This window comes from Hyla sarda, chromosome 9, assembly GCF_029499605.1.
Source record: "Hyla sarda isolate aHylSar1 chromosome 9, aHylSar1.hap1, whole genome shotgun sequence".
Classification (NCBI taxonomy): Eukaryota; Metazoa; Chordata; class Amphibia; order Anura; family Hylidae; genus Hyla; species Hyla sarda.
Window position 1 is genome coordinate 161,854,604 of NC_079197.1, and position 72,089 is coordinate 161,926,692.

A 72,089-nucleotide genomic window follows, 5' to 3' on the forward strand; every position below is an offset into this window, starting at 1 on the left:
ATCACACAGTTCCTTCATATAGACATGATGACATCACACAGTTCCCCCCTATGGACATGATGACATCGCACAGTTCCTCCATATGGACATGATGACATCACACAGTTCCTCCATATGGACATGATGACATCACACAGTTCCTTCATATGGACATGATGACATCACACAGTTCCTTCATATGGACACAATGACATCACACAGTTGCTGCATATAGACGTGATGACATCACACAGTTCCTCCATATGGACATGATGACATCACACAGTTCCTTCATATAGACATGATGACATCACACAGTTCCTCCATATGGACATGATGACATCACACAGTTCCCCCATATGGACATGATGACATCACAGTTCTTTCATATGGACATGATGACATCACACAGTTCCCCCATATGGACATGTTGACATCACACAGTTCCTCCATATGGACATGATGACATCACACAGTTCCCCCATATGGACATGATGACATCACAGTTCTTTCATATGGACATGATGACATCACACAGTTCCCCCATATGGACATGTTGACATCACACAGTTCCTCCATATGGTCATGATGACATCACACAGTTCCCCCATATGGACATGATGACATCACACAGTTCCTTCATATGGACACAATGACATCACACAGTTGCTGCATATAGACGTGATGACATCACACAGTTCCTCCATATGGACATGATGACATCACACAGTTCCTTCATATAGACATGATGACATCACACAGTTCCTCCATATGGACATGATGACATCACACAGTTCCCCCATATGGACATGATGACATCACAGTTCTTTCATATGGACATGATGACATCACACAGTTCCCCCATATGGACATGTTGACATCACACAGTTCCTCCATATGGACATGATGACATCACACAGTTCCCCCATATGGACATGATGACATCACAGTTCTTTCATATGGACATGATGACATCACACAGTTCCCCCATATGGACATGTTGACATCACACAGTTCCTCCATATGGTCATGATGACATCACACAGTTCCCCCATATGGACATGATGACATCACACAGTTCCTCCATATGGACATGATGACATCACACAGTTCCTCCATATGGACATGATGACATCACACAGTTCCTCCATATAGATATGATGACATCACACAGTTGCTGTAGATTTGTCGGATCCATGAGAAGAATCTCTGGTTCCACCATATCCCAGCGGTGATCTATTGGATGAGATCTGGTCACCGTGGAGGCTATTGGAGTCCAGTGACCTCATTGTCCTGTATGAGATGATGTCATGTGACCTTTTTGTCCTGTATGAGGTAATGTCATGTGACCTCATTGTCCTGTATGAGATGATGTCATGTGACCTCATTGTCCTGTATGAGATGATGTCATGTGACCTCACTGTCCTGTATAAGATGATGTCATGTGACCTCATTGTCATGTATGAGATGATGTCATGTGACATGGGGGATTATCCTGCTGGAAGTATCATCAGAAGATGGGTCCACTGTGGTTATAAAGGGATGGACATGGTCAGTAACAATACTCATGTAGGCTGCTGTGTTTATACCAGGATCAATTGGTACTAAGGGGCCCAAAGTGCCCAGAAAATGTCCTCCCCACCATTACACCCCCACCAGCCTGAACCTGATGCAAGGCAGGATGGATCCATGTTTTCATGTTGTTAATCCCGAATTCTGACCCTGCCATCTGAATGTCACAGCTGGAATTGAGACTCATCAGATCAGTCAATGTTCTTCCAGTCTTTCATTGTTCAATTTTGGTCCCTGTGTGAATTGTAGCCTCAGTTTCTAGTTCTTAGCTGACAGGAGCAGCACCCAGTGTGGTCTACAGCTGCTGTAGCCCATCTGATCAAGGTTGGCCATGATGTGCGTTCAGAGATGGTATTCTGAATACTTTGGTTGTAACCAGTGGTTATTGGACTTACTGTTATTGGACCTTATTTAATGTCAAACCAGTCTGCCCATTCTCCTTTGACACAAACAAGCAATTTTCATCCACACTATTGTCGATCACTGGATATTTTCTCTTTTTTGGGCCATTCTCTGTAAACCCTAGCAGTTTCTAAAATACCTGGACAAGTCCGTCTGACACCAACAACCATGTCATGTTCTGGTACCAACAACCATGCCAAGTTCAGAGTCTGGCAATACACATGAAAGCTTTTCTCAATATGGAGATGATAGAAAGCCCCTGACAAACACCTTTAGGGTACGTTCCCACTATTTTGCTGCGTATTTGCTTCTGCATATTTTCTTTTTCAATTAAAGTCAATGGGTAACAAAATACGCAGCAGCAAATATGCAGCATAATACGGCACGTGGGAACGTACCCTTGAAGCGGTATTCCAGGATTTTTTTTTTATTTGACTATACTACAGGGGCTGTAATGTTAGCGTAGTTCATAATATAGTGTCTGTACCTGTGTGTGATGGTTTTCTCACAATTCTTCTGTGATTTTCACCCCAATATTTATTTTTAACCGCATACAAAATGACTATTGTCTCAGATTTTTCCCAGGTTGCAATGCGGCCAAGACCTGACTCACTAGTCAGCTGATGACAGGGAGTCTGTCTGCTTCAATGGGTGGAGGGATCGCTTGGTGGGAGAGAGATCAATCTGCAACTAATGCAACAGCTGTAGGCACCCTGATTGAGAACCACAGGTCTTTTGAATGGATGCAGCTCATTTATGTTTCAATGGGTGGAGTGGACATGTTGACATCACACAGTTCCTCCATATAGACATGATGACATCACACAGTTCCCCCATATGGACATGATAACATCACAGTTCTTTCATATGGACATGATGACATCACACAGTTCCCCCATATGGACATGTTGACATCACACAGTTCCTCCATATGGTCATGATGACATCACACAGTTCCCCCATATGGACATGATGACATCACACAGTTCCTCCATATGGACATGATGACATCACACAGTTCCTCCATATGGACATGATGACATCACACAGTTCCTCCATATAGATATGATGACATCACACAGTTGCTGTAGATTTGTCGGATCCATGAGAAGAATCTCTGGTTCCACCATATCCCAGCGGTGATCTATTGGATGAGATCTGGTCACCGTGGAGGCCATTGGAGTCCAGTGACCTCATTGTTCTGTATGAGATGATGTCATGTGACCTTTTTGTCCTGTATGAGGTAATGTCATGTGACCTCATTGTCCTGTATGATATGATGTCATGTGACCTCATTGTCCTGTATGAGATGATGTCATGTGACCTCACTGTCCTGTATGAGATGATGTCATGTGACCTCACTGTCCTGTATGAGATGATGTCATGTGACCTCATTGTCATGTATGAGATGATGTCATGTGACATGGGGGATTATCCTGCTGGAAGTATCATCAGAAGATACAGGGGACACTGTGGTTATAAAGGGATGGACATGGTCAGTAACAATACTCATGTAGGCTGCTGTGTTCATACCAGGCTCAATTGGTACTAAGGGGCCCAAAGTGCCCAGAAAATGTCCTCCCCACCATTACACCACCACCAGCCTGAACCTGATACAAGGCAGGATGGATCCATGTTTTCATGTTGTTAATCCCGAATTCTGACCCTGCCATCTGAATGTCACAGCTGGAATTGAGACTCATCAGATCAGTCAATGTTCTTCCAGTCTTTCATTGTTCAATTTTGGTCCCTGTGTGAATTGTAGCCTCAGTTTCTAGTTCTTAGCTGACAGGAGCAGCACCCAGTGTGGTCTACAGCTGCTGTAGCCCATCTGATAAAGGTTGGCCATGATGTGCGTTCAGAGATGGTATTCTGAATACTTTGGTTGTAACCAGTGGTTATTGGACTTACTGTTATTGGACCTTATTTAATGTCAAACCAGTCTGCCCATTCTCCTTTGACACAAACAAGCAATTTTCATCCACACTATTGTCGATCACTGGATATTTTCTCTTTTTTGGGCCATTCTCTGTAAACCCTAGCAGTTTTTAAAATACCTGGACAAGTCCGTCTGACACCAACAACCATGTCATGTTCTGGTACCAACAACCATGCCAAGTTCAGAGTCTGGCAATACACTTCAGATGACTCTGCATACACATGAAAGCTTTTCTCAATATGGAGATGATAGAAAGCCCCTGACAAACACCTTTAGGGTACGCTCCCACTATTTTGCTGCGTATTTGCTTCTGCATATTTTCTTTTTCAATTAAAGTCAATGGGTAACAAAATACGCAGCAGCAAATATGCAGCATAATACGGCACGTGGGAACGTACCCTTGAAGCGGTATTCCAGGATTTTTTTTTTTTATTTGACTATGCTACAGGGGCTGTAATGTTAGCGTAGTTCATAATATAGTGTCTGTACCTGTGTGTGATGGTTTTCTCACAATTCTTCTGTGATTTTCACCCCAATATTTATTTTTAACCGCATACAAAATGACTGTTGTCTCAGATTTTTCCCAGGTTGCAATGCGGCCAAGACCTGACTCACTAGTCAGCTGATGACAGGGAGTCTGTCTGCTTCAATGGGTGGAGGGATCGCTTGGTGGGAGAGAGATCAATCTGCAACTAATGCAACAGCTGTAGGCACCCTGATTGAGAACCACAGGTCTTTTGAATGGATGCAGCTCATTTATGTTTCAATGGGTGGAGTGGACATGTTGACATCACACAGTTCCTCCATATAGACATGATGACATCACACAGTTCCCCCATATGGACATGATGACATCACAGTTCTTTCATATGGACATGATGACATCACACAGTTCCCCCATATGGACATGTTGACATCACACAGTTCCTCCATATGGTCATGATGACATCACACAGTTCCCCCATATGGACATGATGACATCACACAGTTCCTCCATATGGACATGATGACATCACACAGTTCCTCCATATGGACATGATGACATCACACAGTTCCTCCATATAGATATGATGACATCACACAGTTCCTCCATATGGACATGATGACATCACACAGTTCCTCCATATAGATATGATGACATCACACAGTTGCTGTAGATTTGTCGGATCCATGAGAAGAATCTCTGGTTCCACCATATCCCAGCGGTGATCTATTGGATGAGATCTGGTCACCGTGGAGGCTATTGGAGTCCAGTGACCTCATTGTTCTGTATGAGATGATGTCATGTGACCTTTTTGTCCTGTATGAGGTAATGTCATGTGACCTCATTGTCCTGTATGATATGATGTCATGTGACCTCATTGTCCTGTATGAGATGATGTCATGTGACCTCACTGTCCTGTATGAGATGATGTCATGTGACCTCATTGTCATGTATGAGATGATGTCATGTGACATGGGGGATTATCCTGCTGGAAGTATCATCAGAAGATACAGGGGACACTGTGGTTATAAAGGGATGGACATGGTCAGTAACAATACTCATGTAGGCTGCTGTGTTCATACCAGGCTCAATTGGTACTAAGGGGCCCAAAGTGCCCAGAAAATGTCCTCCCCACCATTACACCCCCACCAGCCTGAACCTGATACAAGGCAGGATGGATCCATGTTTTCATGTTGTTAATCCCGAATTCTGACCCTGCCATCTGAATGTCACAGCTGGAATTGAGACTCATCAGATCAGTCAATGTTCTTCCAGTCTTTCATTGTTCAATTTTGGTCCCTGTGTGAATTGTAGCCTCAGTTTCTAGTTCTTAGCTGACTGGAGCAGCACCCAGTGTGGTCTACAGCTGCTGTAGCCCATCTGATCAAGGTTGGCCATGATGTGCGTTCAGAGATGGTATTCTGAATACTTGGGTTGTAACCAGTGGTTATTGGACTTACTGTTATTGGACCTTATTTAATGTCAAACCAGTCTGCCCATTCTCCTTTGACACAAACAAGCAATTTTCATCCACACTATTGTCGATCACTGGATATTTTCTCTTTTTTGGGCCATTCTCTGTAAACCCTAGCAGTTTCTAAAATACCTGGACCAGTCCGTCTGACACCAACAACCATGTCATGTTCTGGTACCAACAACCATGCCAAGTTCAGAGTCTGGCAATACACATGAAAGCTTTTCTCAATATGGAGATGATAGAAAGCCCCTGACAAACACCTTTAGGGTACGCTCCCACTATTTTGCTGAGTATTTGCTTCTGCATATTTTCTTTTTCAATTAAAGTCAATGGGTAACAAAATACGCAGCAGCAAATATGCAGCATAATACGGCACGTGGGAACGTACCCTTGAAGCGGTATTCCAGGATTTTTTTTTTATTTGACTATACTACAGGGGCTGTAATGTTAGTGTAGTTCATAATATAGCGTCTGTACCTGTGTGTGATGGTTTTCTCACAATTCTTCTGTGATTTTCACCCCAATATTTATTTTTAACCGCATACAAAATTACTGTTGTCTCTGATTTTTCCCAGGTTGCAATGCGGCCAAGACCTGACTCACTAGTCAGCTGATGACAGGGAGCCTGTCTGCTTCAATGGGTGGAGCGATCGCTTGGTGGGAGAGAGATCAATCTGTAACTAATGCAACAGCTGTAGGCACCCTGATTGAGAACAACAGGTCTTTTGAATGGATGCAGCTCATTTATGTTTCAATGGGTGGAGTGGCTGATGTGTGGGAGGGAGGAAAATGGAATTATGGGATTTGTAGGCAAGGGAAGAAAACTCAAACAGGAAATACCAGGTCACAAAAAACTAGGCACAGTGTTATGGTAATCTCACAACATAGCCATTTATCCCCAAGACAAGCGCAGATCCTTCCTAAGCATGTCCATTACTGTCTGCGAGGTACGTACTAAAATATCCTTATGGTGGAGAACCCCTTTAATAGCAGCTGGTCCCCTGAGAAATAAAGGATCGGCCATGATGAAATGAAGCTCCCATACTTGTTATTTGGTTGTCCGGTCTGGCAGGACCTAAGAGGCGTAGAGTCATGGCGGGCAACTTATTGGCATCCCACAGCCACATAGAACAGAGTTTCCTAATCTTGATAGAATATATTTACATGTAATTCTTGGAACAGATAATACACATTATAGACTGCCGTATGCAAAATAGGTCATTTGTGTTACATCCAGGATAAGATGATAAAGTGCTGATCTTTATCGATGATATAATTTGAGGATATGAGATAATATAAACCGCTGACACACCACATAGCTAAACAGTCTCAATAACAGGCTGAACTGGCTTATCTGCATCCTCATGAACATCTATGTCAGTGCACCGACTAAAAGGATTTATGGGACTTTGAAATTGCTTGTCTACCCAAAGGACAGTATCAGATAGGGGGGTCTCACTTCTAGTACCCCCACAGATTAACTTAAAGGGGTACTCCGTCCCTAGACATGCTATCCCCCTATCTCTTTGCAGCACCCAGCTTTTGTTTAGAACGCTGGGTGCTGGCGGCGGGGGTCTTGACGTCATGACCACGCCCCTCGTGATGTCACACCACGCCCCCTCAATACAAGTCTATGGGAGGGGGCGTGGTCACACCCCCTCCCATAGACTTGCATTGAGGGGGTGTGGTGTGACGTCACGAGGGGCGAGGTTGTGACGTCACGACCCCCGCCGCCCACTCCAAGCGTTCGGAACAAAATGGGGCAGCGAAGTTCCCCTTTAATCTAAGGGCTGAGGCCTTCACCAAGAACTGTTTACCAGGGACAACATGAAGGGGACACACAGGGCCACCCCTGCCCTGAAGTTTTGTGTGATATAATAACTTGGCTTCATTTACTTCAATGTTCAGTGGAACTAAATTGCAATACCACATACAACCTGAGGAGAGGTGTGTTGCTGTTCTTGGAGGAAATCTAAAGATTTTTTAAAATCCTGGCTTCTTAAAAAGAATTGAAAAAACAAAAAAAATCTTTAAGGAACACATTGTTCACCAGAGTGCTTTGGCGTTTTCAGACACTAGGAGTTAGACCCCCAACAATCTGATATAAGCGTCCCATCCTAAGGACAGGCCATCAGGAGTAGAGATCTGGAAAACCTATTTATCTAAGATACAATAAAATCCTTTTATATTTTCACCCCACATCTCTACCTTTATCTACAGATATTTTTGTCCTCTACCCTCTGATTTATCTTATCATCTTCACGCTCTTACTTGGATATCGCTACTGGGCAGCATTACATGGACTGAAACAAAGCATGCCAATGGCATCAATGCCTTCATCATCCCAGAACGGCCTACCCACTCTGTCATGATGCCAAACATATACCGGCACCAGGAGAAGCGCAGGGTCTGCAAAATTATATCTGCCAGCATTCCCTGACAGCCTTTAGCAACAGATGAATGCTCCCTGTTTGGGAAACACTCCCCAGGGAGAGCGCCCAAAATGTACTAACCCATTTTTGTGGTTAACAAGAACTTGTGGGGGAGTGTTTTTTTTTTTGTTTTTTTTTTAAAACGTTGCAGGTTTTTCTTTTCAATTTTCCCACTAAAATAATATTTTTTTTTGTTGCACCGTACATTTTAAGGTAAAATGAGAACAAGTGGCTGTGCAAAAAACAAGCCCTCATATGGGTCTGTAGATGGAAAAATAAAAGAGTTATGTCTCTTAAAAAGGGTAAAATGAAAAGGCAAAAATGAAAATTATGTCCTTATGGAGTTGATTTTCGATTTAGTTTTTAATTATATACATTATCTGTGGCATAGTCCTGTACATTGGTATTTTCTCTTTTTTTTTCTTCAGCATAATAGATTTTTCTAACTGGGCAAAATTATCTTTCAATTTCCCATGTATAATATCCAAACCTTTTATAACGTCGAAAGAGACCAATGAGCTCTGCAACTCTTTAATGTCTTATTGTTACTCCTTCACCTTGGCCTCCTCCTCCTCAATTATGAAATTCATTACATTTATAGAGCAATCTGAGAGGGCGTTGTTCCATTTGGTCATAAATCGTGGACGAAACATAGTCGTTGGGATTTGTCTGCGCTGTTTTATGTGTGTTTTATCTGTTATACCGGTCACATGCCTACACTCCTGTATGATAATGAGGTTTTATTCGATCCCTAGTATTTCAAAATACACTCATGTTTGTGAAGTGTATCAGGCTGTGAAAAAGGGCTTCCCTTGAAACGCGTCACATGGATACATTTTTTTTTTTACTTTTCATGTCTTGAGATAGAATAAAGATTTAGGTTACATTTACATGTACTGTATCTGCTGACAATCTGCCGCAGATTTTATGCTGTTAAAGGGGTACTCCCATGGAAAAACATTTTTTTTTTTAAATCAACAGGTACCGGAAAGTTAAACAGATTTGTAAATTACTTCCAATACTTATCAGCTGCTGTATGTTCCAGATGAAGTTCTTTTCTTTTTGAATTTCCTTTCTGTCTAAAAAAAGTGCTCTCTGCTGACATCTCTGTCCATTTAAGGAACTGTCCAGAGTACAAGCAAATCCCCATAGCAAACATATCCTGCTCCAGACAGTTCCTAAAATGAACAAAGGTGTCAGCAGAGAGCACTGTTGTCAGACAGAAAGGAAATTCAAAAAGAAAAGTACTTCTTCTGGAGCATACAACAGCTGATAGGTACAGGAAGGATTAAGATTTTTTAATAGAAGTAATTTACAAATCTGTTTAACTTTCTGGCACCAGTTGATTAAAAACAATTATTTTTTTTTACCAGGGGAGTGCCCATTTAAATCGATATAAATAAATAGTTAAATGGACACTATCAGAATAAAAAAAACTTTTTATACATTGTACATCTTGGCAAAACGTTAACCTTTCTAATATACTCCATTAAAAATGTTGTCTCCTTTTTCATAGAAATTATGGCTTATAAAAAAAAAAAAAAAAAAAAAAAAAGACCCCTAGGGTGCACCATACCATCCAGAAAATAATTCTGTCCAGCTGCAGCATCATCTTTGTCCCAGCTGAAGCACAGACATGGACAAACAGGGGAATTCTGCAATTGTCTAGTATGTGTACTATTTTAGAGCAGAAAAGTCGCGTTTGATGTTACCTTTCTGCGCCAAATTCATCAAAAGTCGCATGCCACTTGATGAATTTGCCGGCTCCTACACCCATGGAACCGGTTTAGACTGATTTATAATAAATGAGTGTGGGTTTGTATCTAAAAGATGGCCGCTTTGACTTTTTTGAAATTTTCTGAGAAAAGTTGCACATAATAAATCAGTGCCCACTGCATAAAACTAGTCTAAAGCAATACAAATGGTGGTTCACTTTCAAGTATGTTCAAAAGCAAGACTCACAAAAGTCGCATGGGAAGTGACTGAGACTTTTTGTGCGACAATTTTAGACAAAAAAAAAAGAATCTAAATAGCTTGATGAATTCCCAACATAGTCCAGGAAAAGAGGGTGAGCTTTGCATTCCTCTGTGCTCACTACCTGTCTATTAGACTCCTGTCTGAATACAGAGACAGTTCTCGTCAGACACAATTCTTCAGTTTCCCATACCAATCTGGATGCCCCTTTGCTCTAAGCATTGACAGATAACTATTGGATTTCTGCAATAGCAAATTTGTGCCTTCCCTGCTATGAAAGTTCCCTTGATCAATAAAGAGAATTAGTTATTTATTCTCTACCAACTTGTAAGTTTACGACACCTTACATCAGGGCATCCCACCAAACATCCAGCTTGACATCAAATCAGGGTGTGCCCTAGAGCAGGGGTCCCCGACTCAGTCCTGAAGCCCCACCAACATTTTGTGTGTTGATGGTGTCAGGCTAACAGCGTGTTATTTAGACTGTAGGGTGGTGTGACTAAGGTGAATGTTCGTGACACCAGGAGTGTTAACCCACAACACTGCAAGGAAAAACGGTTCCGGTGCCAATCGCTGGGTAAAGAATACCTCCATTGCAAGGTTAGGAATGCCTTATAAAACTTTACTTGAACAATTGCAGACAGATGTGTAAGAACCTGAAGGGTTAAACATCCCTGAGAGTGTTTGTTTATCTGGTTGCTGTGGCTACGCCTAGCTCTGGGCTGGTCAGCTGACCTTGTTAGTTCACCTGTGTGGTGCCTATATAAACCTGCAGTCTGCTTGCAGGCCTTGCCTGTGAAAGAGCTCGGTAAAGTAACTAGCGTTTAATATCTGTATTACTGATCTTCCAGTACTTGTGACTTTCTGGCTTGTATTCCTGACTCTTCTCTGTATTTGTGACTTGGCACCTTTGACAACTCCTGGTATTGACTCGGCTAGTGGACATTGACTTATTGTGTGTGTGTTAGATATTATTTCTGTTAGTCTGTGTGCTCCCTTACTGTATCCTGACCTGTGTCTGTATAATAGTGTATTTTGTTGACAGTGACTTCCATCACATATTTAGGGAGGGGCTGTCACTGTTGTTGTCAATCCGTTATTTAGGGCAAACAGGCAAGTAGGCAGGGATAGAGGGAGTGAGATCAGTACTGAACTCCTTCCCTGCCCATATGTGACAGGATGGTTCAAACAGTACAGTTCAATAGTAATGCAACTTCAGTGAAGGATGCAGTAGGAAACCACAGTTGCATTAATAGGCACTCTGGGACATGTAGACTTTATCAACTGAGATGTGACTTAGACTTGACTGGACTTGACTAGAATTGACTAAATTAGACTTGACCTTACTTTGGAAGCTGACTATTACTGCCTTCTTGTTCACTGCCAGGGTGGACTTTAGTGCACAGGAGTGGCCGTAGGATCTTCGCCCCTTTATCCTTGGTTTGCTATGGGGCCTGTGAGACTCTTTTGTTCTCCCCAAAGCTTTGACTTGATCGGACTGGCAACCTGGTCGGCAGGATTCTAATAAAGGGTAATGTGGCTCAGAGATAGGAATTGTTGCAACTGGGTCTTTTAGGTCTGTCTACATGAGGTGAGGGACAGGTAACACAGAAGAGGTCTTGCCTCGACCTCTACCAACTCTCCTCTCTCTAGACTGACAAACTGACTCCTCCCCGTCTGGAAAGACCTGGGTGGAGAAGGGCAGGAGGCCCTGATTGGCAAAGTGCACATGTGATCTCCCATGCATCCTCCTACAGGGAAAAAGTTAACTCTTTACACTACAACAGCATACAATTACAATAAACAGATGAAAATACATTAACCCCTTAACGACAATAGACATAAATGTACGTCATGGTGCCGTGGTACTTAACGCACCATGACGTACATTTACGCTCCGCCATGACCGTGAGCACCAGGCCGGTGTTTGTGCGATCACGCGGATGTCCGCCATTAACCCCCCAGATGCCGTGATCAATACAGATCACGGCATCTGCGGCAGTGCAGTACTTTAAATGGATGATCGGATTGCCCGCAGCGCTGGCGCAGGGATCAGATCATCCATAATTGCGGACGGAGGTCCCCTCACCTGCCTCCGTCTGTCTCCAGGGGTTTTCTGCTCTGGTCTGAGATCACCGATAACACTGATCAGTGCTGTGCCCTATGCATAGCACTGAACAGTATTAGCAATCAAATGATTGCTATAAATATTCCCCTATGGGGACTATTAAAGTGTAAAAAAAAAAAAAAGGAAAAAAATATAAAAAATAAAAAGTTGAAAAATGTGAAAAATCCCCTCCCCCAATAAAAACATTTTCCCCATTTTACCTCATAAAAAAAAAGTTTTCCCCATTTTACCTCATAAAATGCATAAAAAAATTATGAATAAAAATATTTGGTATCGCCACGTGTGTAAAAGTATTAAAATATATTGATAATTATCCCATATGGTGAACGGCATAAATATAAAAAAAATAAAAATAAGTCCAAAACTGCTACATTTTTGTCACATTTTATTACAAAAAATAAAAATAAAAAAAAATTAGAAAAGTAAAACCTAAGCAAATGTGGTGCCAATAAAAAAAACTACAGATCATGGCGCAAAAATTAACCCTCATACCGCCCCATATACAGAAAAATTTGAAAGTTATAGGTGGTCAAAATAGGGCAATTTCAAAAATACAAATTTTTTTAAAATAGTTTGAGATTTTTTTTTAAATGGTACAATTATAGAAAAGCACATATCATTGGTATCATTTAATCGTATTAAACCACAAAATAAAGAAAACATGTCATTTTTACCATAAAGTGTAGACTGAGAAAACAAAACCTTCCAAACTTTGCTAAATTGCGGTTTTCTTTTCAATTTTCCCACATAAATAATATTTGTTTGGTTGTGCTGTACATTTTATGGTAAAATAAGAGAAAATTGGTGATGCAAAAAATAAGCCCTCATATGGGTCTTTGGATGGAAATATAAAAGTTATGATTTTTAGAAGGCGAGGAGGAAAAAACGAAAATGCAAAAATTAAATTGGCCTGGTCCTTAAAGCGTACCTATCATAGTGCAAAAAAAAGAAAAAAAAAGTGATATGTTACTCAGGACCCAATCCTGATCATGTGCATATAATTTTTATGTGTCTGGGACCTATATATCCAGAGATATAAGCATTTATCTGCTGGTGAGTTACTTTTTCATTGTGCAGGCTGGAGGGGGCGTGTCAGTCTGTCTCCCTCACAGGACCAAGCCTGTGCAGTCAGCCAATCAGTACTCTCTACTCTGTAACCCTTTCCTCTCTGGTTTTATGCTGTGTCATGTGTCAGAGAAAGATACTTGGAGCTTGTCTGCAGTAATCAGAAGACATTATGGTGAATTCATAACAGGATAAAATGTATAAATATAAGAATAGATCTTTATAAAATTAGTGCAAGGATTTTTTAGATAAAAGCATTTTTATGAATACATGTTCTATCTGTTTTATCTTCTCCTAGTAAAGCTGGATGCTAATCAGCATAGCTGTCACTATGTGTGTCATTCATCTTTCACAGACTCCTGAATGTCTGATCCACTTCTTTGTCATTCAGGAGTCCGAGAAAGCTTTGACTATTTCAGCATGCTGAGAGTTGTAGTTTAGTAACAACTGAAGCTGCAATGTTTGTAAATAACTGTGTTAGCTGTTTTAAAACTACAGCTCCCAGCATGTCCACACATCCTTTATCTGTAGTTTTACATACACAATAGAAATCTCCGATACTGGATACCGGTATACTTTACGGCCGGTATCCAGTATGTTGTAAAACCTAGACTAGTCTGTCTGGCTAAAAGACAGGCGACCCCTAGTGGTGGCTATTTTGAGCTTGAATTTCAGGTGAAATGTCATATTATAATGAGTCCTGCAATATATGAAAAGTTTTTAACAATGACAGTGCCTCTTTAAGGTCAAAATGGGCCTGGTCCTTAAGGGGTTAAGGGTACGTTCACACTTACGCAGATTTGATGCGCAGGATTTTCTGCTGCAGATTTCAATGTAAACTAAATAACTGAACACAGCTTCCAATCTGCAGTTACAAATCCTGCGCACCAAATCTGCGCAGGATCCCGTATGTGTGAACGCATCCAAAAGAGGAATCCCAAAATATATGACATTTGAACCTGGAGCTTTGGGCCAAAGCAAACACCATAAAGAGACATCCACCCGACAGAGCAGGTAGACGAGTGTTCCGGGACACCAAGGGGGAGATTTATCAAAAACTGTCCAGAGGAAAAGTCGCCCATAGCAACCAATCAGATCGCTTCTTTCATCTTTAACAAGGCCTCTGCAAAATGAAAGAAGCGATCTGATTGGTTGCAATGGGCAACTGGGCCACTTTTTTTCTGGACAGGTTTTGATAAATTTCCCCCCAAATGTTTACACACAACATGTGTCCAGCCCACGGAGCGTGGCATCACCTGTAGAGGCCCTCAAGCCCACCTGACCATGAACCACATTTGGCTGTGGCACCATCACCGTTCCCTACACTGCGCCTCCATTTATGCTGTACACCAAACAAGAATTTGAGGTCACTGTCAAACAACTCTGCGTATCTCAGGATCCTAGACCTCTTAAATACTGGAATCACGGACATTTCATTTCTTCACATTAAGATAATGAGAGGAGTCTTTAAGATTCAACATTTAGAAAATGATATACGGTGTCTTAATTGCAGAAGTAATGTTAATCTTAAAGGGATTGTTCATCACTACGCAAAGTAGATATTATACGACATCTAATGGCGCACAATATCTAGCGCAGCTGTTACGCCTAGCGCTCCGGGTCCCCGCTCCTCCCCGGAGCGCTCACGGCGCCTTTCTCCCTGCAGCTCCCCGGTCAGCGCTGACCGGGAGCGCTGCCCTGTCATGGCCGTTGGGGATGCGATTCGCACAGCGGGACGCGCCCGCTCGCGAATCGCATCCCAGGTCACTTACCCGTTCCCGTCTCCTGCGGTCATGTGCTGGCGCGCGCGGCTCCGCTCTCTAGGGCGCGCGCGCGCCAGCTCCCTGAGACTTAAAGGGCCAGTGCACCAATGATTGGTGCCTGGCCCAATTAGCTTAATTGGTTCCCATCTGTTTCCTGGCTATATCTAGTCTCCTCCCTTGCACTTCCTTGCCGGATCTTGTTGCCCTAGAGCCTAGTGAAAGCGTTTTTGTGTGTTTATACCCTGTGTACCAGAACTTTGCTATCTCCCCTGACTACGAACCTTGCCGCCTGCCCCCGACCTTCTGCTACGTCCGACTTTGCTTCTGCCTACTCCCTTGTACCTCGCCTATCTTCAGCAGCCAGAGAGGTGAGCCGTTGCTAGTGGATACGACCTGGTCACTACCGCCGCAGCAAGACCATCCCGCTTTGCGGCGGGCTCTGGTGAAAACCTGTAGTGTCTTAGAACCGGTCCACTAGCACGGTCCTCGCTATCCCTCTCTGGCACAGAGGATCCACCTCCTGCCAGCCGGCATCGTGACAGTAGATCCGGCCATGGATCCCGCTGAGGTTCCCCTGCCAGTTGTCTCTGATATCGCCCGACAGATCGCCCATCTAACCCACCAGCTGTCGGAAGTGTCCACCATTGTGCGCCAACATTCGCAACTTCTTCAGCAATCATCTCCTTCGCCAGCTCCTGCACCTCCTCCGCTGCGAGTGGCCACTCCTAGCCTCCACCTGTCCTTGCCGGACAAATTTAATGGGGACTCTAAGTTTTGCCGTGGCTTTCTTTCGCAATGTTCATTGCACCTGGAGATGATGTCGGACCTGTTTCCCACTGAAAGGTCTAAGGTGGCTTTCGTAGTCAGCCTTCTGTCTGGAAAAGCTCTGTCTTGGGCCACACCGCTCTGGGACCGCAATGACCCCGTCACTGCCTCCGTACACTCCTTCTTCTCGGAAATCCGAAGTGTCTTTGAGGAACCTGCCCGAGCCTCTTCTGCTGAGACTGCCCTGTTGAACCTGGTCCAGGGTAATTCTTCCGTTGGCGAGTATGCCGTACAGTTCCGTACCCTTGCTTCAGAATTATCCTGGAATAATGAGGCACTCTGCGCGACCTTCAAAAAAGGCCTATCCAGTCGCATCAAGGATGTGCTGGCCGCACGAGAGATTCCTGCCAATCTGCAAGAACTCATCCATCTAGCTACCCGCATTGACATGCGTTTTTCTGAGCGACACCAAGAGCTCCGCCAGGAAAAAGACTTAGATCTCTGGGCACCTCTCCCACAGTATCCGTTGCAATCTACGCCTGGGCCTCCCGCCGAGGAGGCCATGCAAGTGGATAAGTCTCGCCTGACCCAGGAAGAGAGGAATCGCCGTAAGGAAGAGAATCTTTGTCTGTACTGTGCCAGTACCGAGCATTTCTTGGTGGATTGCCCTATCCGTCCTCCACGCCTGGGAAACGCACGCACGCACCCAGCTCACGTGGGTGTGGCGTCTCTTGGTTCCAAGTCTGCTCCTCCACGTCTCACGGTACCCGTGCGGATTTCTGCTTCAGCCAGCTCTTCTCTCTCAGCCGTGGCCTGCCTGGACTCTGGAGCTTCTGGAAATTTTATTCGAGAGTCCCTAGTGAATAAATTTCGCATTCCGGTGACCCGTCTTGTCAAGCCACTCCACGTTTCCGCGGTCAACGGAGCCAAGTTGGATTGCACCATACGTTTCCGCACGGAGCCCCTTCTTATGAGCATCGGATCTCATCATGAGAGGATTGAACTTTTGGTCCTCCCCAATTGCACCTCGGAAATTCTCCTTGGACTTCCCTGGCTTCAACTTCATTCCCCTACCCTGGATTGGTCCACTGGGGAGATCAGGAGTTGGGGGTCCTCTTGTTCCAAGAACTGTCTAAAACCGGTTCCCAGTACTCCCTGCCGTGACCCTGTGGTTCCTCCTGTTTCCGGTCCCCCTAAGGTCATTAAGGACTCTGCCTGCCACAGGAAATGCCCCTCCCCCCCTCCCAGTCCCGTCAGGCAAGCCTCTGTGCCACCCCATGGCCCCCGTCCTGGTGTCACACTGCCCCGTGCCAGGTCTCGCCCTCTGCCCTCTCTCCCCATTCCTACTCCTGCGGTTCTGCCTGCCGTTGAGGAATCCCTCCTTCCTTTCCCGGTGTCCTCATCCCAGGGGAGGCAGTTACCCGATAAAGAGAAGGGGAGACCTAAGGGGGGGGGTACTGTTACGCCTAGCGCTCCGGGTCCCCGCTCCTCCCCGGAGCGCTCACGGCGCCTTTCTCCCTGCAGCTCCCCGGTCAGCGCTGACCGGGAGCGCTGCCCTGTCATGGCCGTTGGGGATGCGATTCGCACAGCGGGACGCGCCCGCTCGCGAATCGCATCCCAGGTCACTTACCCGTTCCCGTCTCCTGCGGTCATGTGCTGGCGCGCGCGGCTCCGCTCTCTAGGGCGCGCGCGCGCCAGCTCCCTGAGACTTAAAGGGCCAGTGCACCAATGATTGGTGCCTGGCCCAATTAGCTTAATTGGTTCCCATCTGTTTCCTGGCTATATCTAGTCTCCTCCCTTGCACTTCCTTGCCGGATCTTGTTGCCCTAGAGCCTAGTGAAAGCGTTTTTGTGTGTTTATACCCTGTGTACCAGAACTTTGCTATCTCCCCTGACTACGAACCTTGCCGCCTGCCCCCGACCTTCTGCTACGTCCGACTTTGCTTCTGCCTACTCCCTTGTACCTCGCCTATCTTCAGCAGCCAGAGAGGTGAGCCGTTGCTAGTGGATACGACCTGGTCACTACCGCCGCAGCAAGACCATCCCGCTTTGCGGCGGGCTCTGGTGAAAACCTGTAGTGTCTTAGAACCGGTCCACTAGCACGGTCCTCGCTATCCCTCTCTGGCACAGAGGATCCACCTCCTGCCAGCCGGCATCGTGACAGCAGCTTGTTGGTTTGCATCATTGGCATAGACTAAACAGGTACACACCCCAGAATGTCAGTACCCACAGAGTGAGATTTATTCATAGCTAGAAGAATCGCATCAGAGGAGTCAAGAAAAGATTGAGGAAAAATGATTAGAAGTTATATAGCAGTCGTTATATGTGTTTACCTGACTATTCATATTGGTAAGAAATTCTCTACAGTATATATATATATTATGGTGTAGTGTATGAGGAGATGACACTGCTGTGTGTACTGTGCTGTGTATACATGTCATGGTGTAGTGTATGAGGCGATGACACTACTGTGTGTACTGTGCTGTGTATACATGACATGGTGTAGTAGTGTATGAGGCGATGACACTACTGTGTGTACTGTGCTGTGTATACATGTCATGGTGTAGTAGTGTATGAGGAGATGACACTGCTGTGTGTACTGTGCTGTGTATACATGACATGGTGTAGTAGTGAATGAGGAGATGACACTACTGTGTGTACTGTGCTGTGTATACATGTCATGGTGTAGTGTATGAGGAGATGACACTACTGTGTGTACTGTGCTGTGTATACATGTCATGGTGTAGTAGTGTATGAGGAGATGACACTGCTGTGTGTACTGTGCTGTGTATACATGTCATGGTGTAGTAGTGTATGAGGAGATGACACTGCTGTGTGTACTGTGCTGTGTATACATGTCATGGTGTAGTAGTGTATGAGGAGATGACACTGCTGTGTGTACTGTGCTGTGTGTACATGTTATGGTGTAGTGTATGAGGAGATGACACTATTGTGTGTACTGTGCTATGCATACATGACATGGTGTAGTGTATGAGGAGATGACACTGCTGTGTATACTGTGCTGTGTATACATGTCATGGTGTAGTAGTGTATGAGGAGATGACACTGCTGTGTGTGTACTGTGCTGTGTATACATGTCATGGTGTAGTAGTGTATGAGGAGATGACACTGCTGTGTGTACTGTGCTGTGTATACATGTCATGGTGTAGTAGTGTATGAGGAGATGACACTACTGTGTGTACTGTGCTGTGTATACATGTCATGGTGTAGTAGTGTATGAGGAGATGACACTGCTGTGTGTACTGTGCTGTGTATACATGTCATGGTGTAGTAGTGTATGAGGAGATGACACTGCTGTGTGTACTGTGCTGTGTGTACATGTCATGGTGTAGTAGTGTATGAGGAGATGACACTGCTGTGTGTGTACTGTGCTGTGTATACATGTCATGGTGTAGTAGTGTATGAGGAGATGACACTGCTGTGTGTACTGTGCTGTGTATACATGTCATGGTGTAGTAGTGTATGAGAAGATGACACTGCTGTGTGTACTGTGCTGTGTATACATGTCATGGTGTAGTAGTGTATGAGGAGATGACACTGCTGTGTGTACTGTGCTGTGTATACATGTCATGGTGTAGTAGTGTATGAGGAGATGACACTGCTATGTGTACTGTGCTGTGTATACAGGTCATGGTGCAGTAGTGTATGAGGAGATGACACTGCTGTGTGTACTGTGCTGTGTATACAGGTCATGGTGTAGTAGTGTATGAGGAGATGACACTACTGTGTGTACTGTGCTGTGTATACATGTCATGGTGTAGTAGTGTATGAGGAGATGACACTACTGTGTGTACTGTGCTGTGTATACATGTCATGGTGTAGTAGTGTATGAGGAGATGACACTGCTGTGTGTACTGTGCTGTGTATACATGTCATGGTGTAGTAGTGTATGAGGAGATGACACTGCTGTGTGTACTGTGCTGTGTATACATGTCATGGTGTAGTGTATGAGGAGATGACACTGCTGTGTGTACTGTGCTGTGTATACATGTCATGGTGTAGTAGTGTATGAGGAGTTGACACTGCTGTGTGTACTGTGCTGTGTGTACATGTTATGGTGTAGTGTATGAGGAGATGACACTACTGTGTGTACTGTGCTATGCATACATGACATGGTGTAGTGTATGAGGAGATGACACTGCTGTGTATACTGTGCTGTGTATACATGTCATGGTGTAGTAGTGTATGAGGAGATGACACTGCTGTGTGTGTACTGTGCTGTGTATACATGTCATGGTGTAGTAGTGTATGAGGAGATGACACTACTGTGTGTACTGTGCTGTGTATACATGTCATGGTGTAGTAGTGTATGAGGAGATGACACTTCTGTGTGTACTGTGCTGTGTATACATGTCATGGTGTAGTGTATGAGGAGATGACACTGCTGTGTGTAATGTGTTGTGTATACATGTCATGGTGTAGTAGTGTATGAGGAGATGACACTGCTGTGTGTACTATGCTGTGTATACATGTCATGGTGTAGTAGTGTATGAGGAGATGACACTGCTGTGTGTGTACTGTGCTGTGTATACATGTCATGGTGTAGTAGTGTATGAGGAGATGACACTGCTGTGTGTACTGTGCTGTGTATACATGTCATGGTGTAGTAGTGTATGAGGAGATGACACTACTGTGTGTATTGTGCTGTGTATACATGTCATGGTGTAGTAGTGTATGAGGAGATGACACTGCTGTGTGTGTACTGTGCTGTGTATACATGTCATGGTGTAGTAGTGTATGAGGAGATGACACTGCTGTGTGTACTGTGCTGTGTATACATGACATGGTGTAGTGTATGAGGAGATGACACTGCTGTGTGTACTATGCTGTGTATGCATGTCATGGTGTAGTAGTGTATGAGGAGATGACACTGCTGTATGTACTGTGCTGTGTATACATGTCATGGTGTAGTAGTGTATGAGGAGATGACACTGCTGTGTGTACTGTGCTATGTATACATGTCATGGTGTAGTGTATGAGGAGATGGCACTGCTGTGTGTACTGTGCTGTGTATACATGTCATGGTGTAGTGTATGAGGAAATGACACTACTGTGTGTACTGTGCTGTGTATACATGACATGGTGTAGTAGTGTATGAGGAGATGACACTGCTGTGTGTACTGTGCTGTGTATACATGTCATGGTGTAGTAGTGTATGAGGAGATGACACTGCTGTGTGTACTGTGCTGTGTATACATGTCATGGTGTAGTAGTGTATGAGGAGATGACACTGCTGTGTGTACTATGCTGTGTATACATGTCATGGTGTAGTAGTGTATGAGGAGATGACACTGCTGTGTGTACTGTGCTGTGTATACATGTCATGGTGTAGTAGTGTATGAGGAGATGACACTGCTGTGTGTGTACTGTGCTGTGTATACATGTCATGGTGTAGTGGTGTATGAGGAGATGACACTGCTGTGTATTGTGCTGTGTATACATGTCATGGTGTAGTAGTGTATGAGGAGATGACACTGCTGTGTGTACTGTGCTGTGTATACATGTCATGGTGTAGTAGTGTATGAGGAGATGACACTGCTGTGTGTACTGTGCTGTGTATACATGTCATGGTGTAGTAGTGTATGAGGAGATGACACTGCTGTGTGTGTAATGTGCTGTGTATACATGTCATGGTGTAGTAGTGTATGAGGAGATGACACTGCTGTGTGTACTGTGCTGTGTGTACATGTCATGGTGTAGTAGTGTATGAGGAGATGACACTGCTGTGTACTGTGTTGTGTATACATGTCATGGTGCAGTAGTGTATGAGGAGATGACACTGCTGTGTGTACTGTGCTGTGTATACATGTCATGGTGCAGTAGTGTATGAGGAGATGACACTGCTGTGTGTACTGTGCTGTGTATACATGTCATGGTGTAGTAGTGTATGAGGAGATGACACTGCTGTGTGTACTGTGCTGTGTATACATGACATGGTGTAGTAGTGTATGAGGAGATGACACTGCTGTGTGTACTGTGCTGTGTATACATGTCATGGTGTAGTGTATGAGGAGATGACACTGCTGTGTACTGTGCTGTGTATACATGTCATGGTGTAGTAGTGTATGAGGAGATGACACTGCTGTGTGTACTGTGTTGTGTATACATTTCATGGTGTAGTAGTGTATGAGGAGATGACACTGCTGTGTGTACTGTGCTGTGTATACATGTCATGGTGTAGTAGTGTATGAGGAGATGACACTGCTGTCTGTACTGTGTTGTGTATACATGTCATGGTGTAGTAGTGTATGAGGAGATGACACTGCTGTGTGTACTGTGCTGTGTATACATGTCATGGTGTAGTAGTGTATGAGGAGATGACACTGCTGTGTGTACTGTGTTGTGTATACATGTCATGGTGTAGTAGTGTATGAGGAGATGACACTGCTGTGTGTACTGTACTGTGTATACATGTCATGGTGTAGTAGTGTATGAGGAGATGACACTGCTGTGTGTACTGTGCTGTGTATACATTTCATGGTGTAGTAGTGTATGAGGAGATGACACTGCTGTGTACTGTGCTGTGTATACATGTCATGGTGTAGTAGTGTATGAGGAGATGACACTGCTGTGTGTACTGTGTTGTGTATACATGTCATGGTGTAGTAGTGTATGAGGAGATGACACTGCTCTGTGTACTGTGCTGTGTATACAGGTCATGGTGTAGTAGTGTATGAGGAGATGACACTACTGTGTGTACTGTGCTGTGTATACATGTCATGGTGTAGTAGTGTATGAGGAGATGACACTACTGTGTGTACTGTTCTGTGTATACATGTCATGGTGTAGTAGTGTATGAGGAGATGACACTGCTGTGTGTACTGTGCTGTGTATACATGACATGGTGTAGTAGTGTATGAGGAGATGACACTGCTGTGTGTACTGTGCTGTGTATACATGTCATGGTGTAGTAGTGTATGAGGAGATGACACTGCTGTGTGTACTGTGTTGTGTATACATGTCATGGTGTAGTGTATGAGGAGATGACACTGCTGTGTGTACTGTGCTGTGTATACATGTCATGGTGTAGTAGTGTATGAGGAGATGACACTGCTGTGTGTACTGTGCTGTGTATACATGTGATAGTGTAGTAGTGTATGAGGAGATGACACTGCTGTGTGTACTGTGCTGTGTATACATGTCATGGTGTAGTAGTGTATGAGGAGATGACACTGCTGTGTGTACTGTGCTGTGTATACATGTCATGGTGTAGTATATGAGGAGATGACACTGCTGTGTGTACTGTGCTGTGTATACATGTCATGGTGTAGTAGTGTATGAGGAGATGACACTGCTGTGTGTACTGTGCTGTGTATACATGTCATGGTGTAGTAGTGTATGAGGAGATGACACTGCTGTGTGTACTGTGCTGTGTATACATGTCATGGTGTAGTAGTGTATGAGGAGATGACACTGCTGTGTGTGTACTGTGCTGTGTATACATGTCATGGTGTAGTAGTGTATGAGGAGATGACACTGCTGTGTGTACTGTGCTGTGTGTACATGTCATGGTGTAGTAGTGTATGAGGAGATGACACTGCTGTGTGTACTGTGCTGTGTAGACATGTCATGGTGTAGTAGTGTATGAGGAGATGACACTGCTGTGTACTGTGTTGTGTATACATGTCATGGTGCAGTAGTGTATGAGGAGATGACACTGCTGTATGTACTGTGCTGTGTATACATGTCATGGTGCAGTAGTGTATGAGGAGATGACACTGCTGTGTGTACTGTGCTGTGTATACATGTCATGGTGTAGTAGTGTATGAGGAGATGACACTGCTGTGTGTACTGTGCTGTGTATACATGACATGGTGTAGTAGTGTATGAGGAGATGACACTGCTGTGTGTACTGTGCTGTGTATACATGTCATGGTGTAGTGTATGAGGAGATGACACTGCTGTGTACTGTGCTGTGTATACATGTCATGGTGTAGTAGTGTATGAGGAGATGACACTGCTGTGTGTACTGTGTTGTGTATACATGTCATGGTGTAGTAGTGTATGAGGAGATGACACTGCTGTGTGTACTGTGCTGTGTATACATGTCATGGTGTAGTAGTGTATGAGGAGATGACACTGCTGTGTGTGTACTGTGCTGTGTATACATGTCATGGTGTAGTAGTGTATGAGGAGATGACACTGCTGTGTGTACTGTGCTGTGTATACATGTCATGGTGTAGTGTATGAGGAGATGACACTGCTGTGTGTACTGTGCTGTGTATACATGTCATGGTGTAGTAGTGTATGAAGAGATGACACTGCTGTGTGTACTGTGCTGTGTATACATGTGATAGTGTAGTAGTGTATGAGGAGATGACACTGCTGTGTGTACTGTGCTGTGTATACATGTCATGGTGTAGTAGTGTATGAGGAGATGACACTGCTGTGTGTACTGTGCTGTGTATACATGTCATGGTGTAGTAGTGTATGAGGAGATGACACTGCTGTGTGTACTGTGCTGTGTATACATGTCATGGTGTAGTAGTGTATGAGGAGATGACACTACTGTGTGTACTGTGCTGTGTATACATGTCATGGTGTAGTGTATGAGGAGATGACACTGCTGTGTGTACTGTGCTGTGTATACATGTCATGGTGTAGTAGTGTATGAGGAGATGACACTGCTGTGTGTACTGTGCTGTGTATACATGTCATGGTCTAGTAGTGTATGAGGAGATGACACTGCTGTGTGTACTATGCTGTGTATACATGTCATGGTGTAGTAGTGTATGAGGAGATGACACTGCTGTGTGTACTGTGCTATGTATACATGACATGGTGTAGTGTATGAGGAGATGACACTGCTGTGTATACTGTGCTGTGTATACATGTCATGGTGTAGTAGTGTATGAGGAGATGACACTGCTGTGTACTGTGCTGTGTATACATGTCATGGTGTAGTAGTGTATGAGGAGATGACACTGCTGTGTGTACTGTGCTGTGTATACATGTCATGGTGTAGTAGTGTATGAGGAGATGACACTGCTGTGTGTACTGTGTTGTGTATACATGTCATGGTGTAGTAGTGTATGAGGAGATGACACTGCTGTGTGTACTGTGCTGTGTATACATGTCATGGTGTAGTGTATGAGGAGATGACACTACTGTGTGTACTGTGCTGTGTATACATGTCATGGTGTAGTAGTGTATGAGGAGATGACACTGCTGTGTGTACTGTGCTGTGTATACATGTCATGGTGTAGTAGTGTATGAGGAGATGACACTGCTGTGTGTACTGTGCTGTGTATACATGTCATGGTGTAGTTGTGTATGAGGAGATGACACTGCTGTGTGTGTACTGTGCTGTGTATACATGTCATGGTGTAGTAGTGTATGAGGAGATGACACTGCTGTGTGTACTGTGCTGTGTATACATGTCATGGTGTAGTAGTGTATGAGGAGATGACACTACTGTGTGTACTGTGCTGTGTATACATGTCATGGTGTAGTAGTGTATGAGGAGATGACACTGCTGTGTGTACTGTGCTGTGTGTACATGTCATGGTGTAGTAGTGTATGAGGAGATGACACTGCTGTGTACTGTGTTGTGTATACATGTCATGGTGCAGTAGTGTATGAGGAGATGACACTGCTGTGTGTACTGTGCTGTGTATACATGTCATGGTGCAGTAGTGTATGAGGAGATGACACTGCTGTGTGTACTGTGCTGTGTATACATGTCATGGTGTAGTGTATGAGGAGATGACACTGCTGTGTGTGTACTGTGCTGTGTATACATGACATGGTGTAGTAGTGTATGAGGAGATGACACTGCTGTGTGTACTGTGCTGTGTATACATGACATGGTGTAGTAGTGTATGAGGAGATGACACTGCTGTGTGTACTGTGCTGTGTATACATGTCATGGTGTAGTAGTGTATGAGAAGATGACACTGCTGTGTGTACTGTGCTGTGTATACATGACATGGTGTAGTAGTGTATGAGGAGATGACACTGCTGTGTGTACTGTGCTGTGTACACATGTCATGGTGTAGTAGTGTATGAGAAGATGACACTGCTGTGTGTACTGTGCTGTGTATACATGACATGGTGTAGTAGTGTATGAGGAGATGACACTACTGTGTGTACTGTGCTGTGTATACATGTCATGGTGTAGTGTATGAGGAGATGACACTGCTGTGTGTGTACTGTGCTGTGTATACATGTCATGGTGTAGTAGTGTATGAGGAGATGACACTGCTGTGTGTACTGTGCTGTTTATACATGTCATGGTGTAGTAGTGTATGAGGAGATGACACTGCTGTGTGTACTATGCTGTGTATACATGTCATGGTGTAGTAGTGTATGAGGAGATGAAACTGCTGTGTGTACTGTGCTGTGTATACATGACATGGTGTAGTAGTGTATGAGGAGATGACACTGCTGTGTGTACTGTGCTGTGTATACATGACATGGTGTAGTAGTGTATGAGGAGATGACACTGCTGTGTGTACTGTGCTGTGTATACATGTCATGGTGTAGTAGTGTATGAGGAGATGACACTGCTGTGTGTATTGTGCTGTGTATACATGTCATGGTGTAGTAGTGTATGAGGAGATGACACTGCTGTGTGTACTGTGCTGTGTATACATGTCATGGTGTAGTGTATGAGGAGATGACACTGCTGTGTGTACTGTGCTGTTTATACATGTCATGGTGTAGTAGTGTATGAGGAGATGACACTGCTGTGTGTACTGTGCTGTGTAGACATGTCATGGTGTAGTGTATGAGGAGATGAAACTGCTGTGTGTACTGTGCTGTGTATACATGTCATGGTGTAGTGTATGAGGAGATGACACTGCTGTGTGTGTACTGTGCTGTGTATACATGTCATGGTGTAGTAGTGTATGAGGAGATGACACTGCTGTGTGTACTGTGCTGTGTATACATGTCATGGTGTAGTAGTGTATGAGGAGATGAAACTGCTGTGTGTACTGTGCTGTGTATACAGGTGATAGTGTAGTAGTGTATGAGGAGATGACACTACTGTGTGTACTGTGCTGTGTATACATGTCATGGTGTAGTAGAGTATGAGGAGATGACACTGCTGTGTGTACTGTGCTGTGTATACATGTGATAGTGTAGTAGTGTATGAGGAGATGACACTGCTGTGTGTGTACTGTGCTGTGTATACATGTCATGGTGTAGTAGTGTATGAGGAGATGACACTGCTGTGTGTACTGTGCTGTGTATACATGTGATAGTGTAGTTGTGTACTATTTGTATCATTGCAGGTGACGCACTAGACTGCTATTCTTGCAGTGATTTCTGCACTGAGCCTCTTATGGAAACATGTAGTGATGGCGAAACCTGTTTCAGCATTGAAAAACAATTGGGTATGTAGCTTCAACCACAATGTAAAGCAGTGTTTACCATAAAGGGTGCCGTAGGTTGTGCAAAACTATAACTCCTAGCATGCCCGGACAGCCATTGGCATGCTGGCAGTTGTAGTTTTGCAACAGCTGGAGACACACTGTTTGGAAAACACCAATGTAGTTTTATGTAGTATGTTTCCTCATGTAGTGTCCCACTGAGTGTATTTTTATACTTTACAGTGCTGTGTTGTTATATCTGGTGTTATGCTGCCACTTACTGTTGTATTTTGGTATAGAACTTAAATTGGTTAAAAAAGTGAGGAATTAAAGGGATGCTCCGGAATTTTTTGTTCTTTAAATGTAAGACAGAGGCAGCAAAGTCTAGTTACTAATATACCTCCCAAACCCGTGTTTGGTGGCTGGTATCCAATTTTATTTGTCTTCCTTTGCCCCAGAAGGTAATTTTCTGCAGCCTACAAAATGAGTGTTGTCTTGTCTTGGACCTTTCCCAGCTTGCTGTGCGGCCCGAGACAATACATCTCAGGTGCTGAAAGGGGGCTTGGGTGCTCCGTCTGTTGTGTGTTAAGCCAGCCCCCTGATGACGTTAACGGCGCACATGTGTGTGCATTCATCATATTACAGATCCACAGCTTGTGTGTCAGGAGGGAAATAACTTACCTTCCACCTTAAAACAAAGGATCCTGGGGATTGTAGACTGAGGGAGGTCACAGAAACAGGAAGTAGGCAGTTCCCAAAAACATACCAGCAGCATGATTGGGGTACACAAGGCACAACTACTTACCACCAACTCAAGCCCAGATCATTGGTAAACATGTCCATTACTGTATGACACGTAAGTAATAAGCCTATCAGGCTGAATTTGTGGGAGGGGCTTTGGCTATTTAACAGCCGCCGACCCTGCCCTCTGTGCATATGCCGGGTTGGCGAAATTGCGGGGGTTCTTTCGTCGCGTACGCTGGGCCGTGTGTGTGGTGGTGCATGTGAGTGCCGGGTGACCGGCAGGTTTCACATTGGGGTGCCCTGGTCTGTATCGGTTGCCCCCCTCGCATGGCGGGCAGGCTCCAGCACCCAGCATGATAGGCAGGTGGCAGTTCTCAGCGGGGCGGCGTGTGCCCGGGCTGACTGTGTACCATAACGGCATCTGGGATCCGACGGCATCTGGCAGTGTGGCCGGAGCGGGGAGACGCGGCCCACGTGGGTCTCCTTGCTCCGGCGTCTCACGTGACACGCTGGACTCTGGGCGAGCGGAGTCACAGCGCGTCGGCGAGTATTCACGGCCTGACAGCGCAGTTCCGCTCGTGGGCAGCAGGTGGCACTGTATAAAAAAAAAAAAAGGAATATAATAATGGAAGTAAGAGTGTATGTGTGTGATGGGGTTGCTCTTCTGATACATGCACTATATCAGTCAGAGGTAGAGGTTGGTTTCATAATAATAATCATACTGACATCACAATATTATTGCTGTTTAAGCAGGCTGTGGGTTCATGGTGCACCGGTGTAGGTGCACGGGGCACCACACATATGCATCTTTTCTGTTAGGGGGTGGAGGGGGTGGGTGTAAAAAAAAAAAAAAAATAAAGCATGCTTGGGGTACCGGGTTTGGTGCATGGTGTAGATAAGTCGTAGTGTGGCTGGGGTAGTCATACGTACGGTGGGGGGGCTAGTGGGAGTGAGCCGTAATTATCTGTCAGAGGCGGTAGGCGGGATGCCAACTCATGTGGTCTAGAATACTGGTTGTTTCTTTTGCAGATTGGGTGGTCTGTATCCGGTTAGGTGGTCATTACGTTCCTGTTTCATTGCAAGACACGGCTATTGGCTACGGTCAGTACCAACCGTACGTCGGTTATTCATGCTATTCTTCTTGTTGCACGGTTGTCATCACGTTCCGCTAGTAGGCGCTAGTTCACGTTATCACCGTTTCAATACACAATACTCCCGCTACACTAGTTAAATGTTATGCACTGCAGCTGGTACACATAGGCGCTGAATCACTGCTTTTCTGACACGATCAGTCAGATAGGTTTCAGTGCGTCATTGCTACTGTCACGTATTCAGAGCATTCTCGTTACACGGGTAGTGATCACTGCTATCTTGACTCTTCTTCAAGGGTGACCACTTGCCTGCGGTGGTTGCTGACACGTCTTCAGAGCCATTGCTAGTTTAGTTAGGGACGGTGCATACTGTCATCTTGGCTCGTCGTCAGGAGGTGTTCACCGTTCTCCAGTTAGTTCATGGCTACACGTGTCATATATACATTCACGGTCAAGCTCACTGTCAGTTGTGTTTACACGCTCCAGGTGGACTCTGGGACTTGCACTGGCATTACGGTCAGCACTCATTAGTTTTGGCACCGTTTGTACGTTTTACTCACGCTTAGCAGTACGCTCAATATTAAGCATGTGTTCGGTTATCCGCAGGTGTTACAGTCGGTTTCCGTTTGGTTCATTCGACTTGCTGTTGTGTTACAGTGGCGGTAAGGTCAGTCAGGGTTCAGCGAGAGGGGTACACGTTTCAGTCAGGGTTCTCATTATTACCGCTTTTTGTTTCCCCGGCACCCGTTACGGCCCGGACAGGTCATGTCTCACGTGTCATCAGACATAGAGGACCTGATGTCAATCCCTGAGACGGCAGCTAGGAGCTCCGTGCGAGGGTCGTCCTCCGCTGCAGCATACAGAGCTTGGATGATCCCCAAGCTAATGGAGGAGTTGCACAAGAGGGCAATTCCGTTCCCAGCAACCGCCCGTAAAGCGGATTTATACAAGCTCCTAATGGCTGATCAGGGTGCTAGTGGCAGTCAAGAGGGGACCTCGAGTCAGCCCATCCTGTCCGAACTTCATTCTATGATGACTTCCATGTTGGTCAGGCTGGAGTCTCTTGAGAAAAGGGACATTCAGGAGCCTCCAGCTCCAGCAGTACCATTAGTGCCGGCTCCAACACCGGTGTCTGCCCCAGTACCGGAAGTCAACCCAGGTAGGCGCTCAGGGCCACCAAGGGTGTCACCGGTCCACTTTGTCCCAGCGGCCCTGAGAAAGGACATACTGGAGGGGAAGGACATTAATTTGGCTTTGCTTCTGATGTCTGCCTTTGACGTGGAGGACACTAGAACTGTAGCGTGTGCTGATTTATCAGTTGTCCTTAAGAGCAAGGACACCAGGCTGAAGCAAAAGTTAAATATCCACGAATTTGTGATCGCCTTCAGCAAATACAGGGAGGTTATATGCTCTGTCAGGCCGGAGCATAGGGAGGAGCTCGACCTGTATTTGCTGAGGGTTACCAAATATGCTTACAAGTATGGTGGGACCCACTTCTACGATTATCATAGAATTTTCTCGGCCATGGCAGCGGTGGCTTACAGCCAAGATGAGTAGTTTACAGATTGGAGCATTGAAGATTCGCAGATGTTCTGCAGCCACTTTGCGAATCTCAAGTTCCCGGCATGTGCCTCCTGTCAATCAATCACGCATACCACTGCGTGGTGTGCAGGGCTTGAACAGCAAGGTGACCAAAGTGCTGCCAGACTTTCCACCTCCACGGATAGTTCCTCGAGGTCCGCGCCTTCCGTGGACAAGTTGGGCCGTCCAGTACACTACCTCGGCGGCTCACAGATATGCAATAATTATAACATGTATTCTTGCAATTATAGAAATTGCAGGTTATTGCATGTCTGTTTCTACTGCTTCAGTGCACATCCGGGCTCTGCATGCAGCCAGAAAGGACCAGCATGACTAGGTGGGGTACGCACCCGGTCCTTGCCGCACTGCTCATGGACCACCCAGACCCGGAATGGGTGCAATGGTTGGTCAACAGTTTTGACAGGGGCTTCCACACCGGTATGGTCACTCTGCCGCAATCCACATACGAATGTGACAATCTGCTGTCTGCTGTGCATGTTCCCGATGTTGTCACCGAATTAAAATATGCAGAGCTAGTGAAAGGTTACATGATTGGGCCCTTTGAAGTTTCTCCTTTTGCTTCATGGAGGGTCAGCCCGGTAGGGGTGGTGACAGGCAAGTTCAGTGGGAAGAAGAGGATGATATTTGACGTGTCGGCTCCTCACGGGTCAGTCATTCCCAGCATCAATTCTCTCATCCCATCCGATGAGTTTAGTATGCAGTACTCATCCATAGACCAGGCCATACAGGTCATCTTGGCACTCGGTCCAGGGACCTGGATGGCAAAGGCAGATATTACGGATGCCTTTAAGTTGCTTCCTTTGCACAGGGACCAGTGGCAACGGTTCAGTCTCAAGTGGAAGAGTTCATACTATTTTGCCACCAAGTTGACGTTCGGATGCAAAAGCAGCCGGTGGCTGTTTGGCCAACTGGCCCAGGCATTGCACTGGCTGCTGGTTAAAGTCTCGGGATGCAGCCAGGTCATCCATCACCTGGATGACTTTCTTCTGCTCTGTCGCCCGAGGGAAGAGCCGGACCAGTTGGTCAGATTGCTTAAACTGTTTGCAGATATTGGGGTGCCGGTGTCTCCTAAGAAAACGGTTGGTCCAGCCAAGTGCCTCACCTTTCTGGGAGTAGTCCTAGATTTGGTATCCATGCCAGTTGAGTTTGCCCACCAACAAGCTCAATCGTATCAGGGACACCATCCACAAGTAAACGGTCTCTCGTGTCACGACCAAGGTCGAATTGCAGACCTTGTTGGGCATGCTTGCATTTGCTATGAGGGCAATTCCGCAGGGCAGAGCCTTTGTGTCCAGAATCTTGTCTCTGCTGCATGGGGTCCCACAACAACACAGCAGGGTTTCTTTAGATCACCAAGCCCTGGCGGACCTGCACATGTGGGATAGATACATGGCGCAATGGAATGGGACGGCTATGTTTGTCCCGCCGGCCTCAGAGTTGTCCCCCAAGATCTGCACCGATGAGTCTTCCACCGGTTATGGTGCAGTGTGGGGCAGCAGGTGGATGGCGGGACAATGGTCCAGACAAGTGTTGACTTTGGCGGGCTTTGGCAGCACATCGGCACTTTTTGAGGTTTTCCCCATTGTAGTGGCGGCAGTGGTATGGGGCGACAAGTGGTCAGGGCAGACGGTGGAGTTTCGGTGTGACAATCAGGCGACAGTGGCTATAATTAACAAGGGCAGTTCCAAACATGCCACTGTCATTAGTTTTGTGCGTAGGTTAGTTTGGGTGTCCTTGCAGCATAACTTTAACTTTGTGGTCAGTCACATACCAGGGGTGGACAACACGGCTGTAGATGCTCTGTCCAGGGCTAATTTCCATCTCTTTTCGCAGGTGGCTCCGCAAGCAGAGGCGGTAGGAGCACAGGCCCCATGTTTGGCACAATTAATCTTGGACTGAGCTACTACACACAAGTGACCCAGGAGTTAATGTCCGACGCCTTGGCACCCAACACCAAGAGGGCTTATCAAGCAGCACACAACACCTTCAGTTCTTATCTATCTCAACACAGTATTCCTTTCTCCTATGACACCACTGTCATTCTATCTTTTATCGGTTTCTGCCACTCTGCATCTATCTCACAGCACCATTAAATCTCACCTTTCGGGCATACAGCATTTCATTTCTTTATCTCACCCAGACAGGCCATCCATATTGTCATCTCAGGCCGTCAAGGCCGCGCTCAGAGGGGTGGTGGCTCGCAGCTCTACAGTGCTGCCTCTCAGGAGACCTATCAACGGTGAACTGTTCAGAGCCATGTCCGGCGCATTAGCCAACAACCCGTTTGGCTTTGAGCGCAGCCTGATATTGAAGTCCGCCATACATCTTGCGTTCTATGGCTTCCTTCGGCCTGGTGAATTTTCATGTGCCAGGCGGGGCGCGGCACACTTACAGAAAGCTCACTTAAGGTGGCAAGGTTCTTGGTTTCACTGTCTGTCACCAAAACATGCAGGTGGGGTGCTGTGGTTAAGTTTTTCCCTTCAGGCAACAAGTGGTGCCTGGTGGCGGTGGTGTCACAACTGGCTCTTACTACTTCTTTATTCACATCTCACGTCCGTACATTGATTCGCACATTAGGGTACAACCCCAGGGAGTTCTCAGGTCACTCATTTCGAATAGGAGCAGCGTTAGCGGCTTCTAGGCACAAGGTGCCGGTACATGTGATCCAGAAGTTGGGTAGGTGGCGCTCTGACGCGTACACCACTTATGTCCCAGATCCCTCAAGGGAGATGGCAGATGCATTTCAATATTTGGCATTATAAACAAATATTAATTAATTACCCTAAATGGTGGTGTATTTTTGCCCTCTAAAGGCGGACCCTCGGCACGGTTTTCAGGCACACCTCAACCGCTGTTCTAAGTCATAGAGTTTAAGTGTTAGAGCTTTCTTAATCTAGTTTCTTTCAGGTATCCTTGGCAGGAGGTAACAGGTAAGCTCATGCACGGTAAAAAGTCCTGACCACAATTACTAAAGTCACCCACCACATCTGCTCATACATTGATATGTAGAAGTTGGACGCCAGAGAGTAGTTAGTTAGTAGGGGTGTGAATCGTCAAGAATTTGGCGATTCGATTCGAATCGCGATACCAGTGTGGCGATTCGATATATCCCGATATATCGCGATACCATCTAGGTGACGATACATCACGATATATCCCGATACATCGCCCACCTGGGAGCATCCATAGATCCCAATAGACGCCGCTGTCAGCTTTGACAGCGGCGATCTAGTACTCCGGTGCGCACTTTTCTCATTTTATCCCGTCCGGGCTGCAAAATAAAAAAAAACGCACTTTCTCTTACCGGCCAACGAGCTCCCGGAGCTCCGGTACAGTCCGGTACAGGTGTTCGGTCCCCGGGCTGTATTCTTCTTACTTCCTGTTAGCCCGGCACGTCACACGGAGCTTCAGCCTATCATCAGCAGAGGCGGGACATCGCTGCGGCCGGTGATAGGCTGAAGCTCCGTGTGACGTGCCGGGCTAACAGGAAGTAAGAAGAATACAGCCCGGGGACCGAACACCTGTACCGGAGCTCCGGGGGCTCGTTGGCAGGTAACATAAAGTGCGTTTTTTTTTTATTTTGCGGCCCGGACGGGATAAAATGAGAAAAGTGCGCACTGGATACTCCTTTAATAGCCAGCCGCGGCGATCACTGCATGCTGGCTATTAGCGGCGGCCCCCGGCTACTGAAATCAGCCGGGGGTCGCAGAGTGCGGAGCGGGCACGAGTCGGAGCCCGCTCCATAAACCCAGAGCGCCACCGTGTCAGATCCGGCCTGCCCGGCTCCACAAATGTGGAACTTTTATCTCCTGATGCCCAGGAAATGCTGTTCCGGGCGTCAGGAGATACAAATTCCACATCCCTAAAAGAATCGATTCAAAAATATTTTGAATCGATTCAGTATCGGCAAATGAAAAAATTGCGATTATCGCGAGAATCGATTTTTTCTTACATCCCTATTAGTTAGGACTGCTCTTTATCCACCAGAGCTAGGGGAAGTCTTGAGTAGTCTGCCTAGAGGAACGATATGTCAATGTTTTTTTTCTGGGATAAAGAAAACATTTGTTATATTCCTGTGCACTGGAAAAATGAAAAAAAAAACCTTCATACTCAACCCCCCTCCCCCCCCATCCTGACAAGTCTTCTGGTCCCCTATGAGGTCTTATTTCTCATTAAAAAAAATAGAACTGCCCCCTAGCCTACTGATTTGCCAAGTGGGCATAAAATGTTATCAAAAGGAGAAAGAAGTGGACCATAATGGCATTAGAAAGGAGAAGTGAGTATGTGAGTTTTTTTATAATTTTTTTTAGTGCACAGGACGTTTATAGGGGTACTCCGCTGCTCAGCATTTGGAACGCTTAGAGCCGGCACCGGGGACTCGTGGTGTCAAAACCCCGCCCCCTCATGACATCAAACTATGCCCCCTTTAATGCAAGTCTCCCATAGTCTTGCATTGAGGGGTGGGGCGTGATGGGAAAAGGGGGCGGGGCTGTGATGTCAAGGGTCCCCGGCGCCAGATCTAAGCGTTCGGAACATTGTGTTTCGAACCCTGAGCAGTAGAGTACCCCTCTAACCATTATCCACCTCATTCGGGCAGCAAGTTTGGTGCACTGGTGGAGCTCAAGGGGCACGCTGAGGTCACGGCTGAGGCTTCTCCAAAGCTGCTCACAGCCGGGGTGGAGTGAGGAAGCAGCCGTAATGCCAACGTGCTCCTGAAGCTTCTCAACTCTAACTCATCTAAGGACAGGTGGCCAGGGCCTGTACCCTGTGACCACTCAGGGCCTATATACCCTGTGACCACTCAGGGCCCATATACCCTCTGACCACTCAGGGCCTATATACCCTCAGACCACTCAGGGCCTATATACCCTCTGACCACTCAGGGCCTGTATACTCTCTGACCACTCAGGGCCTGTATACCCTCTGACCACTCAGGGCCTGTATACTCTCTGACCACTCAGGGCCTGTATACCCTCTGACCACTCAGGGCCTGTATACCCTCTGACCACTCAGGGCCTGTATACCCTCAGGGCCTGTATACCCTCTCAAGGCTTCCTTAGGCTATGTTCACACGGCAGCATTTCCAAGTGCAATCAAAAATTCAGCTGGGAAATTCTGCAAAATTTACTGCACATTGTGTTAAATGGTGATTCTGGTGTCCCAGTCGCATGGCAGAATTTCCGCAGCAGAAATTTTGCTTTCCGGATTCTGCAAAAACATTGAACATGACTTTAAATTTTGCAGAACGAAATTGTGGGATTCCACTGGAATTGCGGTGGAAATTCAAAGTCCTATTAACTTCCATGGAATTCTGCAGAAAGCTTTGCAGAACGGAATTTGAGCGGTATTACAGAATTTCCACCATGTGAACATATCCTTACAATGATCTGCTATGGAGGTTGTAGTACTAACTTTAACCCCTAGTGTGTACATATCCTTACAATGATCTCCTATGATGGTTGTAATACTAACTTTAGTGTTTAACCCCTAGTGTGTACTATTTTTGTGTCCTCTCTGCAGTGTTTGGCAATTGTTACATATTTCGGGCTCATTCACACTATAGAATCTATGGAGATTCTGTCTGGAGCGGGCACGGCAAAGCAGGCTGGTTCTGGGACCGCTCGGAAATGCTCAGTTTCAATAGACGGCAATGCATTTCAGTGCTGATTTAGCTGAAAGAATGAACATGTTTACTATGGGACCCAGAATCTCCATAGTGTGAATGGTGCAGCAGAATCCCTTTAACCCCTTAAGGACTTAAGGTTTTTCAGTTTTTGCAAAAACGCCATTTTGTAACTTTTGGGGGCTTCCGTTTCTACGCAGTGCATATTTCGGTAAAAATGACACCTTATCATTATTCTGTAGGTCCATACGGTTAAAATGATCCCCTACTTATATAGGTTTGATTTTGTCGCACTTCTGGAAAAATCATAACTACATGCAGGAAAATGTATATGTTTAAAAATGTCATCTTCTGACCCCTATAACTTTTTTATTTTTCCATGTACAGGGCGGTATGAGGACTCATTTTTTGCGCCGTGATCTGACGTTTTTATTGGTATGATTTTTGTTTTGATCGGACTTTTTGATCACTTTTTATTCATTTTTTAATGGTATAAAAAGTGACCAAAAATGCGTTTTTTGACTTTGGAATTTTTTTGGGCGTACGCCATTGACCGTGCGGTTTAATTAATGATATATTTTTATAGTTCGGACATTTACGCACGCGGCGATACCACATATGTTTATTTTACTTTTTTTTACACTGTTTTATTTTTTTTATGGGAAAAGGGGGGTGATTCAAACTTTTATTAGGGAAGGGGTTAAATGACCTTTATTAACACTTTTTTTTTACTTTTTTTTTGCAGTGTTATAGGTCCCATAGGGATCTGGATCTCAGGCACGGAGCAGTCATTCGCCGATCGGACACCGAGGAGGCAGGTAAGGGCCCTCCCGGTGTCCTGTAAGCTGTTCGGGATGCCGCGATTTCACTGCGGCGGTCCCGAACAGCCCAACTGAGCAGCCGGGTCACTTTCACTTTCACTTTAGAAGCGGCGGTCAGCTTTGACCGCCGCTTCTAAAGGGTTAATACCGCACATCGCCGCGATCGGCGATGTGTGGTATTAGCCGCGGGTCCCGGGCGTTGATGAGCATCGGGACCGACGCGATATGATGCGGGATTGCAGAAAGTTAAACAGATTTGTAAATTACTTCTATTAAAAAATCTTAATCCTTTCAGTACTTATGAGCTTCTGAAGTTAAGGTTGTTCTTTTCTGTCTAGGTCCTCTCTGAGGACACCTGTCTCGGGAAACGCCCAGTTTAGAAGAGGTTTGCTATGGGGATTTGCTTTTAAACTGGGCGTTTCCCGAGATACGTGTCATCAGAGATCACTCAGAAAAGAACAACCTTAACTTCAGAAGGACATAAGTACTGAAAGGATTAAGATTTTTTAATAGAAGTAATTTACAAATCTGTTTAACTTTCTGGAGCCTATATTAAAAAAAAGTTTTTTCCTGGATAACCCCTTTAAGGCTAAGTTTCCACTTGTTTTTTTTTCTTGCAGTTTTTGGAGATCTGTCACTGCAGTTTTTAAGCCAAAGTCAGAAGTGGATCCATAAGGGAGGAGAAGTGTAAGTCCTTCCTTTATATTTCCTATTCCTACACTTTGAATACACTTCTTTTCTTTGGCTCAAAAACTGCAGTGGAAGTTTTCCAAAAACTGCCAGATAAAAACCAAGTGGAAACTTAGCCTAAAGGGCTTTTTACCAGGAATAGAAAACCAGAGCTAATTTCTTCCAAAAACAGCGCCACCCCTGTCCTCAGGTTGTGTGTGGTATTACAACTTGTGTCCATTCACTTCAATGAAACTAAACTGCAATACCACACACAACCTAAGGACACTCAGATAGTCCGTACTGTGATTGGCTCTTAGACTGTGGATGTAGGCTGTTTTGTGTAACCCTTTCAGGCCTTATGGTACAGCAGGGTCGGGGAACTAACACAACATAAAGCATATAATCATCTGTCAAGTGATAGTACTCATCCGATACCCAACATTTACCCCATGGACTTGCTGTGATGGTTGCATTGTTTTCGCTGTGTTATATACTCACGCCTATGTTACCTTTACAGGTGAGCACCTAGCAAAGGTCAAAGGTTGCCTTGCTGAGGACCGCTGCAACACCACAGTGGGGTCCTCTGTTAGACGGTGCTGTAATACAGACCTGTGCAACAGTGGAACAGTCCCAGACGTCTCCTCCATGGTCTCCTTTGGACTGATGATTATGATGAACGTCGGCCTATTCTGTCTGTGATGAAGATCATTATCATTAAAGGGGTACTCCGGTGAAAAACATTTATATATATTTTTTAAATCAACTGGTGCCACAAAGTTAAACAGATTTGTAAACAATAAACGTGGAAAGGCGGGAAAAGGAGAGGGCACACAAAAGGGTTAATTCACGTGTAGTAGAGATACAGCGTAGTATCAGTGGCCTATGACAACGTCTCCTGCGGGGTGCACATACGAAATGTATGAAGTATCAATATATGCAATAAAGAAAGCACGTACGTGCACTCACCGCTCGGCGGAGACAGCTCGTGTGGGAGTCCGGTTCACGGAAAGCTGGATCTCGGCTTCGGCGCAGGTAGATGGGCGCTCGGAGGCTACGCCGGCTGTTTCACACGTGAATGTGTGCTTCTTCTGGCCTCAAAATGACGTCATCGCGCCTGGTATTTAACAGCAGCAGAGCGTGGTAACCATGGTGATTGTAAACGGCACCGACAGAAAGAGAATAAGGTCAAAAAGGAACCAACAACCACATGCATGTGCTGAAGTAGAAGAGAGAAGAAACCAACCAAGTTACGGGAACACCTGGAAAGAAAAAATAAATGAGAACACCTAAAACTAATGAATATAAATAGTATCAGAAAAATAGAACCTAACCAGCAAAAAATTATTAAAAATAATTAATGAATATTAAAGCAAAAGTGTAAAGTATAGAAGAGCGAGAATTATATAAAAAAGGGAGACATGACTTCTCGATCATTAACCCCTTAAGGACCAGGCCATTTTACACCTTAGGACCGGAGCGTTTTTTGAACATCTGACCACTGTCACTTTAAACATTAATAACTCTGGAATGCTTTTACCTATCATTCTGATTCCGAGATTGTTTTTTCGTGACATATTCTACTTTATGTTATTGGTAAAATTTTGTCGATACTTGCATCGTTTCATAGTGAAAAATTTCAAAATTTGCTGAAAAAATTGAAAATTTTGCATTTTTCGAACTTTGAAGCTCTCTGCTTGTAAGGAAAATGGATATTCCAAATAAAAAAATTTTTTATTCACAAATACAATATGTCTACTTTATGTTTGCATCATAAAATTAATGAGTTTTTACTTTTGGAAGACACCAGAGGGCTTCAAAGTTCAGCAGCAATTTTCCAATTTTTCACAAAATTTTCAAACTCACTATTTTTCAGGGACCAGTTCAGGTTTGAAGTGGATTTGAAGGGTCTTCATATTAGAAATACCCCACAAATGACCCCATTATAAAAACTGCACCCCCCAAAGTATTCAAAATGACATTCAGACAGCATTTTAACCCTTTAGGTGTTTCACAGGAATAGCAGCAAAGTGAAGGAGAAAATTCACCATCTTCATTTTTTACACTCGCATGTTCTTGTAGATCCAATTTTTGAATTTTTACAAGGGGTAAAAAGAGAAAATTTATACTTATATTTGTAGCCCAATTTCTCTCGAGTAAGCACATACCTCATATGTCTATGTAAAGTGTTCGGCGGGCGCAGTAGAGGGCTCAGAAGCGAAGGAGCGACAAGGGAATTTTGGAGAGTACGTTTTTCTGAAATGGTTTTTGGGGGGCATGTTGCATTTAGGAAGCCCCTATGGTACCAGAACAGCAAAAAATCCCCACATGGCATACCATTTTGGAAACTAGACCCCTTGGGAAACGTAACAAGGGGTAAAGTGAACCTTAATACCGCACAGGTGTTTCACGACTTTTGCATATGTAAAAAAAAAAAAAATTTTTTTCACTAATATGTGTGTTTCCCCCCAAATTTCACATTTTTGCAAGGGTTAAAAGCAGAAAATACCCCCCAAAATTTGTAACCCCATCTCTTCTGAGTATGGAGGTACCCCATAAGTGGACCTGAAGTGCACTACGGGCGAACTACAATGCTCAGAAGAGGAGTCATATTTGGCTTTTGGAGAGCAAATTTTGGTCGGGGGGCATGTCGCATTTAGGAAGCCCCTATGGTGCCACAACAGCAAAAAACCCTCACGTGGCATACCATTTTGGAAACTAGACCCCTTGAGGAACGTAACAAGGAATAAAGTGAGCCTTAATACCCCACAGGGGTTTCACGACTTTTGCATATGTAAAAAAATATATATTTTTTTTCACTAAAATGTGTGTTTCCCCCCAAATTTCACATTTTTGCAAGGGTTAATAGCAGAAAATACCCCCCAAAATTTGTAACCCCATCTCTTCTGAGTATGAAGGTACCCCATAAGTGGACCTGAAGTGCACTACGGGCGAACTACAATGCTCAGAAGAGAAGGAGTCATATTTGGCTTTTGGAGAGCAAATTTTGCTCGGGGGGCATGTCGCATTTAGGAAGCCCCTATGGTGCCAGGACAGCAAAAAATACCCACATGGCATACCATTTTGGAAACTAGACCCCTTGAGGAACGTAACAAGGTGTACGGTGAGCATTTACCCCCCACTGGTGTCTGTCAGAACTTTAGAACAGTGGGCTGTACAAAATTTTTAATTTGCACAGCCCACTCTTCCAAAGATCTGTCAGACACCAGTGGGGGGTAAATTCTCACTGCACCCATCATTATATTCCGTGAGGGGTGTAGTTTCCGAAATGGGGTCACATGTGGGGTTTTTTTTTTTTTGCGTTTGTCAAAACCGCTGTAACAATCAGCCACCCCTGTGCAAATCACCTCAAATGTACATGGTGCACTCTCCCTTCTGGGCCTTGTTGTGCGCCCCCAGAGAAGTTTGCGCCCACTTATGGGTTATCTCCGTACTCGGGAGAAATTGCATTACAAATTTTGGGGGGCGTTTTTCCCTTTTACCTCTTGTCAAAATGAAAAGTAAAGGGCAACACCAGCGTGTTAGTGTAAAAAATTTATTTTTTTACAATAACACGCTGTTGTAGACCCCAACTTCACCTTTTCATACGGGGTTAAAGGAGAAAAATCCCCCCAAAATTTGTTAGGCAATTTCTCCCGAGTACGGAGATACCCCATATGTGGCCCTAAACTGTTGCCTTGAAATACGACAGGGCTCCAAAGTGAGAGATCACCATGCGCATTTGAGGCCTGAATTAGGGACTTGCATAGGGGTGGACATAGAGGTATTCTACGCCAGTGATTCCCAAACAGGGTGCCTCCAGCTGTTGCAAAACTCCCAGCATGCTTGGACAGTCAACGGCTGTCCAGCAATACTGGGAGTTGTTGTTTTGCAACAGCTGGAGGCTCCATTTTGGAAACAGTGGCGTACCGGACGTTTTTCATTTTTATTGGGAGGGGAGGGGGGCTGTGTAGGGGTATGTGTATATGTAGTGTTTTTTACTTTTATTTTATTTTATGTTAGTGTAGTGTAGTGTTTTTAGGGTACAGTCACATGGGCGGGGGGTTACAGCGAGTTCCCGCTGCGAGTTTGAGCTGCCGCGCAAAATTAGCTGCATCGCAAACTTGCAGCCTGATACTCACTGTAAGCCCCCTGCCCATGTGAATGTACCCTGTACATTCACAAGGGGGGGGACCTCCAGCTGTTACAAAACTACAACTCCCAGCATGCACAATTTATCAGTGCATGCTGGTAGTTATAGTTTTGCAACAGCTGGAGGCACACGGGTTGGGAAACACTGAGTTAGGAAACAGACAATGTTTCCCAACCAGTGTGCCTCCAGTTGTTGCAAAACCACAACTCCCAAACATTCTCAGGAATGCTGGGAGTAGTAGTTCGGCAACATCTTTAGAGCCAGATGTTGCCGAACTACAACTCCCAGCATGCTGGGAGTTGTAGTTTTGCAACATCTGGAGGACTACAGTTTGCAGACCACTAATACAGTGGTTCCCAATCTGTGCCCTTCCAGATGTTGCAAAACTAGAACTCCCAGTATGCCAAAACTGTCCAGGCATGCTGGGAGTTGTAGTTCTGCAACTTCTGAAGGGCCAGATGTTACAGAACTACAACTCCCAGCATGCCTGGACAGTAAGGGCATGCTGAAAATGTGTAGTTTTGCAACATCTGGAAGGGCACAGTGGTCTCCAAACTGTGGACCTCCAGATGTTGCAAAACTGCAACTCCCAGCATGCCCAGACGCCAAGGGCTGTCTGGGCATGCTGGGAGTTGTAGTATACACGGTCCCATTACAGCAATGCATGTCGCTTTACGGCGACGTGCATTGCTGTAAAGGGCCCGACCGCGGCTGAAGATATACTCACCTGTCGCCGCCGCCGCCATCTTCCTTGCCGGGATCCGGGTCTTCAGGGACGAGGTAAGTACCGGGGCCGGTCCCCAGCACTCCCCCGTCCCCCGCCGCGTCCTCCGGTCTTCCTCCCGTCCTCTCCGGACTTCAAGGGGCCGGGCAGGGCGGGAGGAAGTAACCGCCCCCCCTCCTGCGATTGGTCGGTTAACTAACCGAAGAATCGCAGGGGATCGGAGGAGGTGGCCGGCTTGCCACCTCGCTCCGATACTTCAGCATGGTCCTGGCTGTCTGTGACAGCCGGGATCATGCGAAATTACCGGGTGGTCGGGTCCAAGAGACCCGATCAGCCCGGTATCGCCGCAGATCGCAAGGGCGATTTCCCTTGCGATTTGCGGCGATCGCCGACATGGGGGGCCTACATGGCCCCCCTCGGCGTTTGCCCTGGATGCCTGCTGAAGGATTTCAGCAGGCATCCAGTTCCGATCTCTGCCCGGCGAGCGGCAGAGACCGGAAATACAACAGGACGTTCTCTAACGTCCTTGGGCATTAAAGCCCAGGTAGCGGGGACGTTAGAGAACGTCCTATGTCCTTAAGAGGTTAAAGGGGTACTCTGGTGAAAAACTTTTTTTTTTTAAATCAACTGGTGCCGCAAAGTTAAACAGATTTGTAAATTACTTCTATTAAAAAATCTTAATTCTTCCTGTACTTATTAGCTGCTGAATACTACAGAGGAAATTCTTTTCCGTTTGAAACACAGAGCTGTCTGCTGAGATCATGAGCACAGTGCTCTCTGCTGACATCTCTGTCCATTTTAGGAACTGTCCAGGGTAAAAGGAAATCCCCATAGCAAACATATGCTGTTCTGGACAGTTCCTAAAATGGACAGAGATGTCAGCAGAGAGCACTGTGTTCGTGATTCCGCAGACAGTTCTGTGTTTCAAAAAGAAAAGAATTTCCGCTGTAGTATTCAGCAGCTAATAAGTACAGGAAGGATTAGGATTTTTTAATTGAAGTAATTTGCAAATCTGTTTAACTTTCTGGCACAAGTTGATTTAAAAAAAAAAAAAAAAGTTTTTCACCGGAGTACCCCTTTAAAGCCAACAGGACCCTGAGCCCCAGTCCTTAGGATCGTGCGGGCTTCATGTTGTAAAAGTATATTGTGGAGGTCACCCCCTGTGTTAGGTGTAAAATTTTTTGGAGGCCACCAAACTTCAATACATCCACATTATTATCATGACATTCATTTTGCATTTTGTTCTTTGTATGACTAAGGTTCTTTGACGAAGCGAAACGCGCCGCCTTGTCTACTATGTCTATGTACCTGTGGAATATTATACAATAAAAGCTTTGTTTTATCGGAGTTGCGCTGGACACAATTCCTTGCTTTTTGATCTACCAATCGGTGAGTCCACACCGGTCTGTGCGCTCTAGGACAGGGAGGTGAGCTGAATCTCTATGTACTGCTTGATCTGCTACACAGTGACCCCCGACCTACGATGGCCCCGACATACGATCATTTCAGCATACGATCACTCTCAGAGGCCATTGCATGTTGAAGGCAGCATCAACATATGATGCTTTTGTATGTCGGGGCCATCGCATAAACGGCTATCCGGCAGCGCAGACTGCTTCAGCTGACACCGGATAGCCGTTTATGGTGCCCCGTGTGGTCCGCTGACGATCACTTACCTGTCCTCGGGGCTCTGGCGCGTCCTCTTCCGGATCCCCTGCATCGTCTGCGCTCTCTATCAACGTCATCATGTCGCTGCGCACGCCGTCCCGTCATCCAATAGGAGCGGCGTGCGTAATGATGTGATGGCGGCGACGGAGAGCGAGGATGCCGGGGAAGCAGAGGCCTTGCCGGAGCGTCGGGGACACCGCGGGGTCGCGGCGACAGCGATGGACGGCAACATCCAGGGCAGCGGTGACGAGCGGTGACGGTCCGGAGCGGCGGGGACAGGTGAGTACAACTTCCTCTAACAGTGGTCTACAACCTGCAGACCTCCAGATGTTGCAAAACTACAACACCGAGCATGCCCGGACAGCCAACGGCTGTCCGGGCATGCTGGGTGTTGTAGTTTTGCAACATCTGGAGGTCCGCAGGTTGTAGACCACTGTCCTATACTTTACATTGCACGGATCCCTCAACATACAATGGTTTCAACAAACGATGGTCCATTTGGAACGGATTACCATCGTATGTTGAGGGACCACTGTATATATATATATATATATATATATATATATATATATATACATTAAATGATCAGTTCTATGCAATACTAGTATACTGTATATAGCAGATCGATATCTGTATGATTTTAATGTAAACTTCTCGTTGCAGAAATGAGATCTCGCGAGAGCTAGATGTTCTATGTAATGTGGTGGTGGGAGCACATTAGGGATACTTGAGAAAGGGGGCATGACCTCCGAAACGTCGTTAGTGTTCGACACGGTCTCAGCTGGTCTCGTTCGTGTGAGGAAGTCACCTCTGCGGCAGGATGCGCGCAAGCGGGTGAAAACGGATCGGCCAATGAGTAGAGTCAAGCGTATATAGATGGTGCACCCTGGGTGAATGTTAAAGGGGTATTCCAGGAAAAAAACTTTTTTTTATATATCAACTGGCTCCAGAAAGTTAAACAGATTTGTAAATTACTTAAAATTAGGTGCAGCTCACAACAGAAGGACCGAGGTAATTGTAAGCTATAGCCGGACCCCACCGGCAACCAAAATAACAATAAATTGCAAAACAATAGCTTATACCTCTAGGGCCTCACCAAATGGTGCATAATGATGAAGGTGGAAATTAATTGAAATGTAACAGCGTTGATCCTAAAATAATTTTAAATTGATTATAAATATTAAAATAGAATAACAGATTAACACATTAGACTGGCACTATCTAGTGATAATCCCACTGGGCCCTAGTGGGATATCAAATAAAAAATATTGATGTAAAAAAGTAAAAAATTAATAGAATGATAATGTCCCGTGTACTAGTGTTCCGATATATATGGAGAAAGGTCCATTGATTAACGAGCAAAAATAGAGTATAATAAAATCAATGAAAGTTCAGTTTATGCTTGTGACATAGAATCAATGTCCAGATGTATGATACAATTGTAGTTAGAGTATCTCTCACCACTGCTTCTGGCGGCTTGATGGATCTTTGACGTGGATCGCAGTCTTACACTCCTCTCGTTCCCCCGATGGTGGGAGAACGCTAGATTCGTCCATCTCCCTAGCAGCCCCGATGGCAGGGGGGCGCAGTAAGATGTTCTGTACCGCTGGCTCCCACGGCAGGGGAGCGTGAAGCAATGTTCACACCGTCTTCCCGGCTCACTGGAGATGGAACTGTTCTGACACTCCGGCAAGAGAGTCAGTCTGCACGGGAGCGGTGGTGGATCTGACGGCAGAGATGCGTTCGGGAGCGGTAGATGGTCCAAGAATGGCGTCCCACGTGGAGGCTTATGCTGCGGGAGGTGTAGGCTGCGGAAGATGTTTCAAGGTATGGTTGCAGCCAGGCAGGGCGGAATGTGGCTTAAATTAACTCTTCTGTTGCCAGGACCTATAAGTTAGCAAACAGACACTAGATACAAACTGTTTGAACAGTGCCAGACTCCTAAACGCGTTTCGGGGCGCTGGGAACAGTAGTCCTCCGACCCCTTCCTCAGTAGAAATGTGTCTATAATAAAATTTGATAGTGACGCTGTTTTTATAATGAATTTACACCTGTTGGTGATAACTAACAGGTAAGAAAACACGGTCTGTGGATTGTGGTGGATTGTCTCATAGATCCACCAAAACTATGGAGCGGAGCAGCTCTATTGAATTGCTCGGGAAAACCGGATAGAACGTTGTTCACACTCGGCTTTGTCGGACGATTAGATCAGTCATGCCACTTGTGGTGCAACAATATGGTGAAATCGATAGATATAATTGCCGCAAATGTTAAATAATTAAGTACACCACGAGTAGCACGACAATTGTACTAAATGGACATATATAAAAGACATATAATCAGTATCACATGATTAAATGTAATGATTCTACATACATACTTACAGAAAGATATGAAAAGATAGTGATTGTGATGAAAAAGTGTATATATAAATAAAGAAAATGTTGGATACAAATGAATTATCAATACATATGAAAAAATAAAAATAGTGAATATTGACAGTAGTAATGGAAATAAAATAGAATGAAATAAAATAAAAATAAAAAATAAAAAATATATATAAAATGAAATAAAAATAAAAATGGAAATAATAATAATAATGGTTGATGTAAATAAAAAATAAATAAAATTAAATAAAAATAATAATAATGAAAATAAAAATAAAAAAGGTTAATGTGAATAAACTAGGCATAAAAATATATTTTAAAAAAATACCGTATACAATATATACAATAACAAAAGTCTGGTAAAAATGGTTATAGAAAGGAGAGAGCAGCTCCTATTAGATTGTGATCAGGACATCAATTCACTTAGATTAGAGTTGGAACAATTTGCACAGAACGCGGAATATCTGAAGCAGCAAGAATTTTTATGTAAGAAGTTAGATAAATTAGAACTTGAGATCATTAACAAAAAAACGAAAAAATCCTTATGGCAAAAACTAAATGGCCCGGATTATGTTGGAAATCAAACACAAAAAACAACATACGCAATTCCCACACATAATAAATATGCACCACTTTCAGAGAATTTTTTAGGACAAGACACCACCAAAAGAATACCTACACAACCAAGCCATTACCCATGGCAACCACGACACTCTCCATACAGACCATTCAACAAACCTTATCCCAAACCATATTATCATCCACAATCTCAATACAGATGTCACAACCCAATATATCACAACAATCAGAGATCACACATGCCCAACAATTTCATTCCTCAACAGAATACTTATGTAACTCAAGACCCAGTACATTTTCCGAAATCCAAAACACAGACAATCCAGGCAGAAGTACACCAATTTCCAAATCACAATCCCACCCCAAAAAAAAGAACACACGAAGAAGAACCAGGCATCGAAATCCTATCACAACCACCAACAAAAATAGGCAAATTATAGCAACTCCAGCAGAAACATCTATTATAAACATAAGTACTCATCAACTCACTACTTCGCAAAAAACACTTTTGGGAAAAAGGTCTAAAATTTGCCCCTACCTACCCTCTTAAAAAATTTGATGCATATGTTGGAATAGAAAAGTTTGTACGCAACCTATGCCTAAAAAAATACTTCCAAAAACCTGCAGAAAAACAAATACCCCAAACAACATTCATACAAACAGATTGTAAACCAAAATCTTGGTTTTTCCACAAAATAGAGATGGGCCCAGAAATCACCACTTTTAAAAAATTAGTAGAACAAGATTTACGCAAAATGAATCCACCCAAATACAGTAAAGGAAATATTACCCCACAAGAAAGGAAAGCCATTAAAGAACTTCAGTCTAATAAAGACCTGACCATACGTCCGGCAGACAAGGGGGGTGGTGTGGTACTGTTAACCCCTTAACGACGCAGGACTTATATTTACGTCCTGCGCCGGCTCCCGCGATATGAAGCGGGATCGTGCCGCGATCCCGCATCATATCGCGTCGGTCCCGGCGCTCATCAACGGCCGGGACCCGCAGCTAATACCACACATTGCCGATCGCGGCGATGTGCGGTATTAACCCTTTAGAAGCGGCGGTCAAAGCTGACCGCCGCTTCTAAAGTGAAAGTGACCCGGCTGCTCAGTCGGGTTGTTCGGGACCGCCGCAGTGAAATCGCGGCGTCCCAAACAGCTTACAGGACACCGGGAGGGCCCTTACCTGCCTCCTCGGTGTCCGATCGGCGAATGACTGCTCCGTGCCTGAGATCCAGGCAGGAGCAGTCAAGCGCCGCTAACACTGATCACAGGCGTGTTAATACACACCAGTGATCAGTATAAGACATCAGTGTGTGCAGTGTTATAGGTCCCTATGGGATAACAATGATCAGTGTGTGCAGTGTTATAGGTCCCTATGGGATAACAATGATCAGTGTGTGCAGTGTTATAGGTCCCTATGGGACCAATAACACTGCAAAAAAAGTTTAAAAAAAGTGTTAATAAAGGTCATTTAACCCCTTCCCTAATAAAAGTTTGAATCACCCCCCTTTTCCCATAAAAAAAATAAAATAGTGTAAATAAAAATAAACATATGTGGTATCGCCGCGTGCGTAAATGTCCAAACTATAAAAATATATCATTAATTAAACCGCACGGTCAATGGCGTACGCGCAAAAAAATTCCAAAGTCAAAAAAAGCGCATTTTTGGTCACTTTTTATACCATTAAAAAATTAATAAAAAGTGATAAAAAAGTCCGATCAAAACAAAAATCATACAGATAAAAACTTCAGATCACGTCGCAAAAAATGAGTCCTCATACTGCCCTGTACGTGGAAAAATAAAAAAGTTATAGGGGTCAGAAGATGACATTTTTAAACGTATAAATTTTCCTGCATGTAGTTATGATTTTTTCCAGAAGTGCGACAAAATCAAACCTATATAAGTAGGGTATCATTTTAACCGTATGGACCTACAGAATAATGATAAGGTGTAATTTTTACCGAAATATGCACTGCGTAGAATTGGAAGCCCCCAAAATTTACAAAATGGCGTTTTTTCTTCGATTTTGTCGCACAATTATTTTTTTTTCCGTTTCGCCGTGCATTTTTGGGTAAAATGACTAATGTCACTGCAAAGTAGAATTGGCAACGCAAAAAATAAGCCATAATATGGATTTTTAGGTGGAAAATTGAAAGGGTTATGATTTTTAAAAGGTAAGGAGGAAAAAACGAAGGTGCAAAAACTGAAAAACCCTGAGTCCTTAAGGGGTTAAACACTATAGATTACAATAAGGAATGTTGGAGACAACTTCAAGATCAGGACACATATCTAAAATTATCCAAGAACCCCACTGAAAATTTCCCTATCCATTTGCACGATCTTTGTCACACTGCACAGGAGAAGGGTATCATCACTATTAATCCAAATTTATTTTAAGCACTCTGGGGCGATTGCCTGTGTTCTATTGTCTACCTAAAACCCACAAAAACATTAAAACACCTCCAGAAAGACCCATCGTATCTGGGATAGGTTCTATAACATCCAACCTATCCCAATACGTTGATAAATGTTTACAACCATTTGTGCAGAAAACAAAATCTTATCTAAGAGACACCACTCAGGTAGTGGCCATGGTGGAGACCTTCCAATGGGAGGAGCATCACATCATGGCCACCCTAGATGTGTTTTCTCTTTATACTATAATATGTCAAGATTTGGGCCTTAAAGCAGTCAAAAAATTCCTGGAGGAGGGCAACATTAAAACAGAACAGGTAGACTTTATAACACAGGCAATCCACTTTATTCTCACCCACAATTATTTCTTTTTTGAAGGTGATTTTTATTTACAGCGAACTGGTACCGCGATGGGCACCAGATTGGTGCCAAGTTAGGCCAATTTGTTTATAGCATCATGGGAGGAAGAAGTCATCACCCCCAGACTTGGCGCGAGTCTGGTGCTCTGGCGACGGTACATAGATTTGGGGAGGGTCTTTACCTGATTTGGTACACTTTATTCACCAGTTAAATGACAATGAGCGCCATCTTAATTTTACTTCCACTATCAGCACTAGATCCCATATACACACTTGAACATCAATTCTATACGCCAGTAATAAACTTTATTGAGAACATCATTAGATAAAAACAATTAAAAAGGACAGTATAGCCAGACAAAAAAGGAGTTGGTAAGGTAGGTAATATATCATAAATTAGCATAAATGCATAAGTGCAAAACATGACGTAGTTATTCCTATCTAAAGAGTAGGGCCACCAGTACAACAGAAATTATAAGTTACACATAACAGTCATGTAGAAATTGCACAAAAAACAATAGCTAAGTAAGGAGGTCACTGAATAGATGGCCTCCAGCGAGTGGTCAAGAGAAAGGGGAAAAGCTATTGATAGTGTGCAAAAGAAGCTCAAAAGAACTGCGGGATACCAATCAATGCCCGCCCGTCTTGAGCACAAAAAGCAGCATTGCCATAAAGCTTCCCCACTCACAGAGCACAAGCTAGGAGACATAGACCGTGTACCTACCCACACAACACCAGCACCCCAACGTCGTTTCGCCGTTTGGCTTCCTCAGGGAGTATGACCAAATCTAGTTTGTGGGGGTATATATACATCATATCAGCCAATAGGGATTTCACAAATAGATAATTCATATACAGTTCACCTGGTTAGGTGGCATGGTCCCGGTATCTGGCGCCATCTTGGTGTGCATCGCGCATGCGCGATGACGTGGTGCGTCCACCACCATCATCCCGCGAGACACAGGAAGTAATCCGCGCATGCACCAAGGATCGGGAAATTATCATTAGAAAATACGCAAGCGGATATCATAACATATCATCCCAAAGACAATAAAGTAGTAATAGATAAGAGAGAAGGCGCCATTTGAAAGAGAAAGAGACAGAAAACAAAAGAAAATAGAGAGAACAACATGCAGCAGAGAGGGCACACCGCACACAAAACCAACATGAAAGGATACATATCGCAGGCTAATAAATTCAAGCCCCCACACCAGGAGCAAAGAAAATATTTGCTTTTTCTTTTAAATTAAATAGTGAAAAGTGACAATTAAAGTGAAGGTGAATGTAAGTGAAACATGCACAAATAAATGAGAAAAACAGTGAACACGATGCACACCAAGATGGCGCCAGATACCGGGACCATCTCACCTAACCAGGTGAACTGTATATGAATTATCTATTTGTGAAATCCCTATTGGCTGATATGATGTATATATACCCCCACAAACTAGATTTGGTCATACTCCCTGAGGAAGCCAAACGGCGAAACGACGTTGGGGTGCTGGTGTTGTGTGGGTAGGTACACTGGGTAGGTACACTGTCTATGTCTCCTAGCTTGTGCACTATCATTCTCTTTTCCCCTTTCTCCTGACCACTCGCTGGAGGCCATCTATTCAGTGACCTCCTTACTTAGCTATTGTTTTTTGTGCAATTTCTACATGACTGCTATGTGTAACTTATAATTTCTGTTGTACTGGTGGCCCTACTCTTTAGATAGGAATAACTACGTCATGTTTTGCACTTATGCATTTATGCTAATTTATGATATATTACCTACCTTACCAACTCCTTTTTTGTCTGGCTATACTGTCCTTTTTAATTGTTTTTATCTAATGATGTTCTCAATAAAGTTTATTACTGGCGTATAGAATTGATGTTCAAGTGTGTATATGGGATCTCTTGTTAGTTGCTAACACACTCGACTTAAAATATATTGGTATTATTTTGCCCTTTCTTTGGATTCAGCACTAGTCACATTGATTTTTTAGATCTACAGATCAAGTCATCCAAAGACCGATTAATTTGTAACACATTCACCAAACCTACAGCTAAAAACAGTTTCATTACATACAATAGTTGTCATTTACCACATTGGCTACTTAATGTGCCAACTGGACAATACCGTCGCCTGAAGCGCAATTGCACCAACAATGACACCTTTTTGGAGGAGGCCGAGACCCTTACCAAACAATTTGCAGATAAGGGCTATCCAGATGAGACCTTAAAACAATCATTAGATAAAGTAAAAACACTAGATAGAACCACTTTTTTCACTGTAGACAATAAAGACAAACAAAAAGAAACGCTGGAGTTTAGAATCATTTTGCCATTTAATAGTTCACACAAAAAAGTTGAAAAAGTGATTAACAAACATTGGGAAATAATAAGACGACAAAATTTTAGGAGAATCATTACCACACCACCCCCCTATTATATATACGAAGGCGCCAAATTTGGGGATAACAGTTGCCCCTTCTATCAAACCACCTATAAACAATAAAGATAACAAAACTTGGTTTTCGACCAAAGTTTTTTTTTCGTTGTGGAACATGTAATAATTGCAACACTACTTCAGATTCAAGAAAAACAGTAGAAGTAAAATCCCGGACCAATAATTTTACATGGAATATTGATCAGTGCATTACATGCAGTACAAAAGGAGTCATATACATCTTGGAATGTGACTGTAAAAAACAGTATGTGGGGAGAACAAAAAGAACATTGAAATTAAGAATAGCTGAACACATTAATAATTAATAATTAATTAATAATTACTACTGTCAATATTCACTATTTTTATTTTTATTTTATTTCATTCTATTTTATTTCCATTACTACTGTCAATATTCACTATTTTTATTTTTTCATATGTATTGATAATTCATTTGTATCCAACATTTTCTTTATTTATATATACACTTTTTCATCACAATCACTATCTTTTCATATCTTTCTGTAAGTATGTATGTAGAATCATTACATTTAATCATGTGATACTGATTATATGTCTTTTATATATGTCCATTTAGTACAATTGTCGTGCTACTCGTGGTGTACTTATTTATTTAACATTTGCAGCAATTATATTTATCGATTTCACCATATTGTTGCACCACAAGTGGCATGACTGATCTAATCGTCCGACAAAGCCGGGTGTGAACAACGTTCTATCCGGTTTTCCCGAGCAATTCAATAGAGCTGCTCCGCTCCATAGTTTTGGTGGATCTATGAGACAATCCACCACAATCCACAGACCGTGTTTTCTTAACTGTTAGTTATTACCAACAGGTGTAAATTCATTATAAAAACAGCGTCACTATCAAATTTTATTATAGACGCATTTCTACTGAGGAAGGGGTCGGAGGACTACTGTTCCCAGCGCCTCGAAACGCGTTTAGGAGTCTGGCACTGTTCACACAGTTTGTATCTAGTGTCTTTTTGCTAACTTATAGGTCCTGGCAACAGAAGAGTTAATTTAAGCCACATTCCGCCCTGCCTGGCCGCAACCATACCTTGAACCATCTTCCGCAGCCTACACCTCCCGCAGCATAAGCCTCCACGTGGGACGCCATTCTTGGACCATCTACCGCTCCCGAACGCATCTCTGCCGTCAGATCCACCACCGCTCCCGTGCAGACTGACTCTCTTACCGGAGTGTCAGAACAGTTCCATCTCCAGTGAGCCGGGAAGCCGGTGTGAACATCGCTTCACGCTCCCCTGCCGTGGGAGCCAGCGGTACGGAACATCTTACTGCGCCCCCCTGCCATCGGGGCTGCTAGGGAGATGGACGAATCTAGCGTTCTCCCACCATCGGGGGAACGAGAGGAGTGTAAGACTGCGATCCACGTCAAAGATCCATCAAGCCGCCAGAAGCAGTGGTGAGAGATACTCTAACTACAATTGTATCATACATCTGGACATTGATTCTATGTCACAAGCATAAACTGAACTTTCATTGATTTTATTATACTCTATTTTTGCTCGTTAATCAATGGACCTTTCTCCATATATATCGGAACACTAGTACACGGGACATTATCATTCTATTAATTTTTTACTTTTTTACATCAATATTTTTTATTTGATATCCCACTAGGGCCCAGTGGGATTATCACTAGATAGTGCCAGTCTAATGTGTTAATCTGTTATTCTATTTTAATATTTATAATCAATTAAAAATTATTTTAGGATCAACGCTGTTACATTTCAAATTATTTCCACCCTCATCATTATGCACCATTTGGTGAGGCCCTAGAGGTATAAGCTATTTTTTTTTGCAAAGATTTGTAAACTACTTCTATTAAAAAATCTTATTCCTTTCAGTACTTATGAGCTTCTGAATTTAAGGTTGTTCTTTTCTGTCTAAATCCTCTCTGATGACACGTGTCTCGGGAAATGCCAAGTTTAGAAGAGGTTTGCTATGGGGATTTGCTTCTAAACTGGGCGTTTCCCGAGACACGTGTCATCAGAGAGGATTTAGTCAGAAAAGAACAACCTTAACTTCAGAAGCTCATAAGTACTGAAAGGATTAAGATTTTTAATAGAAGTAATTTAAAAATCTGTTTAACTTTCTGGAGCCAGTTGTTATAGAAAATTTTTTTTTTCCTGGAATACCCCTTTAAGTGTTATATTCTTTTTTATGCATTTTTGATACGATGGACTGTAATTGTCTACGTAGTGAAAAAGAGAAAAACTACTAAAAGTTGCATAAGGTAAAGAAAATCCCTGTGTTGTGTAAAATCATTTACTATTTTCTGTATGAAGGTTATGGGGTGGGAGCCTCCTACATTATTCACACTTTAATACCCGGGTGCTGACAGGTGTTCATTTTTGTATTTTTCATTGTCCATTCTGACCACTAGACCTAAAACTAAGCTAAGATTTCCTGTTCTTTACAGTTCACTTCCCAGCAGTCTCCTCCTTATCATCTCAAACAGGAGTACAAAGAAAGGTAACACCAGTACATAGATACTAGGGATCGACCGATATCGGTTTTTTAGGGCCGATACCGATACGAGATAATCGGTGCAGGTTGGGGCCGATAGCCAATAACTTATACCGATATTCCGGTATAAGTTATCGGCTATTTAACCCCCTGCGACACCGCTGCAGATCATAGATTTAAAGCGGGCGCTTTAAATCAATGATCTGCAGTGGCTTTTGCGGGGCCATAGGCCGCCGCCGCCACCCGCTTCTCTCCCCCTACCTGTCAGGGTAGTCCGGGCGATCCATCCTTCCTTTCTGTAGTGTCCGGGGGCGTTCCGGGTGAAGAGTGAACCGGTCCGGGCTGTCCTTCTTCTCCGGGGGTCATCTTCTCCACTCCGGGCAGGCTCCGGCCTAGTACGCTGCAGAGACGGCGCTGCGCAGTGACGCCCATGCGCAGTGACGCACCTGACGTCACGGCGTAGCGGAGTCTATGCAGTGTACTAGGCCGGAGCCTGCCCGGAGTGGAGAAGATGACCGCCGGAGAAGAAGGACAGCCCGGACCGGTTCACCCTCCACCCCGAAAAATTATTGACTCGGAGGGTGTGGGGAGGGGCCCGAACGGTATAGCGGTATGGGCAAAAATCCATACCGGTATACCGGTAGCATCACGGTGGGGGGTGCGGCGGGTCGGGGGGATGGCGGTCGCGGTGCGGTCGGGGCATTATCGGCTTATCGGCAAGGTAATTGCCGATACCGATAATGCCCAAAATCGTGATTATCGGCCGATAATATTGACCATACCGATAATCGGTCGATCCCTAATAGATACACTCAATAGCTGTTGCTCACAGATCAGCCTTCTACTAGACTGAGCTTTTTAAAGGTCAATTAGCACGTCCAGACACCTTTCCCATTCATATCAATGGGGCAGCTTTAGTCTATCGTTGCCTATGTACATGGGGCTTGTTGTAAAGCATATTTCTAAATGCTTTTAAAGGGGTACTCCGCTGCTAGACATCTTATCCCCTATCCAAAGGATAGGAGATAAGATGTCTGATCGCAGGAGTCCCGCTTTTGGGGCCCCCTGTGATCTCCCGCAGCACCCGTCATTCTAAACAAACGTTGGGTTTCTGCAACAGTGGTCATGATGTCACAGCCACGCCCCCGTGTGACATCACACCACACCACCTCTATTCAAGTCTACGGGAGGGGGCATGGACATGAATGGAGGGGGTGTGGCGTGAGATAACAAGGGGGCGTGACCTTGACTTTTTTCAGTATCTGTCTCTAATCGGTAAGAAAACAAAATCTAGGTTATAAGACGTTTTGTTTTGTCCTTTTCCTCTTTTAAAATCTCTTATTTTTTCCCCTATAGACCATATAAGGGCTTGTTTTTTTGCGCAACCAATTGTACTTGTATAATGACACCTTTCACTTTACCAGAAAATGTACCACAAAACCAAAAAAGTATTATTTGTGAGCGGAAATGTATAAGAAAACTTCAATTTTGCAACTTTTGGACAGTTTGGGTTTTACGCAGTGCAAAATGATACATTATCTTTATTATCTTTATATAGTTCTTCTATTATTGTGCTACTTTAACAAAATGGAAACTTTTTTTTTAACAAAATTGTTAAATGGCATAAAATTTTCCTTTTCTGACCCCTATAACTTTTTTTTTTTCAGTACGCAGGGCTGTACGAGGACTCATTTTTAGCGCCGTGATCTGTAGTTTTTATCGGTACCATTTTTGTTTATTAGGACCTTTTGATCGCTTTTTTTAAATCATTTCCTGATATCTGATGTGATTAAAAATCTGTATTTTTGGTGTTTGGTATTTTTTTTTACATTTATGCCGTTTACTGTGCGGAATCATAAACATTATCTCATTTACCCTCATTACCCTCATTTACTATTGCAATCCCAACATGTTTTTTCGGATTGTACACCAGAAATTCTGTCTGCGCCGGAATTGAAAAAACCCAACTAACTCTCCATTTTACTAAGAAAACCTGAAAAAGGGTGTCGTTGTCTGGAGAAGGGGGTGTGGCCATCAAAAAAGGGGCGTGTTCCCGACATTTTCACAAACATCCAACATATTTACTAAGGTTTCCCCATAAAATGTGGTGGATTTGAGCTGAGGAAAACCAGATAGATCAGAACATGTGTAAAAAAAAAAAGCCAAGTGTAGGGAAAGTGGAAAATGTAGGGAAACCTTAGTAAATACAGTGAAATTTTTTTTTGTAGGGAATTAAAACCCACAAAGAAACCTACACAACACTCTTAGTAAATCAGGACCAATATTTTAATAGTCTGGACATTTATGCATGCAGAGATACCAAATGTGTTTTCCTTTTTTTTTTTTTTATTGGAAAATAAGGGGGATTTAATTTTTGATTAAAGTTTATATAACTTTACAAACTTTTTTTTAATTTACACTTACTTTTAGATACACTATTTAAGTCCCCATAGGGGACCTTTATATGCAATTATTAGATTGCATTCACTGTATAATGCTATGCCTATGGCCACCAATACCCTTTGGCCACAACCACCTGACCCAAGAGCACCCATTTAACCTTCGTGCTTGTCCCAACAAACTCCTGAGGCCCAGAACCACCCCCATCAGGAGGCCCATTTTAACCATAGCATAACCAGCTAGCTTAAAAAAAAGCAGTACCTCCAAGGACCATTCCACGTACCCCCATAATTACAAACCAACTGCCACCAAAAAAGATACGGGACCTTCTTCGTGGCAACTGGTAAGCCCTCCCCCCAGTGCCCCCCCCCTTTATGTACCCCCTCTACTCTTCCCCCCCAGAGTTAACCTCTACCTGACCTCCACTGATTCCCACACACTATAACCAGGCCCTTAACCCTTTCTCCTCACCTTACTCCCTACCAAACCAACAACAAGGAGGGTAGCGGAGCCACTAAAACCCCCGTTAAGCCACCACTACACTACTGGTTCCCCACCGCTCCATTTGTCCTTCATTACACCTTATTTTTGTGGGGTAAAAAAACAATTGTTCACACACCTATTTAGCATATTAAGGAGATACCTGTTACACTCAGAGACCTTCAGAGACTCAATGGGATAGGTAGCTGAGAGTTACAAAAAAAACGGTCTTTTAGGAGGTGCTGCTCGTAGATGTGAAAGGATGGAGAGACTCAAGCCAGCACGGGTTAAACTTGTTTATTTTGCAAAAAGAGTGGACAGCGCGTTTCGGCACACACAAAGTGCCTTCCTCAGGTCCAAAGAGCACAATGCAAACTTCTCTGTTAGTATGCAAAGTTACTGGTGAGGATCCTGTGTGCAGCGGCGCTGGCGTGGTCAGTACCACGCCAGCGCCGCTGCACACAGGATCGTCACCAGTAACTTTGCCTACTCACAGAGAAGTTTGCAGTGTACTCTTTGGACCTGAGGAAGGCACTTTGTGTGTGCCGAAACGCGTTGTCCACTCTTTTTGCAAAATAAACAAGTTTAACCTGGCTGGGTCTCTCCGTCCTTTCACATCTACGAGCAGCGCCTCCTAAAAGACCGTTTTTTTTTGTAGCTCTCAGTTACCTATCCTGTTTCTCCACTGGCTCTTGCATAAGAGCCCAGACCCGGTCGGAGCGCAGCAGCTCCCATTCTACAACTCACGACTACAATTTGTGAGCTACAAGCAAAATCTGGCACAAGATTCTGCATTGCACTTTTTGCTGGGAGCGCCCCCTATTTTTGTCTTTCTCTCCACAGAGACTCAATGGAAATTGTGCAAACTGGGTGCAGGGAACTTGTTTCACGGCTTCGTGGAATAGAACTTTATGTCCCCTAAAAGGAAAAACCGCACCAGCGATCCTGTGGTCTTTGACTCACCTTTCTCAGAATAGTATAATAGGAATGGGCTATGTGCACACACATTGTATTATTCTTGGCAATTTAAGAAGTATATATAATACTGGATTATAAACCACACCAGTATAACTCTTTACATGGCTTTTAATGACATTAACTGTACACATATCATGAGGAAACCAGCGTCTATCCGAGTGCACATAATAGATGGTAATAATAAATGGTAGTGCACATAATAGATATACTGGACCCATAGGATCGAGACAATTTTAGGTTTCAGGAATTCACAGAATTTTTTGTTTTTCTCGTCTCAGCCTTTCATGCTAACATTTTGCCTCGTTTTCTTATTGACAAAGCTGAGGTCCTATTTTTTTCACATTGTGGTTGCACTTTTTTTTTTCTTCTAATTATAGCAAGAGATTTCCATCACATTAAATATACATACCCACCTTCAATCTTCTGATTACTTAGTGACTCTTAGCAATGGCATAATGAAAATCTGCAAATGTAATGATCTGTCCTATTTTACAGCAAACAGTAACAAAAGTCCTAACATACGTGTGGATAGGAATGGCAGGGACGGCACCAAATGCTGAACACAGGCAATGAATAGATATACAGCGAGGCAAGCATACAATCGAGCCAACAATCGAAAGGGCCGGGTGGAGGTGATAGGATAAATGAAAAGGTAGGTAGCAATATCGAGACTGTGAAGAAAGAAAGTGTATATCCGCACTCACCACCGGATTCGGCAACGGTCGGCAACCACCGGATTCGGCGATGACCGGTCATTTCGAGCATGTGCTCTTCATCCGGCCTCATGAGGCCGGATGAAGGGCACATGCGCGAAATGACCGGTCATCGCCTCTGAGAGAACAAAGAAGTTCCTATGCTCTGGTCAGAAGATTGATTCCACTTAGGCACTCCCGTTGCCGAATCCGTTGGTGAGTGCGAGTAACAAAAGTCTGCTCCCTCCACCCCCCTTCTAGTAGTCATGTGGAAGCAGTCTGTGACCACATTGGCGGGGAGAAATGGATCTAGCAGCGAAGTCCCGACTCGGCTGGCGATAGGCTGAGCGGCAGTGTGACGTTTTCGGCCCCGGCAGCAGGTGCCGGTGTAGTGAAGAATTGTGTGTCTTGAAGCTTTCTCACACTGCCGCTCAGCCGATTGCCGGCCGAGTCGGGACTTCACTGCGGCCGGTGACTGGCTGAGCGCAGTATGACTCGCTGACCACCGGCAACCAGGAAGAGGATCGCGGTGGAGGCCAGAGACAGTTACCGGAGGCACCAGGGGAGCGAAGGAAGGTATGTACCTGTTTATTTTTTTTACTGCCGGCAGTATGGGCTATAATTTTCCTATTATGGAGTTCTCCTTTAATGCTATATGCTAAAATTGCATATTATTAATGCATATCTATTATTAATGTTATTAATGCATATTATTATTAATGCATATTATTATGAATGGCCATATTGAATATGCAAATGAACCAGCTTTAACAACTTTGGTACAGGAGGTTACCTTGAACATGTCTGCCAAATTATAACTTATTCTAACAAACGGTTTTAGAGAAGATGTTTGTAGAATATTGCACAATTAAACATGGCGGCTAAACCATGTGATCAATAGACTTGTATTTAACAAGTCATAATTGTGATCACAGTGTAACCAAATATAACAATTCTTAAATCTGTATCTTTAGCGATTGGGGAAATGCAGAGGTTTCAAAATTGTGCAAAAATGTGCCAGACAAACCAATATGGCTGCCTGACCATGTGACCTATATGTTACAACAGATTATGCATAGTACTGGGCTCTACCTTTGGGTAAAATGTCATGAGTTTTAAAGTAACATTGAGGCAGTTACAGGCATATTACAAAAAGCCCCATTGAAATAATAGGAATAATTGTTGATATTTACATTATTCAATATGGCCGCCGAACCATATGGTTGAATGATGTCAAACAAACATGTATGAGTCTAGGTCACAGTGTAACCATTCACGGCTATTTGAACATCTGTATCTTTAATGGTTTCAGAAAGACATGTCTTTACATATAGCACTGAATAATGTCACCTAAAACAAGATGGCTGCTAGCTCATGTGACCTATGAACTTTATTTAAAAAAAAAAAACTAAAGCACAATAGCGTACTCTACCATTGTGCAAAAAACATACGTTTTTAATTAACAGTGTACATATTACACAATTTTTTTTTTATTGCGCATTAATATTAATGCTATCTCAATGTTATTGACGAGCTGTGGCCATATTGATTATGCAAATGAACCAGCTTTATCAACCTTGGAACAAGAGGTAACCATGAACATGTTTGCCAAATTAGATGTTATTCTAACAAATGGTTTCAGAGAAGATGTTTGTAGAATATTGTGCAATTCAATATGGTGGCCACCCCATGTGACCAAAAGTCTTATAATGAACAAATCGGACTCTGCACAACAGTGTAACCATATATAGCGATTTATATATCTGTAGCATTTGTGGTTCCAGAGAAGAAGATTTTTGAATGTTGTGCAAAATTGGCAGAAAAACAAAGATGGCGGCCTTACCATGTGACCTATGACCTTTATATTACAAATGATTGTGCACAACTCATGGGTCTACTACTATGCAAAGTCACATGTGTTTTGGAGTTACAGTGCAGCAGATATAAGCATTTGAAATTTGCGATGGAATAATAATAAAAAATAATAATAAAAAATATAGCTGCAAGCAGCAATACAGGTGGCCAAGCTGCAGAGCTGTGGTATAGCGCACGATTGCCTGGATGCCATATGGTGGTGAAATTGATCATGGACATGTGTGCTTGTTTTCACATTGATCTGACCAGTAATTTGAGAGAAAACTATATATGCAGAAAATTGCGCAATCCAATATGGCTGCCAGAATATGTGATCAATTCTGGTACAGAAAGTGATCATAACCATGTGTACTAATTTTCAAGCTGTTCTGACCAGTATTTTCTGAGAAAACTATGTATGGAGAATATTGCGTAATCCAATATGGCTGCCAAACCAAGAGATCATTTGTAGTACAGAAAGTGAACTTGTCTTCTAATTTTCACATTGTTTTGACCAGTTATTCCACAGAAAACTACACTGCTCAAAAAAATAAAGGGAACACTAAGATAACACATCCTAGATCTGAATGAATGAACTAATTGTATGAAATACTTTCGTCTTTACATAGTTGAATGCGCTGACAACAAAATCACACAAAAATTATCAATGGAAATCAAATTTATCAACCCATGGAGGTCTGGATATGGAGTCACACTCAAAACCACACTACAGGCTGATCCAACTTTATGTAATATCCTTAAAACAAGTCACAATGAGGCTCAGTAGTGTGTGTGGCCTCCACGTGCCCGTATGACCTCCCTACAATGCCTGGGCATGCTGAGGTGGAGGATGGTCTCCTGAGGGATGTCCTCCCAGACCTGGACTAAAGCATCTGCCAACTCCTGGACAGTCTGTGGTGCAACGTGGCGTTGGTGGATGGAACGAGACATGATGTCCCAGATGTGCTCAATCGGATTCAGGTCTGGGGACCGGGCGGGCCAGTCCATAGCATCAATGCCTTCCTCTTGCAGGAACTGCTGACACACTCCAGCCACATGAGGTCTAGCATTGACGTGCATTAGGAACCAAGGGCCAACCGCACCAGCATATGGTCTCACAAGGGGTCTGAGGATCTCATCTCGGTACCTAATGGCAGTCAGGCTACCTCTGGCAAGCACATGGAGGACTGTGCAGCCCCCCAAAGAAATGCCCCACACCATTACTAACCCACCGCCAAACTGGTCATGCTGGAGGATGTTGCAGGCAGCAGAACGTTCTCCACTGCGTCTCCAGACTCTGTCACGTCTGTCACATGTGCTCAGTGTGAACCTGCTTTCATGTGTGAAGAGCACAGGGCACCAGTGGCGATCCCTGGGGTCTCGACAGTCAGGGCGTGCGGCACCGGCGCCGCCCCGGGTCCGTCTCCCCAGCCCTCACGCCGGCTCTCCCCGCTCCTGCAAAGAGCGGCAGGTGGGGGAGTCGGGGGACCCGGCGGCACATGTCAGCCCAGAGGAAAAAATATATAAAAATAATGAAAGAGGGGGTCAATAAAGAAGGGGGTACTTCACTGGGGACATCATACATTCTGTTCATACTTCCATGGGAACAATTAGGTAGGGGTGGGACCTGGGTTTAGGGGCAGGGGAGGGGTCGCAAAGGTTGGTTGCGCTAGGGGGGGGTTGCCACGGCCATTAGGGGCCTTCGGGGGGGGGATAGGGGTCGGTCTCCTTGTCTCCTAAACCATGCTCTGCGGGTTAGGTACATGCCAGTCTCCTTAAAGTGACAGCTCACTAATGCACCTGTGTTTATTCTTCAGGTTGTTGCTCTTGGTTCCATGGTTTCTAGCCCCACAAGTGGCTTTCCCTTTCAGCTCAAGGTATAGGGAAAAAAAAAATGTAAACCTGCATATACAGATGTACTCTTTTCACACATGTACTCACTGATCCATGATATTTCACTACTCTTGTTCAGATCATCACTGTCATTTCACTCACATTGACGCTGCTACTGACACGACTTCAGAGCCTAGTGCGTCCTCTCACCCACCAGGTTGCTGTAGGTCTGACTCACTTCAGTCGGGGCCCTGGCGGAGTCTGTTGTTCCTGACTCTGCTTCAGCGCAATACGACTCGACACACATAAGCAGTGGGTCAACCGTTTGACTGACACGTTCTTCAGTGGGGGCCCCTGCGTAGACTGTTCTGACTCTTCTTCAGCGCAACAGCTTACTCTTAGTCCCACTACACTGTGCATACATCATGTCAGGCACTCAGCTGCCATTCATTCCCGCTCATTTCGTCTATCTCCCTATGTATCCCCTAGCTGAGAGTCGGGTCGCGCCAATTCAGACTCCCTGTCATTTTTACAACTCGGGATACAGCAGTTCAGTGTTCAAATCCATCAGCTAGGGCTGCTCAGGTACCAATACTGTTCTCACCAGTCATTCTTTGTTTTACCGGCACCCATTCCGGGCCCGGACAGGTTTCAACTCGGCATGTCACAATAGTCAGACATAGAGGATGCCCTCTCCGTCCCTGAAACCCCAGCCAGAGCTTCTGACCGGGGCAGCATGCCCTCCTACCGTTCCTGGACGGTCCCCAGGCTGATGCAGGAGCTCAGAAGGAGGGGCACTCCCTTTACAGCCTCGCCCAGGAAGGGGGAGTTGTTCAATCTGCTAAACGCAGACCGGGCCCCCCCCCCCCCGGCAGGTCAGGAAGCAGCGCTGGAAGCATCCAGTACTTTGTTATCTCAACTCCACACCATGATGAGTGAGGTCCTTATGTCTGTATCCAGGTTCCAGGCTAGACTTGAGGACATGGAACGCTCCAGGGTCACAGACATAGTCCCAGTCCCGGCAGTTCCCGTGGTTTCTACCTCACAGGCTCCGCCTACAGGTATGCCTCAGCCGCCTCCAAATATCACACCCGCTCACTTCATCCCTGCAGCAATTAAAAAAGACATTCTGGAGGAGAAGGATGTCAACCTGGCCCTCCTGTTAATAGCCACCACTGACGTGAATGACACCAAAACTGTTACTTTCAAGAGTAGAGACGCCAGGCTGAACAGGAAATTGTCCATCAACAAACTTGTCATAGCCTTCGGGCTCTTCAGAGACATCATATGTTCAGTCAATCCCAGCCGCAGGGAGGAACTTGACTTGTACCTCCATAAAATAGCCCAGATGGCATACAAATATGGCGGGTCCACTTTTTTTGAGTACCACAAGTCGTTCGCGGCCAAAGTGGCTGCTTCGTTCGCTCAATTCAATTAGGTCACCAATTGGGGAGCCATTGACACAGAGTTACTGCGAACATTTTGTGGGTCTGAAAGCCCCCTCCTGCAGCTGGTGCGGGGTCACCACACACACCTCCAACTGGTGCCCCCAGAGCAAGGACCAGGCTGAACCCAACACCAGCAGGAGCCATAACACCTCCATGGCCCCCAACCAGAGAAACTCTCCCTCTCTGGACAGGCTGGGCAGGCCGGTCAGATATCTGGGCACAACCCAGATATGCAATAACTTTAATCTATCCACGTGTATGTACAGTAATTGCAGGCTTCTCTATATATGTTTCCTCTGTTACCGAGCCCACCCCAGCTCAATCTGTTCTCAAAAGGGTACCCAGGCGTGACTAGGCGTGGTGCGGGCTGGCATCCTTGCCCGCATCCTAGCCTGTCACCCTGACCCCTGCTGGGTCAGGTGGCTAGTGGATGGGTTCTGTGAGGGGTTTCACACAGGGCTGGTCGCCTTACCTCAAAGCACTCAAGAATGCCCCAACCTGCAGTCAGCTCTCGCTGAACCCACGGTGGTGTCAGAGTTGCTACAGGCCGAACTTATGAAAGGATTCATGATCGGCCCCTTGGATGAACCCCCCTTTCTTTGTTGGAGGGTTAGCCCGCTGGGGCTAGCCACTGGAAAATTTTCAAATAAAAAAAGGCAGATCTACGACCTCTCCGCGCCTTACTCTTCTAACATCCCCAGCATCAATGCGCTGATCCCCTCTGATCAATTCACCATGAAATATTCTACCAACGATCAAGCCATACAGGCCATACTTCAGCTAGGCAAGCGTACGTGGCTTTCCAAAGCGGACGTCACGGACGCTTTTAAGCTTCTCCCCATTAGGCAAGTCCTGTGGCAGTGGCACGGGGTGAAATGGGCAGGCAAATATCACTTTACCACTAAACTCACCTTTGGAGCAAAAAGCAGCCCCTGGCTTTTTGACCAGTTAGCCACAGCCCTCCATTGGGCCTTACAGCACATTTCAAACTGTCACTACACCATACACTATCTAGATGATTTTCTGTTGCTAGAACACCCTGGTCATAGCCCTTCCAATCTCAGGTCCTTGCTGTCTCTGTTCGAGGAAGTTGGGGTCCCAATTTCACCCCACAAGATCAAAGGCCCATCCACTCAACTCACCTTTTTAAGCATTGTTCTAGACACTGAGAAAATGCAAGCCAGCCTTCCCCAGGAGAAACTGGCAAGGGTCTGCGAGGTCATCCGAAAAATTTCAAAGTGTCACACAGTATCCAGGGTTGAGCTCCAAAGCCTCTTAGGCATGATGGTCTTTGCAATGCGGATCATACCGCAAGGCAGATCTTTTATATCAAGACTTCTGGATTTACTCCCTTCCGTTTCAGATCAGAGGCATGTCATAAGTATTGACAGTGAGGCTATGTCAGACTTAGCCATGTGGGATCATTTCCTGGGGAACTGGAACGGGATCTCGTTCTTTGTTCCTTCAGTCATGGAAATGTCCCCCACAGTGGTGTCCGACGCATCAGCTGTCGGTTTTGCTGCCCTCCATGGTACACACTGGTTGGCCAGTCCCTGGCCTCAGGACATGTTACTCATCCCCGACTTCCACAAAACCTCGGCCTTATTTGAGATCTACCCGATAGTGGCAGCCGCTGCTGTTTGGGGCAGTTCCTGGGTCAACTCCACTGTCCGCTTCAGGTGCGACAACATGGCCACAGTCGACATCTTGAACAAAGGGCGTTCCAGGTCTCCGCACATTATGCAGTTTGTGAGAAGGTTTGTCTTGCTTGCTCTCCAGTACAACTTCCACTTGTCCACTGTTTTGTGCACATTGAAGGCAAAAAGAACATAGCAGCAGATGCTTTATCACGAGGTAACATGAACCTGTTCTTTCAGGCGCACCCAGAGGCAGACGACATCGGGGTCCCGTTTTCCTCAATACAGAACCTGCAGATGGACTAGCCGACTTCTTCTCAGTGGCCAACGCCTTAATCAGGCAGTCTCTAGCACCACACGAGCCTATGACGCAGCTCTAGCCTATTTTTCCTCTTTCATGCACAAACAGGGTCTTCCTGCCACAATTTCGGTGCACACCTCTCTAGCTTATGTTGGTTTCTGCCACTCTTCTCTGCACCTCTCCTATAACACCATTAAGTTGCATTTAGCAGGCCTACAACACCACAGGTCCCTCTCACATTCCGACGCACTTTCCTTACTATCTGCTCACCCTATCAAGGCTGCACTCAAAGGCATTCTCGTCCTGTCACGTCCCAAGCCATCCACTCGCGCACCAGTCACTGGCAACCTCTTCCGGTCCATGTCCTCACTCCTAGACACTCACCCTTTTGGTTTCATACTTTGCACTGTCATCAAAGCTGCTATCTACTTAGCTTTCTACGGGTTTTTAAGTCCAGGGGAATTCATACGCTGCGGTCAAAGGTCACAAGGTCTCCTCTTGAGCCAACTTTCACCACACGGGTCAGGCTTTGCACTTTCTCTGTCTTCCACCAAAACATGCAGATGGGGAGCTACCATATGCTATTTCCCTACTTTCCATCAATGGTGTCCGGTTTCTGCTCTCACACAACTCCTCTCCACTTTTCCTGGTCACCCGGCAGACAGCCCTCTCCTACCAGTCAATGGGTTAGCACTCTCCTCCTCTCAGTTCACTAAACATGTGCGATCTTTAGTCAGTATCCTGGGTCGCGATCCCACTTGCATATCAGGTCACTCGTTCAGGATCGGGGCAGCCTCAGCAGCTTCAAAACACAATGCTCCAGCGCATATCATGAAGAAGCTGGGTCGTTGGAACTCAGGCTGCTTCGATCACTATGTCCCAGATCCATCCACCGAGATGGCATGTGTATTCAAAGTGTTGGCTTTGTGAAAAATTCAAATAAAATTAGAGTTGTACCCTATTTCTGACTCTTTGCCCTCTATCAGGCGTACCAACGCTCGCGGAATTTTGGGCACACCTCATCCGCTAGCTTTCTTCCTTCTTAGGTCCTCTGGACGGTCTCCAGTTTCCAGGTCGGTAAGTGCGGTCAGTGTTTATACAGTTTCCTCAGGTCTCGCTTAGGGCTCTTCGAGCCATGAGCACAAGTGTTAAGCCTAATTGGCTTTATTTGTGGGAGTGGCATGGGTTATATAACCACCCCTCTCCCACAGCTAGGGGCGTGTGTTGCGTTGGCGTCTCCCGCCAAAACCTCCCTTATTTTCACACTCTCACACCAGGGTATGCCCTCTATCAGGTGTACCAACGCTCGCAGTATTTTGGGCACACCACATCCGCTAGCTTTCTTCTTTCTTAGGTCCTCTGGACGGTCTCCAGTTTCCAGGTCGGTAAGTACGGTCAGTGTTTATACAGGTTCCTCATGTCTTGCTTAGGGCTCTTCAAGCCATGACCACAAATTATAATAATTAGTGAACATTGTGTTATACAAAGATGAAATATGTCTAATAGTTTAAAAGGGAAATCGTGTGCTATAGGAGATAGGTGACACCTGTGAAAAGGTAGCAAAGAATTAAAGTAAGGACAGTGTATATTAATATATAATTCATAAAGAGATATAATGTAAGAAGAATCTTACTGTAAAGAAGTGTTTCTTAAATTGCAATAATAGCAAAGTGTGTTTGTGTAATACAGTAATAGGCAGTGTTAGTAATGTCGTGTAAAGCATGTGAGAATTTTACATAGACAATTTAAGATTTCTTAAAGGGGTACTACGGCACTAAGACATCTTATCCCCTATCAAAAGGATAGGGGATAAGATGCCTGATCACGGGGGTCCTGCCGCTGGGGACCCCCATGATCTTGCACACAGCACCCCATTACCATCAGCCCCCGGAGCATGTTCGCTCCGGGTCTGATGACTGGCGATCACGGGGCTGGAGCATTGTGAGGTTGCGGCACCACCCCCGTGTGACGTCACGCTCCACCCCTTCAATGCAAGCCTCCCATAGGCTTGCATTGAGGTGGCGGAGCATTACATCACACAGGGGCGGGGCCATGACATCACAAAGCTCCGGCCCCATGATCGCCAGTCATCTGACCCGGAGCGAACGTGCTCCGGGGCTGATGGTAATGCGGGGCTGTGTACAAGACAACAGGGGTCCCCAGTGGCGGGACCCCTGTGATCAGGCATCTTATCCCCTATCCTTTGGATAGGGGATAAGATGTCTTAGTGCCGTAGTACCCCTTTAAGAAATCTTAAATTGTCTATGTAAAATCCTCACATGCTTTACACGACATTACTAACACTGCCTATTACTGTATTACACAAACACACTTTGCTATTATTGCAATTTAAGAAACACTTCTTTACAGTAAGATTCTTCTTACATTATATCTCTTTATGAATTATATATTAATATACACTGTCCTTACTTTAGCTGTTCTCAGAACAGCTAATGGAATTTTGCTTTCTCCCTCACAAACAATTGCACCTTGTAGTACAAGGCCTTTGTTATACAACTTTTATTCATAGTACAGTGGCATGAAATCTTATAGAGACATAGGGGGACATTTCCTAATCTAGTCTATTCTGGGTATGCTTATAGACCAGTGTATGTGGTAGTCTCCTGTCTATTGTGCTCCTAATTTATCAAAGGTCTCACAGCCCTTGATAAATTCTGTGCTCAGACTTCAGGGTCTACAGCTTAAACTGCATTTAGACCTGCTCCAACATGGTCTGACATTTCAGCGAATTTTGGGCAGATGCGACTTGTCGCACAAAAGTCGCACTTGATAAATTCAGCACCAATGCATTTTCCAATGCATTTCCGTCTAAAATAGACTTGCATGCATCATGGACTAAAAATCCTCTACAGCAAAAGTCGCAGAAAAGTCGCACATATTTAGACTGTGACTTTCTGTGCGACAAATTTAGACAGGAAAAACCAGTCTAAATCCTTTGATAAATCTCCCCCATAGAATGTGTCGGCAGATAAGAACCATTTGGCCCATCTAGTTTTCCCAATAATCTGAATCCTATCAATAGTCCCTGACCCTATCTTATACGAAGGATAGCCTTATGCTTATCCCTATCTTATATGAAGGATAGCCTTATGCTTATCCCTATCTTATATGAAGGATAGCCTTATGGTTATCCCTATCTTATATGAAGGATAGCCTTATGCTTATCCCTATCTTATATGAAGGATAGCCTTATGCTTATCCCATGCATGTTTAACCCCTTCAGGGCGGAGCCCATTTTGGTCTTAAGGACCGGAACGTTTTTTGCACATCTGACCACTGTCACTTTAAACATTAATAACTCTGGAATGCTTTTAGTTATCATTCTGATTCCGAGATTGTTTTTTCGTGACATATTCTACTTTAACATAGTGGTAAATTTTTGTCGATACTTGCATCCTTTCTTGGTGAAAAATCCGTAAATTTGATGAAAAATTTGAAAATTTTGCATTTTTCTTACTTTGAAGCTCTCTGCTTGTACAATATGTCTACTTTATGTTTGCATCATAAAATTGATGAGTTTTTTTCTTTTGGAAGACACCAGAGGGCTTCAACGGTCAGCAGCAATTTTCCAATTTTTCACAAAATTTTCAAACTCAGTATTTTTCAGGGACCAGTTCAGGTTTGAAGTGGATTTGAAGGGTCTTCATATTAGAAATACCCCATAAATGACCCCATTATAAAAACTACACCCCCCAAAGTATTCAAAATGACATTCAGTCAGCGTTTTAACCCTTTAGGTGTTTCACACGAATAGCAGCAAAGTGAAGGAGAAAATTCACAATCTTCATTTTTTACACTTACATGTTCTTGTAGACCCAATTTTTGAATTTTTACAAGGGGTAAAAGGACAAAATTTTTACTTGCATTTGTAGCCCAATTTCTCTCGAGTAAGCACATACCTCATATGTCTATGTAAAGTGTTCGACGGTGACTGCTGAGAGTTGTAGTTTGCAACAGCTGGAGGCACACCGGTCGTGAAACACTGAGTTAGGTAAAAAAAAACTCTGAGTTTCACAACCAGTGTGCCTTCAGCTGTTGCAAAACTACAAATCTCAGCAGTCACCGACAGCCAACGGGCATGCTGGGAGTTGTAGTTATGCAACCAGCAGATGCACCACTACAACTCCCAGCATGCACTTTAGCTGTTTGTGCAAGCTGGGAGTTGTAGTTACACAACAGCTGAAGGTACACTTTTCCATAGAAAGAATGTGCCTCCAGCTGTTGCAAAACCATAAGTCCCAGCATGCCCATAAGGGAATGCTGGGAGTTGTGGTGGTCTGCCTCCTGCTGTTGCATAACTACAGCTCCCAGCATGCCCTTTTTGCATGCTGGGAGCTGTTGCTAAGCAACAGCAGGAGGCTGTCACTCACCTCCATTGATCCAGACGCTGCAGGTCAGTCCCGCCGCCGCTGCTCCTGGGGCCCCGATCCCAACATTAACGCCGGGGATCGGGGTCCCCAGCACCCGGGGTGCACGTCCCGCACCCGCTCACGTCCTCCAGAAGAGGGGCGGAGCGGGTGCGGGAGTGACACCCGCAGCAGGCGCTCTGATTGGTCGGCCGGTAATCCGGCCGACGAATCAGGGCGATCGTGAGGTGGCACCAGTGCCACCTCACCCCTGCAGGCTCTGGCTGTTCGGGGCCGTCAGAGACGTCCCCGAACAGCCAGTAATTCCGGGTCATCGGGTCACTGGAGACCTGATTGACCCGGAATCGCCGCAGATCGCTGGACTGAATTGTCCAGCGATCTGCGGCCATCGCCGACATGGGGGGCATAATGACCCCCCTGGGCGATATGCCGGGATGCCTGCTGAACGATTTCAGCAGGCATCCGGCTCCGGTCCCCAACCGGCTAGCGGTGGGGGCCGGAATTCCCACGGGCGTATGGATACGCCCTCGGTCCTTAAGGACTCGGGATGCAGGGCGTATCCATACGCCCTATGTCCTGAAGAGGTTAAACTCCTTCACTGTATTTGCAGCGACCACTTCTGCAGGAAGTCTATTCCATGCATCCACTACTCTCTCAGTAAAGTAATACTTCCTGATATTACTGCAGAAACCTTCCCCCTCTAATATAACACTGTGTCCTCTTGTGGTCTCCTCTCCTCCTTTACCATGTTGATTCCCTTTATGTATATAAAAGTCTCTATCATATCCCCTCTGTCTCTTCTTTCTTCTATACATGTTAAGGTCCTTTAACCTTTCCTGGTAAGTTTTATCCTGCAATCCATGTACTAGTTTAGTATCTTCTCTGAACTCTCTCTAGAGTATCTATATCCTTCTGGAGATACGGCCTCCAGTACTGCGCACAATACTCCAAATGAGGTCTCACCAGTGTTCTGTACA

General features: G+C 44.7%; 1 protein-coding gene across 1 annotated transcript; it reads left to right on the top strand.

The window, feature by feature from the left end:
- Nucleotides 1-18,167: 18,167 nt before the first annotated feature.
- Nucleotides 18,168-38,662, top strand: LOC130291801 (weak neurotoxin 9-like). Its single transcript, XM_056541082.1, has 3 exons — nt 18,168-18,328; nt 27,238-27,339; nt 38,386-38,662. Exons 1-3 carry the CDS (start codon nt 18,274-18,276, stop codon nt 38,565-38,567), a joined length of 339 nt encoding a protein of 112 aa, XP_056397057.1. The 5' UTR covers nt 18,168-18,273; the 3' UTR covers nt 38,568-38,662.
- The last annotated feature ends 33,427 nt before the right edge of the window (nt 38,663-72,089 follow it).

What these genes read in the sequence shown, in the direction of transcription:
- LOC130291801 (XM_056541082.1), top strand. Translation starts at nt 18,274, where the DNA reads ATGATTAGAAGTTATATAGCAGTCGTTATATGTGTTTACCTGACTATT. An exon ending in TTACCTGACTATTCATATTG is followed by an intron (nt 18,329 to 27,237) that starts GTAAGAAATTCT and finishes GTATCATTGCAG; the next exon opens with GTGACGCACTAGACTGCTAT. An exon ending in CAGCATTGAAAAACAATTGG is followed by an intron (nt 27,340 to 38,385) that starts GTATGTAGCTTC and finishes TTACCTTTACAG; the next exon opens with GTGAGCACCTAGCAAAGGTC.